The sequence below is a fragment of the Oncorhynchus mykiss genome, chromosome 15 (genome assembly GCF_057628025.1).
Source record: "Oncorhynchus mykiss isolate SJ-2025 chromosome 15, ASM5762802v1, whole genome shotgun sequence".
In the NCBI taxonomy this organism is placed as follows: domain Eukaryota; kingdom Metazoa; phylum Chordata; class Actinopteri; order Salmoniformes; family Salmonidae; genus Oncorhynchus; species Oncorhynchus mykiss.
In genome coordinates this window covers 32,375,353-32,444,611 of record NC_143036.1, presented here as the reverse complement: position 1 = coordinate 32,444,611, position 69,259 = coordinate 32,375,353, and the positions used below count along the sequence as shown (strand labels likewise).

Below are 69,259 nucleotides of genomic sequence, written 5' to 3'. Positions count from 1 at the left end.
CAGCAATGTGCTGTGTTTTCCTTTCTGTTTTCCCTGAAATAAAAGACCCCAGAAATTTTTCATAATCCTCAAAAAGCACATTTCTTTTTAAAAAAATGGCACAAATGTATTTACATCCCTGTTAGTGAGCATTTCTTCTTTGCCAAGGCAATCCATCCATCCACTTGACAGGTATGCCATATCAAGAAGCTGATTAAACAGCATGATCATTACAGAGGAGCCCTTTGTGCCGGTGACAATAAAAGGCCACTCTAAAATGTGCAGTTTTGTCACACAACACAATGCCAACGATGTCTCAAGTTTGAAGGGAGCTTGCAATTGGCATGCAGACTGCAGGAATGTTTACCACAGCTGTTGGCAGAGAAGGAATGTTAATTTCTCTACCATAAGCCGCCTCCAATATTGTTTTAAAGAATTTGGCAGTACTTCCAAACGGCCACACAACCACAGACCACGTGTAACCATGCCAGCCCCGACCTCCCCATCCGGCTTCTTCTCCTGCAGGATCGTCTGAGACCAGCCACCTGGAAAGCTGATGAAACTGAGGAGTATTTATGTCTGTAATAAAGCCCTTTTGCGGGGAAAAATTAATTGTGATTGGCTGCAATAATAAATGTAAAAAAATTAAATTGGCGCTAATCTTTGGATTTCAAATGACTGGGCAGGGGTGCAGTCATGGGTGGGCCTGGGAGGGCATAAGCCCACCCACTGGCTGCACCCCTGCCCGGTCATGTGAAATCCATAGATTAGCGCCTATTGAATTTATTTTAATTGACTGATTTTCTCATATGAACTGTAACTTGTTGAAATTGTTGCATGTTGAGTTTAAATATTTTTTCAGTATAAATATTTTGTCATTTGTATCAAACTGGGCTGAACTACACTCCAATGTTTTTTGTAACAAGATGCTTTCGAGAGCTGTAATTTTTTTTTTCTAAATACAAAATACTTTTCTATACCATTTATTATAGCGGTTCATAATTTTGTGCCCCCCTTTCACCCTGCATTGGTATCCGAAGTCTGATGACACTATGGTGTGATAAGAGTGTCTGCTAAATAACTAAATATCAATGTATATGTAAAAATTAACAATTGCAAAGCATGCTGAGTATTATGACTTACAGTCAGTGTGTTCAACTAAGGAAGATTAACAACAACATATCACAGTCATAGCAAATAAAACATTTCCAGAACTGTTACTGAGAATGTTGTTGCAGTTTGGGCCAGCTACTTTTAAAATACTAAATACTGTTGAAGTCGGAAGTTAGCCAAATACAATACATTAGCCAAATACATTTAAACTCAGTTTTTCACAATTCCTAACATTTAATCCTAGTAAAGATTCCCTGTCTTAGGTCAGTTAGGCTCACCACTTTATTTTAAGAATGTGAAATGTCAGAATAATAGTAGAGAGAATGATTTATTTCAGCTTTTATTTCTTTCATCACAATCCCAGTGGGTCAGAAGTTTACATCCACTCAATTAGTATTTGGTAGTATTGCCTATAAATAGTTTAACTTGGGTCAGACGTTTCGGGTGGCCTTCCACAAGCTTCCCACATTAATCACACAATAAATTGGGTGAATTTGGGCCCATTCCTCCTGACAGAGCTGGTGTAACTGAGTCAGGTGCCTTGCTCGGAGTGAGGCCTCCTTGCTCGCACACACTTTTTCAGTTCTGCCAACAAATTTTCTATAGGATTGAGGTCAGGGCTTTGTGATGGCCACTCCAATACATTGACTTTGTTGTCCTTATGTCATTTTGCCACAACTTTGAAAGCATGCTTGGGGTCATTGTCCATTTGGAAGACCCATTTGCGACCAAGCTTTAACTTCCTGACTGATGTCTTGAGATGTTACTTCAACATATCCACATAATTGTTCTCCTCATGATGCCATCTATTTTGTGAAGTGCACCAGTCCCTCCTGCAGCAAAGCACCCCCACAACATGATGCTGCCACCTCCATGCTTCCCTGTTGGGATGGTGTTCTTAGGCTTGCAAGCCTCTCCCTTTTTCCTCCAAACATAACGATGGTCTTTATCGCCTGTTCTATTTTTGTTTCATCAGACCAGAGGACATTTCTCCAAAAAGTACGCTCTTTGTCCCCATGTGCAGTTGCAAACCGTAGTCTGGCTTTTCTATGATGGTTTTGGAGCAGTGGCTTCTTCCTTGCTGAGCAACCTTTCAGGTTATGTCGATATAGGACTCATTTTACTGTGGATATAGATACTTTTATACCTGTTTCCTGCAGCATCTTCACAAGATCCTTTGCTGTTGTTTTGGGATTGATTTGCACTTTTCACACCAAAGTACGTTTATCTCTAGGAGACAGAACGTGTCTCCTTCCTGAGTGGTACTATTGTTTGTACAGATGAACGTGGTACCTTCAGGCGTTTGGAAATTGCGTTTGGAAAGGATGAATAAGACTCGTGGAGGTCTACAATTTTTTCTGAGGTATTAATACAAGTTTTAATGACTCCAACCTAACTGTATGTAAACTTCCGACTTCATCTGTACATTTATTTTAATTCAAGACATCTCAAAATACAAATATTTTGTAGTTTATTTTGATAAATTGATCTTTATGGTATTCTGTAATTGTATTTTGCAATTATTTTTTACATTTTTGCCCGTCCCTGCCTACAGTAATGTATCCCTTTCCTTGTGGTATATAGCTGAGAAACATTTGCTATGTCCAATCAACAAAATTCAGGAAAGGAAAAGGGTTCCTCATCAAGTAACCGAGACAAAATTCATCAAGAGGATGGGGAGAAGAAATCCTTTTGATGCACAAAACAAGCTGTTTGTTTGATCTTATTTATAATCTGGCCCTGCGAATGAAATGAAATGCTTAGTGAGATGAAGTCGCTTCATTAATCCTCATGGTTCTTAATACAGTTTCTGAGAGAGCAGCCGAGTTGAAGTAAACGTATTGACCATAAATCATATCGTCTCTTCGCAAATCCGTATGAACAACATAGCTGTACACTGTTAGACGTTTTTGTAATTTTATCAGTAAGTTACTGTACTAATCAACAGCATGATTCTGTATAAACTGAATACAATAGATTACTGTAGAATGCACAGTATAATACTGTATATTTGTACGACAGCACACTAACGCCTATCTGTCATTTCAACAGTAAAACACTGTAGAATGCATAGTAAAATACAGTAATTGTGTTTAACAGTGTTAGTTATGGCACATTGTGAGAAAGTGTTGTGGGTGGGGAAATAGTCCCTGGCTCATTAACGTATTTTAGATAAACAAATGAACAATAAACAAAATGAACAATTAATAAACAAATGAACAAAACAAGAAACAATAACGCCTGAGGAAAGAACCAAGGGGAGTGACAGATATAGGGAAGATAATCACGGAAGGGATAGAGTCCAGGTGAGTGTCATGAGGCACAGGTGCGTGAGACGATGGTGACAGGTGTGCTGGATAATCAGCAGCCTGATGACCTAGAGGCCGGAGATGGCGCATATGTGACAATTTTATGGATTCTCCAAACAAAACAGTAAATTACTGGCCAATTGCTGCCAGTAATGTACTGTAATTCAGAATACAGTACCATACTGCCTTATTGGAGCCACAAAAATCATTCTCACTCGTTAACATATTTTGAAGAGTCTTGTAAGAGGCTATATTTGTTGCACCCATTATGTGGTAGTGGTTCCCTAACAATTAAATATAGGGGACAGAGCCGAGTGACAGCAATTCTCAAACCTTTAGGGGTTCGCCATGTCCATTTGATCTGGTTTGCTATGTAGTCACTGTCAGTTTAGAGGACTTTGTTAAGGCCTGAAGTGCAAGTGATATTAAACACCAAATGTCAGCTGGTATGCTGTAATGTATAATACAATATTCACTATTAGCAATTGCTGATTTTATGTTCACTACAATTCAACTACAAAGTGCTGTTTTGCTATATTTTTTTTTACAGCATACTGTAAATTATGGTGCATTGTGGAGAATTATTGCGGAAGGAGAATCTCTGGCTCATTAACATATTTTAAGTCATGCCTTGTACAGTAAGTGGCTATATGTTTTGACCCGTTTGTGAGTCCTGTACCAATTTAAGTGATATGTGGTAGTAGTTCCCTAATAATTGAACAGATCAGAGTGGTAATGGGTATTAAACCTTTTCATAGTTGAATATTTACTCATATCCAATTAATCTGTTTTGCCCTGTAATCAATACCATTTTAGAAGCCTTTATTTATGAGGCTAGAAGTGCAAGACATATAAAACACCCAGTATTCATAATTATGCTTTAATATTTAAAGACAACCTGCTTGCGCTAATCCATTGTAATTACAGTAAAATACTGTAGAAATAATTTACAGTTAATGGTCACTTTTACTGTATTGTATTGTGATTCATTGCTCTGGCATCAAGTTACTGTGAATATCTCAGTATTGTATTGGGGCTCCCGAGTGGCGCAGCGGTCTAAGGCACTGCATCTCAGTGCTAGAGGCATCTCTACAGACCCTGGTTTTATTCCAGGCTGTATCACAACCTGCCATGATTGGGAGTCCCATAGGGCTGCGCACAATTGGCCCAGTGTCGTCTGGGTTAGGGTTTGGCCGGGGTAGGGTGTCATTGTAAAGAAGAATTTGTTCATAACTGACTTGCCTAGTTAAATGAAGTTTATAAAAATATATTTTTTTTTTAAACTATCCAACAAGATATCTTGTTGTAATTACAATCACAATGAAGACCAATGTATCCTTAACTACAACAATTTTCAGTAACGGTTATGGATACTTTTTACTTGCTATGACTGTGATATGTTTTTTTTATCATCCTGTAAATTACCAAGGACAAGAGTGCCCGCTAAAAAATCTAAATGTAAACTTGCAAAGAACACTGGGTAATATGTCGCAGCATGGGTAATTCCAATAATATACCGTAAATTAGATTTCAGTAACATTTCCGGTACTGTAAATGGATTACCGTAAAATGGATTACAGTAGCTGTGCTGTAACATAAATTACAGTAATTTACTGGACAATTGCTGCCAGTAAGTTCCTGTACATTTTACAGGAAATATTTTACAGTGTAGTCATGGAAGGATATGGAAAATGGTTGAAGTTAACTCATAGGCACAAAAGTATCAATAGCAATGATAATCAAATTGCATAAATACACTAAATATTTCATGCACGCAGTCTGTCATTTATTCAGGCCTAATACATATGAAGTTTTCAACAATGAAAGTGGAAAGTGCATAATAATACCCGATCGGAGGGATATCGGCAGTCACATAGTGCTCATGTATGGCATTCTCGGCCAAAAGCCTTGCATTCCTTAGTGAGATTAATTGGCTAAAGTAACTGCATCTAAAATTCGGAAAACTTCTCAGTCAAGACCGTGTCATTCACTACATGTAACCTTGCCAGAGTAAAATTATCGGTAGGAATGCATTCTTTGAGGGGAAATGCATATAATTTAAAGCACTTATGTTTTTTTTAAAAGGTGCTGAGTGAATGATGGTGACGAATCAGGGAAAGACTCTAGTCATGTTCCCAAGTAAGGCTATATATTTCCAATGTGATTGCACAACAGTGGTACAATTTAAACAAGTGTCCAGAGCTGAAATGTATTTACAGTTGAAGTCAGAAGTTTACATACACCTTAGCCAAATACATGTAAACTCAGTTTTTCACAATTCCTGACGTTTAATCCCAGTAAAAATTCCCTGTCATAGGTCAGTTAGGATCACCACTTTATTTTAATAAGAATGTGAAATGTCAGAATAATGGTAGAGAGAATGATTTATTTAAGCTTTTATTTCTTTCATCACAAACCCAGTGTGTCAGAAGTTTACATACACTCAATTAGTATTGGTAGAATTGCCTTTAAATTGTTTAACTTTGGTCAAAGTTTTGGGTAGCCTTCCACAAGTTTCCCACAATAAGTTGGGTGAATTTTGGCCCATTCCTCCTGACAGAGCTGGTGTAACAGTCAGATTTGTAGGCCTCCTTGCACGCATACGCTTTTTCAGTTCTGCCCACACATTTTCTGTAGGATTGAGGTTAGAGCTTTGTGATGGCCAATTTGCGACCAAGCTTTAACTTCCTGACTGATGTCTTGAGATGTTGCTTCAATTTATCCACATCATTTTCCTCCTCATGATGCCATCTACTTTGTGAAGTGCACCAGTCCCTCCTGCAGCAAAGCACCCCCACAACATGATGCTGCCACCCCGTGCTTCACGGTTGGGTTGGTGTTCTTCGGCTTGCAAGCCTCCCCCTTTTTCCTCCAAACATAACGATGGTCATTTTGGCCAAACGGTTATAATTTTGTTTCATCAGACCAGAGGACATTTCTCCAAAAAGTACGGTCTTTATCACCATGTGTAGTTGCAAACCGTAGTCAGACTTTTTTTTATGGCGGCTTTGGAGCAGTGGCTTCTTCCTTGCTGAGCGGACTTTCAGGTTATGTTAATATAGGAGTAATTTTTACTGTGGATATAGATACTTTTGTACCTGTTTCCCGCAGCATCTTCACAAGATCCTTTGCTGTTGTTCTGGGATTGATTTGCACTTTTTGCACCAAAGTATGTCCATCTCTAGGAGACAGAACGCATCTCCTTCCTGAGTGGTATGGCGGCTGCGTGGTCCCATGGTGTTTATACTTGCGTACTATTGTTTGTACAGATGAATGTGGTGCCTTCAGGTGTTTGGAAATTGCTCCCAAGGATGAACCAGACTTGTGGAGGTCTATTTTTTCTGAGGTCTTGGCTGATTTCTTTTGATTTTCCCATGATGTCAAGCAAAGAGGCACTGAGTTTGAAGGTAGGCCTTGAAATACATTCACAGATGCACCTCCAATTGACTCACATGATGTCATTTAGCCTATCAGAAGCCAGGTCGTAATTGTAAATGAGAACTTGTTCTTAACTTGCCTACCTGGCAAAATAAAGGTGGACAAAAAAATAAAAAATGACATCATTTTCTGGAATTTTCCAAGCTGTTTAAAGGCACAGTCAATTCAGTGTATGTAAACTTCTGACCCACTGGAACTGTGATACAGTGAATTATAAGTGAAATAATCTGTCTGTAAACAATTGTTGGAAAAATTACTTGTGTCATGCACAAAGTAGATGTCCTAACCAACTTGCCAAAACAATTGTTTGTTAACAAGAAATTTGTGGAGTGGTTGAAAAACGAGTTTTAATGACTCCAACCTAAGTGTATGTAAACTTCCGACTTCAACTGTATATGAAGTGTTCCTGGAAAGTGTTACAAATTCGAGGCTTTAAAAAACAAGGAATTGCAGTACAATAACTACAATAACCAATGACCTGCATCACTGACCACCAAACCCTTTCAATGGGGGAAATTGCCACCTGCATACTGGTAATGCAGGTAGCATGTTGCATACTGATAGCATGTTGCAATTTCAATGGAAAACAGGAGGAACCACTGAACTAATTACTTTCGTTGGAACTGTCAGTGTGTTGCCGCCGGCTTCCATTTATTTTCCCAGTGTGGTTAGGTTTGGAAACTTCACTGGCCTTCTGCCATGATGTGAATCACCTGGCCAACAGTGGAGAGTGTTGGCAATTGTGATGAGCATTTCATAAAGATTGAGGTTCCATGAATCTCCAGTTGACATCTGTGATATAGAAGTTTATCCAAGGATTCCAAACAGTGGCTGTTACAGTAGGTTTCCCAGATGCAATTGCAACTTCATAACATTCTCATAGAAAAATACCTTTCACTGTTGATACCTCTTATCAAGTGCATTATTCGTACTGTTATGTAGATGGTACGGTGAACCACACTAATGTAATGAGTAGACCTGAAGACGTATGTTACGTCCCCGAGCTAACGCCTAGGCAGGTCCTCGAGCGGATGCCTAGGCTTTAGCTCAGCGGGATAACACAGCCCTGTGGTGTGCTGCAGACCCAGCTTTGTACCCAGTCAATCACACTACTGTACATACCACAAGTAGAGTCTACACAGTATTGCCCTAAAATATTCAACCGTTTTTGTTTGTCTGTTTGTGATAAAGGAAACTTCTAAAACCTCCTGTGGTGCAGTGCAGAAGATGAGGAGTACACAAATTATACATCACCTCATTAAAGTAGTGTGGATGGGAAAAGCAGGGGAACATGAAACATTCACCCAATGAATGTCAAGTAATGGAATTTAATGATCAATCACTAGTATTTATAAAGCCCTTTTTTACATCAGCAGATGTCACAGTGCTATACAGAAACCCAGCCTAAAACCGCAAACAGTAAGCAATGCAGGTGTAGAAGCACGGTGGCTAGGAAAAACTCCCTAGAAAAGGAGGAACCTAGGATGAAACCTAGAGAGGAACCAGGCTCTAAGGGGTGGCCAGTCCTCTTCTGGCTGTACCGGGTGGAAATTATAAGAGTACATGGCCATTTAAGGCCAGATTGTTCTTCAAGATGTTTAAAAGTTAATATATGACCTGCAGGGTCAAATAATAATCACAGTGGTTGTAGAGGGTGCAACAGGTCAGTACCTAAGGAGTAAATATCAGTTTACTTTTCATAGCCGAGCATTCAGAGGTCAAGACATCAGGTTCGGTAGAGAGAGAGAGAAGGCCGAAAACAGCAGGCCCGGGACAAGGTAGCACATCCGGTGAACAGGTCAGGGTTCCCTAGACACAGGCAGAACAGTTGAAACTGGAGCAGCAGCACGACTGGGTGAACTGGGGACAGCCAGGAGTCATCAGGCCAGGTCGTCCTGAGGCATGATCCTAGGGCTCAGATCCTCCGGGAGGGGAGGGAGAATTAGAGGGAGCATATCTAAATTCACACAGGACACCAGATAAGACAGGAGAATTACACCAGATATAACAGACTAGCCCCCCGGCACAGACTATTGCAGCATAGATACTGGATACTGAGACTGGTGTGGGTCGGGAGACATTGTGGCCCCGTCAGACGATACCCCCGGACAGGACCAACCAGGCAGGATATAACCCCACCCACTTTGCCAAAGCACAGCCCCGACACCACTAGAGGGATATCAACAGACCGCCAACTTCCTACCCTGAGACAAGGCTGAGTATAGCCCACGAAGATCTCTCCCACCGCACGAGCCAGAGGGGACGCAAAACCGGTGTAGTCAAACACCATCAAATCATGGGGGTCTCGGCAAAGAACAAAAAAAAACAAAAAAACTTTGATGGCTATCCTGGCAATCTTGACAGACATTCCAATATAGATAGAGAAGATGACATTTTTTTAAATTTTATTTAAAAAAAATTTTTTTACCCCTTTTTCTCCCCAATTTCGTGGTATCCAATTGTTGTAGTAGCTACTATCTTGTCTCATCGCTACAACTCCCGTACGGGCTCGGGAGAGACGAAGGTTGAAAGTCATGCGTCCTCCGATACACAACCCAACCAAGCCGCACTGCTTCTTAACACAGCACGCATCCAACCCGGAAGCCAGCCGCACCAATGCGCCGGAGGAAACACCGTGCACCTGGCCACCTTGCCCAGCCCGCCACAGGAGTCGCTGGTGCGCGATGAGACAAGGACACCCCTACCGACCAAGCCCTCCCTAACCCGGGCGACAAGCCCTCCCTAACCCGGGCGACGCTAGGCCAATTGTGCGTCACCCCACGGACCTCCTGGTCGCGGCCGGTTACGACAGAGCCTGGGCGCGAACCCAGGAACTCTGATGGCCCTTAACCACTGCGCCACCCGGGAGGCCGAGAAGATGACATTTTAACTGCTCTAGTAATGCACACCTTTTCAACCGCCATACATTGTCAAAGATAAAGGGCATTGACTATCACTGCACAGAGAAAAGGATGGAGAATCAAAAAGGTGAACTGATTACTTAAAGGGACAGCTTGCGCTCCGAATTTCTTTGAAAACTGAAAGTTTTCAGGACAACCCATTAGAGTGAAAATTGAGAAATGTCACCCAACAAAGGCAGGAGTTTGGCTCAGTGAGTTCAGACAGTTGCCAGTACCTTTTTATGTTCCAGGTCAGCCACACACCAAATGAATAAGTCCTTTCTCTGTCCAACCTTTGTCAAGTCAAATAAAAGAAGAGGGAAAACTTGATAGATAATAGATTGATGACATAATTTACAATAATCCCCTGTGCTTATTTGATACATTTGTTAAATGTATTGTCCTCATTTATCCTAATTTATCTAAATTGAAGACAAAGATCAAAAGTAACACCTTTCTGTGCACTCACATGGGCAGTCCCTGAGTATTGTATGTTGAACGATAGTGAACTGGCAAAAAAGGAGGGAGGGACATTGTTTCCTCAGAGCTTGAAGGATGGCCAATGTGTTAAATGTGACTTGCTAAAGAAAGAGTGAGCTCAGTCATCTCCAACTGCACACTCTTGAAATAAACAATGTTGTAATTACCTTCAAAGTTGATTGCATTTAGTATAGCAGGGTGTAACATTTTTCAGTTCCCTAGGCATTTTGCACCTATGTTGAGGCAGGTCTCTCTCCACACTTGGCTAATCGCTCCCTAGGGGCTGGATTAAGTCTGCAGAAGCTCCATGCCGGTCTCCACCTGTCCTGCCATCTCCACAAGTCTGAAGTTCTACTCAATTAGAGGATTTCCGATAATCCTTCTGTTTACCAGCTTGTAGACAGCCTTTTCATTGTGGGGGCAATCAGGGTTTACAAGGATATTCCCATTAATATTGGCCTTGGCCTGCAACAATCTAGCTACCATCTCGCAAAAACAAAAGCAGCTTTGTGATGTCTGGCGCCTCTTTCCCATTGGCTGACGCCAGCTCCTTGGGAAATAAAAACAAGTAGCAGCCATTCAATATAATGCTTCTAAATTTAGGAGCAGGCTTTCAAACAGGAATCCATTAATTTTGGGATGACAAGTTTCCACTTGCTCTGAGGCCAGTGCTTAATTAAAGGGAGTCAGAGTTTCAGTGCAGCCAAGAGTCCTGGTTTTGTCTCTGAAGTCTTGAATTCCTGTAACGTGAAACCAAGTAGTAGTCTGCACAGTAAATAACAGACAATATTCAATGTTTCTGAAACATTTTCCTGAGGGCACAAACTCTGATGAAAAGGCCACATAAGTCACAACACGTATTCTGAATGGTACTGTGTCTGTCATCCTTATCATCGGAGTTTGAACCCTCAGGAAAATATAGACATGCTGAATATCAGGTTATGTCCAAGGCAGACTCAATGACCATACCTTCAGGTGACAAGTATGTCAGATTAGATAGAGGTGAAAAGTTTAGAGGTTGAGCTATCAGTATATTTTCTCTGCTATCTTTTCAGCTCTTAGTTTATTTGCCCAGAGGGGCCACCTAAACCCACCGGTCCTAAATCAGTCACATTTACTACAGAGCCTCATCGGCTGCGAGTAGAACAACTGGCCCATGAGGTTATACTGACAGGGAAAATGCAGCTAAATCTTTCAGCTACTTTCTCACCTGAAAATATGACCTGTGACATATTTGATCAAATGTGGAGAGACAGAATGGGTCTGCAAAGTCCATGGAGAACGATAGAGCTGCAACTCCTTTTCTTCAGGCATTTGAATTTCAGATGATCTATCCCAAGCCTCTATAAACTGTGAGCTGACATTGAGACAGTTCAGAGGGTGTAAGGTAGGGGGAGGGGTGTGAACTATCCTGTGATGCCTCACTTCCGAGATATGTTCCATATCTGGTTCTCTGAAAAACTTTGTCCCTCTACATTACAGATATATCCAAGTGAAGGTATGTGTCCATGCAAGAACAGATTCCCATCCCTGATGGCTAATATTTTATTTCGGGAGGCTGGACGGGAGGCTTCATCCCCGGTGAGGAAAGCCAGGTCAGGAAGCAAGGAATGTCACGCAGCGGATATGACAAGATTAGGGGAAAGTATCTCTTGGCTACTCCCCAAAATGTAGCTGAGCCATCACCATAAAAAGTACAGCGAGAATGGTTTAAGTGAGGGAGCGGTCTCCAAGAGACAAGTGGACCAGATGTAGTGAAATGTAAGCAGGGGTGGGGGAGCACTGATATGTTAATGCTGGGAGGGCACAGGAGTACAATGATTTCACCTGTATGGAATTTTACTATACTTTAAAGTTGAATTGGCACAGCCAACTCTTGAATGAACAATGCAAAAATATTCCCATAAGGTAAATAATGGAAATACATTCACCACATGAATCTGTTTGTGAGCTGCAGAGCAGGAACTATGTGATTTTGATTGAATCAATCCAAACCTTATCATAACATTAATTTGGACACATTACTTTGGAGGGGACATTATAATAATATTCTGGGATATTTCTAAAGGCCATAGATGACTCTTAGAAACTTAGGTAATGAAAACCTAATTTGCTAAAATCAGATTTTTTCTTTACTTTATTTGTTTGAGAAATTCAAACAACTGAACTCGGCATTACTGGATGTACAGTGCAGGAAAGTATTCAGACCACTTAACTTTTTTCACGTTGTTATGTTACAGCCTGATTCTAAAACTGATTAAATAAATGTTTTTCCTCATCAATCTACACACAATACCCCATAATCACAAAGCAAAAAAAGGGTTTTAGAAATTTTTGCAAACGAATAAAAACGAAATAACTGAAATACCCTATTTACATAACAATTCAGACTTTGCTATGAGACTCGAAATTGAGCTCAGGTGCATCCTGTTTATATTGATCATCCTTGAGATGTTTCTACAACTTGATTGGAGTCCACCTATGGTAAATTCAATTGATTGGACATGATTTGGAAAGGCACACACCTGTCTATATAAGGTTCCACAGTTGCCAGTGCATGTCAGCGCAAACACCAAGCTACGAGGTCGAATGAAGTGTCCGTAGAGCTCGAGACAGGATGGTGTTGAGGTCTGGAGAGACCTGAAAATAGCTGTGAAGTGATGCTCCCCATCCAACCTGGCAGAGCTTGAGAGGATCTGCAAAGAATGGGAGAAACTCCCCAAATACAGGGGTGCCAAGCTTGTAGAGTCATACCCAAGAAGACCCGAGTAAAGAGTCTGAACACTTATACAAATGTGATATTTCAGTTTTTTATTTTTAATGCATTTCTAAAATGTATAAAAAACGGTATTGTGTGTAGATTGATGTGAACAAATCTATTTAATAAATTTCAGAATAAGGCTGTAACATAACAAAATGTGGAAAAGGTCAAGGGGTCTGACTACTTTCCAAATGCAATTGTAAATGGAAACTAAAGGCTAGGATAGTGTATGTATGGACTTCCCAAGGGAAAAGCCAAGAACAGCAACATTAATCCATCAGGACTATAATTTTAGCACATTTGTCTATGAAAATTAGAATTTATGGGTCACAAAGTGATATCAATATTCTGTAACAAATCTTTACTCATTGATAATTTGAGGCCAAAGAAAACATAATTTGTGCCAATTTTGAGTTTTTTCATTTGAGGGATTTATTTTCCCACCAGATAAAAATGGTTCCACAGCCAATGCAGCTGGCCTCTCCCTATCAAAATCCAGCAACCCTCTTATGGCAGTGTGGAAATGGACTCTCCAGCTAACAAAACAATAACTAGTACATTACATGAACTGCTCTCTCAAAAATGAGAAAATAATAAGTCCCTGTGAATCTCTCATGTTCATTAACTATGGGAGTGCAATAGTCTGGGTCCCCAGCCCTTTAAATCGACAGAGGAACCAATACTTATTACACTCGAGTCCTTTATGTGAGGCTAGCCCTTCTCCACCTACTCTTTTCTCCTCTACCGCCCTTTGAGTACAACCTCGTGATTGTTTCAAATCCAACCCTTTCCAGCCATGATTCAAACCACCAAACAGTACAGTGTCTTTTGTTTAAGAGCCACAGAAACAGAAATACAGTGAGTGTTTGGTCAGTACTTAGTTGTCGTTTAACCTTTATTTATAAAGGTTATTCCCATTTAGATAAAATCTATTTTGCAAGCGAGACCTGTTCAAGTCTTCCAACGTTATTGATCAACCTATGTGGGGGGAGGGTGAATGTTTTGGGTGACACATTTTCAAGAACTGCCCTCAGGGGTGACTGGGTAACATCAAAGGTATCCCATAAGAGCACCTCGTTGTTACTAGCTTGCATCGAGAATCATGGGTCAGAGAAAGGGTTAAACAGATGTATTTGGATGGAGCGGAGTGGGTAAATGAAGCCAGCTGCCACCTGCTGCAGAGCTAACACAGCCCGACTAAAGCTGTGGTTGAAGATGGAAAAGGGATTCTAATAGCAACCAGCGTTGCTACTTGAACTATTATGTTGTCTTACACCTGTATATTTTCAACCTAGACTAAAGCGTGGTAATGGCGATGTCCCAGTGGTAGTGTTACCCATATTGCAGGAACATGAAGGAACCAAGAAGAGCGTATCCTGCTAAGTGTGTCAGCTTCGCAGAGAGCTGCTGGACTGCTTGTATGCTGATGAGCAACTCTCACCACAGGAAAAAAGCACCCATGAGAGAAAGTTCTTGATGCCCAAGTGGGTTATAATCAAATCAATAGCTGGATTGAAATGGCAGCATACAGCATACAGTATATGGGTAGAAGTAAGAAAGGTAAGTGCTACACAGTGGATGTGAATCCTCTGGGGCTGTAAAGAAAAACAACAAGGCCTTTCTCACTTCAGGGCCATACTTGCAAACATTAGAAAAAGTAAAAATGTTAGTTTAATCAGCAGCCAATTAAAATAGTCAAAGTAGTTGGACATGATCCGCTTGTTCATAAAAGCCTCTTTAACAGAATTACTACAATACACAAAATTACTACAACACACAAGAAATGTATACTGGATAATTAGCTCAAAGTGTAGCTAGACTAACTTCTAGTACTTTTCACCATACGCAGCAAGTCCAAATCCCAGGTGAGGTTTTGTTTTTTCCCCTTTGAAATGTAGAATTGCATTTGTTGTGATAGTGTGTTGTGAAGGGAAGTTCAGCCAAAACCTTGTAAATTAATATTACAAATATATTTAATGAGGAACTTCTTGGAATCCCTCTTGCAGACTGACACATAGGCTACCGCTACACAGGGGTGCAGTGCTGCCAGTGTCGCCACATCTCAGAATGGTGCTGGTTTAACGTGGACCTCAGGAAGAGTAGCTACTGCATGTGCAGTAGCTAAAGGGGATCCAAATAAACTAAACAAAACAAATAAAGTTGGCATCAAAGCTGAATCAATGCCTCGCAAGATCATTTAATAATGAATTAGTATTTTACATAGGTTCTAAAATAGTGAATACAACAGCATAGTAAAACGTACTGTTAGACCAAAAACATCCCTTAAATTGTGTAGGCTACACTTACATACACAATGTTTTATTTGCATTATTATAATCATCCACTTCGTCACATATGCGTTATTTGAATACAGCATCAAGGATCGGTAGTAGATGTTTTTTTCCTTAACAAAAAAGCAAGACAGGAGGGGGGCTCGTAAAAGCAAATGGATGTACAGTACCAGTCAAAAGTTTGGACACACCTACTCATTCAAGGGTTTTTCTTAATTTGACTATTTTCTCCATTGTAGAATAATAGTGAAGATATCAAAACTAAGAAATAACACATATGGAATCATGTGTTATTTATGGGCTCCTGAGTGGCGCAGCGGTCTAAGGCACTGCATCATAGTGCTAGAGGCTTCACTACAGACCCTGGTTTGATTGCAGGCTATATCACAAGTCCCATAAGCCAGTGCACAATTTTCCCAGCATTGTTAGGGTTAGGCCAGGGTTAGCTGACATTGTAAGTAAGAATTTGTTCTTAACTGACTTGCCTAGTTTAAAAAAATAGAAAAATGTTAAACAAATCCAAAATATATTTTAGATTCTTCAAAGTAGCCACCCTTTGCTGATGACAGCTTTGCACACTCTTGGCACTCTCAACCAACTCCACCTGGAATGTTTTTCCAACAGTCTTGAAGGAGTTCCCACATATGCTGAGCAATTGTTGGCTGCTTTTCCTTCACTCTGCAGTCCAACTCATCCCAAACCATCTCAATTGGGTGGAGGATTGTGGAGGTCAGTTCACCTGATGCAGCACTCCATCACTCTCCCTATTGGTCAAATAGCCCTTACACAGCCTGGAGGTGTGTTGGGTCATTGTCCTGTTGAAAAATAAAATAGTCCCACTAAGCGCAAACCAGATGGGATGGTGTATCGCTGCAGAATTCTGTGGTAGCCATGCTGGTTAAGTGTGCCTTAAATTCTAAATAAATCACCAACAAAGCACCCCCACACCACCTCCTCCATGCTTCATGGTGGGAACCACACATGCGGAGATCATCCGTTCACCTACTCTGCATGTTTTCTTTTGTTCTACTGTATTATTGACTGTATGTTTTGTTTATTCCATGTGTAACTCTGTGTTGTTGTATGTGACAAATTGCTACGCTTTATCTTGGCCAGGTCGCAGTTGCAAATGAGAACTTGTTCTCAACTAGTCTACCTGGTTAAATAAAGGTGAAATAAAAAAATAAGAATACATCTCACAAAGACACGGCGGTTGGAACCAAAAAGCTCACGTTTGGACTCATCAGGCCAAAGGACAGATTTCCACCGGTCTAATGTCCATTGCTCGTGTTTCTTGGCCCAAGCAAGTCTCTTATTAGTATTGGTGTCCTTTAGTAGTAGTTTCTTTGCAGAAATTCGACCACAAAGGCCTGATTCACGCAGTCTCCTCTGAACAGTTGATGTTGAGATGAGTCTGTTACTTGAACTCTGTTAAGTATTATTTAGGCTGTAATTTCTGAGGCTGGTAACTCGATTGAACTTATCCTCTGCAGCAGAGGTAACTCTGGGTCTTCCTTTCCTGTGGCAGTCCTTATGAGAGCTAGTTTCATCATGGGGTTTGATTGTTTTTGCAACTACACTTGAAGAAACTTTCAAAGTTCTTGACATTTTCTAGATTCTGACCTTCATGTCTCAAAGAATGAATTGTCATTTCTCTTTGCTTATTTGAGCTGTTCTTGCCATAATATGGACTTGATCTTTTACCAAATAGGGCTATCTTCTGTATACCCCCCTTGCTTGTCACAACACAACCGATTGGCTCAAATGCATTAAGAAGGAAAGAAATTCCACAAATGAACTTTTAACAAGGCACACCTGTTAATTGAAATGCATTCCAAGTGACTACCTCATGAAGCTGGTTGAGAGAGTGCAAAGCTGTCATCAAGGCAAAGGGTGGCTACTTTGAAGAATCTCAAATATAAAATATATTTTTATTTGTTTAACACTTTTTTGGTTACTATATGATTCCATGTGTTATTTCTTAGTTTTGATGTCTTCACTATTATTCTACAGTGTAGAAAATAGTAAAAAATAAAGAAAAACCCTGGAATGAGTAGATGTGTCCAAACTTTTGACTAGTACTATATGTGAAACAGCTAAGCAAGCACGTGTGATTTTGTCATATATGAAAAAACGGGCTTTGTCTAACATAAAATTAGTAAGTAACCTAGTCAAGGATGATCATGCAATACCTTGAATTTGGAGGTTTAAATATATCTTTGCTAGGCTGATGCAAATTTGTTACAGGAATCAATCATAGCCACCTAGTAAGGTTAGCATAAGGCTAAATGTGGCAGGTTATGTAATGGGAACAGCTAACGTGAAGCCTTTGATCAGGTGCAACTACGTCAACCATTTTAGTTGGCTAATGCATAAACTACACTTTTTCTCATGTTCACTAGTATGGCCCCAGTGCCTTTTTCATTGAGACAGACTTTGTTGCAAAAACATTGACGCCAACATTAAACAGTCCCCCTGAGTTCCCTTTATATCCCACTGTCCTTGTTTTTCTCTAAACATGTATGGGTAAACATTGCATATGCAGCAAAAAGGAACCCTGGGGACTATTTGCAGCCCACCGTCTGATTTAATGACACCCCCTAAAGTTTCCAAACTTTCCAACTCTTACATACCTCTGTTTCCAAGACTATTTGAAAGGAATACAAATATGTTTGAAGGAAAAAGTCTGTCAGTTAATGCTGTTTAGTCAATGAGTTAATGAGCAACTGCTGGAAGCATGCGACTACAGTACAGGCTAAACATGGGTGTAATATACATATATTTTAGGCCTCCTGACATTTGCCTTGAAAGGAAAACAAAATCACCATTAAGGAACACACGACAAGGCTGTAATAAGGGAGCAGAGACCTTAGTCTCATTAGTCTGTGGATGGTGATCATTAACAGTACAGTGCCTTGCGAAAGTATTCGGCCCCCTTGAACTTTGCGACCTTTTGCCACATTTCAGGCTTCAAACATAAAGATATAAAACTGTATTTTTTTGTGAAGAATCAACAACAAGTGGGACACAATCATGAAGTGGAACGACATTTATTGAATATTTCAAACTTTTTTAACAAATCAAAAACTGAAAAATTGGGCGTACAAAATTATTCAGCCCCCTTAAGTTAATACTTTGTAGCGCCACCTTTTGCTGCGATTACAGCTGTAAGTCGCTTGGGGTATGTCTCTATCAGTTTTGCACATCGAGAGACTGACATTTTTTCCCATTCCTCCTTGCAAAACAGCTCGAGCTCAGTGAGGTTGGATGGAGAGCATTTGTGAACAGCAGTTTTCAGTTCTTTCCACAGATTCTCGATTCGATTCAGGTCTGGACTTTGACTTGGCCATTCTAACACCTGGATACGTTTATTTTTGAACCATTCCATTGTAGATTTTGCTTTATGTTTTGGATCATTGTCTTGTTGGAAGACAAATCTCCGTCCCAGTCTCAGGTCTTTTGCAGACTCCATCAGGTTTTCTTCCAGAATGGTCCTGTATTTGGCTCCATCCATCTTCCCATCAATTGTAGCCATCTATACCTGTCCCTGCTGAAGAAAAGCAGGCCCAAACCATGATGCTGCCACCACCATGTTTGACAGTGGGGATGGTGTGTTCAGGGTGATGAGCTGTGTTGCTTTTACGCCAAACATAATGTTTTGCATTGTTGCCAATAAGTTCAATTTTGGTTTCATCTGACCAGAGCACCTTCTTCCACATGTTTGGTGTGTCTCCCAGGTGGCTTGTGGCAAACTTTAAACGACACTTTTTATGGATATCTTTAAGAAATGGCTTTCTTCTTGCCACTCTTCCATAAAGGCCAGATTTGTGCAATATATGACTGATTGTTGTCCTATGGACAGAGTCTCCCACCCCAGCTGTAGATCTCTGCAGTTCATCCAGATTGATCATGGGCCTCTTGGCTGCATCTCTGATCAGTCTTCTCCTTGTATGAGCTGAAAGTTTAGAGGGACGGCCAGGTCTTGGCAGATTTGCAGTGGTCTGATACTCCTTCCATTTCAATATTATCGCTTGCACAGTGCTCCTTGGAATGTTTAAAGCTTGGGAAATCTTTTTGTATCCAAATCCGGCTTTAAACTTCTTCACAACAGTATCTCGGACCTGCCTGGTGTGTTCCTTGTTCTTCATGATGCTCTCTGCGCTTTTAACGGACCTCTGAGACTATCACAGTGCAGGTGCATTTATACGGAGACTTGATTACACACAGGTGGATTGTATTTATCATCATTAGTCATTTAGGTCAACATTGGATCATTCAGAGATCCTCACTGAACTTCTGGAGAGAGTTTGCTGCACTGAAAGTAAAGGGGCTGAATAATTTTGCACGCCCAATTTTTCAGTTTTTGATTTGTTAAAAAAGTTTGAAATATCCAATAAATGTCGTTCCACTTCATGATTGTGTCCCACTTGTTGTTGATTCTTCACAAAAAAATACAGTTTTATATCTTTATGTTTGAAGCCTGAAATGTGGCAAAAGGTCGCAAAGTTCAAGGGGGCCGAATACTTTCGCAAGGCACTGTATGTAGGTTACGTAGATCAGGTAAACAGAGCATTGTCATGCAGCAGCCCGTGAATAAACTGCACACCGGTGCGAGACACGGCATGCCTCAGCCCGCGGAATGTGCACTCCAACCCTGGAGCGACAGCATATAAAAATAGGGTGTTTCTGAGGAACTCAACCTCCGTCTCCTCCAGCTACGCTGCACACCTGTCTGTACACCTCTCTTTTTGTCTAGTCTCTGTCTCTACACCTCTCTGTCTGTGTGTCTCTAACTCTTCAACTGTTTGTCTGTCTGCACCTGTCTGTCTCTACACCTCGCCGACTGACTGTCTGCACCTGTCTGTCTCTACACCTCTCTGACTGTTTGTCTGTCAGTCTGTCTCCACACTGACAAGAGATTAAGGCCAATAGCTTTGATGTGATTTTGGCCTCCATTTCTCTCCATAGCATGCCACACAAACACCTTATTGCCAAGCAATCGCACCCCATAGTAATTGATAGTACCCGTAGGTATTGTAAATGAAATATGAAGCCCATATTCGACAAAAGGTATGTTGGACTACGGCATAGATGATGTCTCTCTGTAAGATGAGTGAAACACAACTACTGTACTATGGGTAATGAATTGTTAAATTTTTGTCATTATCAGACGCTCTTATCCAGAGCGACCTACAGGTAGTGTAGTGCATTTATCTTAAGATAGCAAGGTGGGACAAACATACATTCGGAAAGTAATCAGAACTATTGACTTTTTCCACATTTTGTTACGTTACAGCCTAATTCTAAAATTGATAAAATAACCCCCCCCCCCCCCATAATAACCCTCTACACACAATACCCCATAATGACAAAGCAAAAACAGGTTTTTAGAAACTTTTTGTTGAAGCACCTTTGGCAGCGTTTACAGCCTCAAGTCTTCTTGGGTATGACGCTACAAGCTTGGCACACCTGTATTTTCTCCCATTCTTCTCTGCAGATCCTCTCAAGCTCTGTCAGGTTGGGTGGGGAGCGTCGCTGCACAGCTATTTTCAGGTCTCTCCATAGATTCAATTCCGGGTTCTGGCTGGGCCACTCAAGGACATTCACAGACTTGTCCCAAAGCCACTCCTGAGTTGTCTTGGCTGTGTGCTTAGAGTCGTTGTCCTGTTGGAAGGTGATCCTTTGCCCCCAGTCTGGAGCGTGCGGAGTGGAGTGTGCGGAGGAGCGGGGTGGCATGGGAGGATTTAGGATGTTTGCAGAGAACGACAGGGTGTTGTCCAGGGCCACGCCAAGGTTCTTTTGCACTCTGGGAGGGGGACACCGTGGAGTTGTCAACTGTGATGGAGAGGTCTTGGAATGGGCAGGCCTTCCCCGGGAGGAAGAGCAGCTCCGTCTTGTTGAGGTGGTGGGCCAACATCCAAGATGAGATACCTGCAAGGCACGCAGAGATGCATGTCGCCACCTGTGTGTCAGAAGGGGGAAGGGAAAAAAGTATTTGAGTGTCATCCGCATAGCAATAATTGGAGAGATCATGTGAGGATATGATGGAGCCGAGTGACTTGGTGTATAGAGAGAAGAGGAGAGGGCCTAGAACTTAGCCCTGGGGGCTAGACAGAGATCCTCTCCATGTCACATAGTAGGAACGGCCTGCCAGGTAGGATGCAAACCAAGAGTGTGCAGAGCCTAAGATGCCCAGCCCCGAGAGGAGGATCTGATGGTTCAAGATGTCAAAGGAAGTTGATAGATCTAGGAGAACGAGAACAGAGAAGAGTCTGTCAGTTTTGGCAGTACAGAGAGCCTCCGTGAGACAGAGAAGAGCAGTCTCGGTTGTGGCCTGACTGATTAGGGTCAAGAAGATCGTTCTGAGAGAGACAGCGAGAGGGTTAGTCAGAGACAGTACGCTCAAGTGTTTTTGAAAGAAAAGAAAGAAGGGATACCGGTCTGTAGTTTTTGATGTAGGAGGGTTCGAGAGTTGGTTTGTTGAGGAGGGGAGCAACTCTGTCCATTTTGAAGTCAGAGGAGACTCAGCTTGTGGTCAGGGATGAGTTGATGAGGGAAGTGAGGAAAGTGAGGGATGGGAGAAGGTCTCTATAGGTGGTCTGGAGAAGGGAGGAGGGGATGGGATTGAGCGTACTGGTTGTTGGACGGCCAGACCTCCTCACTGGTCGCAGGATTTCATCTAGAGAGAGAGGGGAGAAAGAGGTCAAGGCGTAGGGTAGTTCTGTGTGAGTAGGACCAGTGGACTCAATAGGCTGAGTGAATGAGGAGCAGATGTCGTCTACCTTATTTTCAAAGTGGTTTACAAAGTCGTCCTCAGATAGGGAGAAGGGAAGGGGGAGGAGGATTAAGGAGAAGGTGGAAAATAGTTTCCCAGGGTTAGAGGCAGAAGCTTGAAATGAAGAGTGATAGAAAGTGGCTATAGCAGTGGATACAGAGGAAGAGAAGGTAGAGTAGGGAGTGAAATTAGGTAATGACTAATTATCAAAGTAATATCACATTACTGTCACAAAGAGCACATGCATCCATTAAAGGACCATGATGCTTGGAGCCATTAAATCTAATGCCTAACAGTTGTCCTTAAAGCCAAGAAAGGGAAGAGAAAAAATTCACACGGTCTGTTTCACATTAAAAACTGTGATGTATGATATACCACCCCTCCAAAATAATGGCTTTAAAAAACCTTGAAAGAAAAGTTGAAACTCAATGCAAAGCTCTCGATGTCAGATTTGTACGGATCATTAAGCTTTTGCCTGAATAAACCATAAAGAAAGAGCTTTAAGTCTCCTCTTTGAAAGACACGCAGTTTGGCTTCTGATGCTTGCGATCAAATTTCACACAAATGCTTTTTACTCTTTTGCAGTTGATCCAGACTGAGGGTATCATTACAGATGTCTCCAACAACCATCGCAGCGCTTTCCATCATACTTAGTTATACAAAACTTTTGTGCTGTCGCAATAGCCATCACACTCTAGAATTCTGTCTCTAGCTAGGGTACCATCCAACTACGGACACATTTTCATGCGAATATTCTAAAATCTGCATGAAAACAAAATGCGTATTTTCCCACCAGAGATGTGTTTCCATCAAATTGACTTGTTATGGATAATAGGCGATGCGTGATGACATAGTTCACATGAAAATAACTTTTTGGATTAAATTCCCATGTGCCGAATAAAGTTAAATGGGTTTCCATCGCATTTTCAACTCTGCTGATGGTTAGGTCACAAGAAATTACATAGCTAATGTGCCCACTCTGGTCTTGGCAGGTGTGCTCTAGACAACAGCTCGCAGATACAGTGCAGGTATAGCCTACATGATGAAATGATTATGGACGAAAGAGCAAGATTATTTTTATTTGTCAAATGGCAGCCAAGCATCAGTCACCAGAATAAAACTCTCGATATTTATTGAAAAGGAGTATCAAGCTCAATACCTTGCACTTTCACCACCCTGTGAAGTTCATCATAACTTATTTCATCTGTAGCCTAATAAACTGCATGCTTCCCAGAGTCATGGTTGGAGGACCACACAACATATCATTGCGTGACTCCAAGATTACTTTGATATAATTATTATATCAATATTTGTGAATAAAGGCGCTTCCACCACCATTTCTCACATAATTTAAATATCCCACCTTGTCTAGCGTATTTTGGTTTGTCGACATTTGGAAAGTTTAGCGACAAATTAGCTGTTTTCATCAGGCTTGTCATTACATTTTTTATCCGACATGTACTTTACTTGCATATAAAGGTTGGATGGAAACCTAGCTAGTGAGAGAGGCATTGAAGAGAATTTGTGAGTTGACTGGCTAGCTCAGTAAACATAGCACACTTCAATCAATAAGGTCAGAGGTAGACCTGGGTTCAAATTCTATTTGAAATCATTTCAAATACTTTATCTGTTTGCCTTTTGCAGTGGAACTAATAGAAAAGTCCCCAAAGAGCAAACGCCGGCCACCTGGCACTCCTGTAGGTTAAAGAAAACGCTCCCACAAAAAAAAAAAAAAAAAAAGATTTGAAGATTTTCAAATAGTATTGGAATCCAGGTCTGGTCACAGAACATTCACTCTGCTGAGAGCAAAAAGTGTAAGGGGGCCATATACATTTTACATGGGGAATCTTTTCTATTTAATATTAAAAACATCTTTCTTTTATTATGGCAATCAATGTGTATGCACAATTTCAAAGGATCTGAATATTGAATAAGTACTAACAGACATTTGCTTTGATCTTTTCTGAAATAAAGCTCATACATACTACAGAAAATTACATCTTGAACAAGAAAAGCAAGAAATGGGGATTAATAAAAATTACTAATATATACAACAAAACTATATAAATAGGAGATATATTACTCTTTTTATGTTAAACAAATAAATAAAATAAATATATTACATAAAATTATCTGTTCTTACCTCAAACTCAAGGCCAGAAACATCTTACTACCTCAGTTGAATTGACTTCTGTGCCCAGTGGGTATTAACTTCATAACAAGAACCCCATACAGGTACAGTACATATCATTCAAGAATGATAACACAGAGACCTGATAGCAATACAAAGCTCACTATCAATGACCCTTAAAACCAGCTCGTTCTCTGTGATGTTGAATAGTGTAAAATGACCCTCTCTGTGTCTGTCTGGAAAGCGACCCTCACTACTCAAGATTCACTCAGGCAACGCATGACCTTTGACACCAGCTCCTCTTTCCTTTCCTTGGACCGTACCACCACTCCACGGCTCTTCAGCCAGGCCTGCAGGGTCGTCACATTGATCTTCGACAGCTGAATAAATAGCAAACAAGACATGTTCAATCATAAAGCCAATCAATCAATAAAATGTATTTCATAAAACCCTTCTTACACTTTTTATCCTACTGTAGGTCAAGAAAAAAATCTGAGGTGGTAGAGAATTTCCTCACAGGTATACTGTAATCTTTGTATAATGTCATCTTTCGGACGCTTACTTTAGTTTCTGAATTATAGCTCTCAAATTGGACCGATAAGGATATATATATATATATTTTTTAAATCCTTCATCTTAGTTTACAATTAGCGGTTTGAGAGTGATGTCATCAGACACAGTGGAGACACCTTCACCTTCTGAGGGGGGAGCACATCAAACATCAAGACATTTTTTATGTGAATCCTCCATACATTATGTGTTGAGATCCTTAGTTTTGTTCAATCTTCATTGTACAGGGAAATGTACTTTCTGTTGATTGGGTGTAGATGTTGGCAAATTTCCTGGTTCCATTGGGTGTTTGCTTACAGAGAAAAGTATAAATGACCTAAAAGCTCAAATCTACTCGGACTTCCATAGTTTACCTTACCTGTGTTTATTCAAATAAAACCAAAAACAATGCAGCTACAAAAGATAAATGACTGCAGTTGTAATAATGAACTATGCAGACGCTGTAAAGTCATTTTGAAGAGTAACATCCCTATAGATTACATCTGGCCCTCCCTGAAGTATATTAGGTAAGGTCTCTATGTCCATTCAGTGCCCATGTGTGTCCCAGTCCGAAAACGAATCCCTCAAAATGACAGCAATCATTCTAATAAACTTTCCCCCGGCTCCCTCGTAAAAATGATCAACCGAGTCGTAACTTCTGTGAAATAGTATCTGTAAAAAATGGTATCTAGCTCGAGAACAAGACACAAGACGGATCTCATTTAGTAAAAGCTTGTAATGGAATTCAATCAGGGGTGTAGTGGGAAAATCTATTCGGTTTATGGATCTTGCTAAACATTTACTCTGATGTATCGTCCCCTAATCAACCTGCTTTGGTGGGATGTTTTGCCTCCCTCAAACCATTTGTCGAATTTATCACCTCTCTCAACACGCAGAACATTTGCAAAATACATACTTTTCACTGTAAATCAAAGCTATTGTAAAGATCAAGGTAAAAGTATAGTAAAGGACATACCTGGTTACTTCTCGCGTGCTTCTCCACGTCCACATCCTGCACTGCAGACTTTGGCTTCTTTGGTTTTGACTCAAACCAGTCCCCCTGAGAGGTGAGAACCCATTACTTTAATTACAATACAATATATCTTTATATTTAAAAAAAATAATTAAAAAAACTATTCAAATCCTCAGCAAATACACACACAAAACATATTTGACTACTGCACAGTCTCAAACATACAGTACAGGGACAAATCCTCACCTGGGAAAAGCATTGACTTCACGCAAACAATCAAGCACTGAATGCAATGGGAGATATGCCCTTATATTTAAATTAGGCGAGCTAATCTTAATTCCTAAGATTGAAATCCCATCGTAGCCCTTTCCTGCAGTAAAATGACCTAGTGGCCTCATGGGTGGAATGTTATTCCTATTTTTCATAATTTCAACATGAATAAACATTATTTATTTTTTAACGCTTCAAATACAGTGTTTCTGTGTCAAATAGTTTTGTTTTCAGTTTTCTGTGATGTATAGTATATATAGTGTAACGTTGGGATGCAAACAAAAAACTCTATATCTGATATGGTCTTCTTTTTTAAAGCTCATAACCATGTGTGTGAGGTGTATACTTTTGTTTCAAAGGAGATTTGTTTAAGACTACCAAGAAACACTCGGTGTGACCCTGATTTAGCCCACTGCAGTAAAAAGTTCAACTGAAATGTGATTGGACTAAATCTCAAATTACAATTACATCTAGAGTGTGTTTGGTGGTGACTCACCCCTCTGTTGCCTAGCAGACCAGATGGAAGAAGATTAGGGGGACCTGAGGCGATCTCGTCCCTCACTCTGAAAGCTCTCTCACTGGCGTGCACCTGGGAGGAATGTGGGGAAACCCCTTCAGGCTGCGGAAAGGGGGTCAAGTGAGGCATGGACGCTGGAGTGGGCCGGCGGGCTTCCTCTGTCCACTTGGAAGAGGTAGACGAGGAATGCAAAGAGAGGGGAACAGACGAGGAGGAAAAGGAAGAGGAGGAGAAGGCTGGGCAGGCCCTCTTCTGTCCCGACACAGGTGTCTGCCGTTGCTCCTCGGCTCTCTTCTGCTGCTTCTCAGCCAGAAGCTGGGTGACATTGACATAGCGCGGGAGGGCCTTGTTCTTGAAGATGGGTACCATCTTGGTTCCAGTCAGTGGGGCCTGGCTGTGTTGGGGGTGTGTGGTGGGTTGGGGAGGGGCAGCACTGGGATAGAGAGAGGAGGAGGGCAAGCCTCTCCCTGGGGTATAACTCTGAGTGGGAGTGGGATGGACCCCCTGGGTTCTTCCAGTGCTGAGATAGCTGCTGCTGCCACTCTGTCCCACTGGCTGGCTGAAAGTCTGGGCGCCTGGTGCCCCCCCAAATGAGGGCTTGAGGGGGCAGGAGGCATGGAGTTGACTCAGCACGGGCCTGCTAGCTGACTTGGTCGTCAAGTTCACCGGTTTGCCACTAGCCACCTGCGACCACAAAGGAATGCACAGTGCAGTGATGTTGGAACATGGGAACATACAGTTCTGGGAATTAAAAAAGTGAAACTGTACTGCAGTTCAATAAAAAACATTTGCTTCAAAGTGGATGTACTGTACCTGCACCGTCATTACATGTTGTATTGCAAATGAACTAGCATTTGGCAGCATGTTTGTCACATTAACAATGTACCTTCATGCTGCAGTAGGGCATTTTGAAAAAATATGATATAATGGGCAGAGTTGCACCAGCTTTGTATATTATAAATGTATGAAATGAATCTATAATGACTCAATAATACCTATGAACCATATATTACTGTTACCCCAAATCTAGGTTCATATACAGTTATTACTCCTGTAAAACGGATGATTACTGTGAGTTCAAGTTCTACTTCATTAACTTCTTAATTAAACACTGTAAATACCCACTTGGCACACACTGGTTGAATCAACATTGTTTCCACGTTATTTCAATGAAATCACATTGAACCAACATGTAAAAAACATTGAATTGACGTCTGTGGCCAATGGGTAGGGTGTTTCAACAAGCTCCCACATAATTTGTCAAACTTTAATAACAGCGTCCCGTTCCAGGTCCAGCACAAATAAACCTCTATTCACTTTGACAGCGAGAGCTTCCAGCACCATCATCTGTGGGCAATAACAAACCAGGATCGTATTCACTAGGCACCAAACTGACGCAAAACAGACTGAAACAGGGAGGGACTAACCTGAAGTTATCCAATATGAATCGTTTGTTTTCATTGCAAAACCTTTTGCTACGGTGAATACTAATGAATATGACCCAGGGAAGAGGATATGACCTAGCTGCTAGCAGAACGCTTTGCCATTGTTTCAACTTGAAAATTCAAGGATTTTCTCTGCCTTGTACTATTCACCCAGATTGTACTAATCAATCACCAGAAAGGGTGAGTGGATGGAGGAGGGAACCTGAGCCTTCTCTCTCTCTTTCTGCTCGTTTCTCACATCCTATCGGGAGGACCCAGACATTTATCATCACACCTCCTTTCTGACAGTTTGGAATAACAAAAAACTGTCAAACATAAATTTGGATCTCGAGAAATGTAAGGCGTAAATCTTATTTTGTGAAGATAAATTGTACAGATAAAACTAATGTAAAACAAATAAAATCTTTATCATGAATAGTGTCTCTTTTGTAAAACTTCTAAAACGTAGAAATCTTGCATGTGTAATTTGAAATACCTGAGAAATATGAGCAGCACCAAGGCACAATATAGTACCAGTATGTGCGTCTATGTGTGCAAAATGACATACGTTGTATCAACGATAGTCTGTAGTCCTGTACCTGTGAGTGTGTCTGTGTGCACGAGTGTGTGTGCAGTGTGCAATAGTGATGCGCGGGTTGACTCATAACCTACAGTCCAAGTGGAAACCGCGGGCTGGATGGGTTTAGGGTAATTCAATATAGTGTAGATGTTTTTATTTTACCTTTATTTAACCAGGTAGGCAAGTTGAGAACAAGCTCTCATTTACTATTGCGACCTGGCCAAGATAAAGCAAAATAAATAAATACAATAGGGGAAGAGGTAGCTGTTTGGGGTAAATTGTAGATGGGCTATGTACAGGTACAGTAATCTGTGAGCTGCTCTGACAGCTGGTGCTTAAAGCTAGTGAGGGAGATAAGTGTTTCCAGTTTCAGAGATTTTTGTAGTTCGTTCCAGTCATTGGCAGCAGAGAACTGGAAGGAGAGGCGGCCAAAGGAGGAATTGGTTTTGGGGGTGACCAGAGAGCTATACCTGCTGGAGCGCCTGCTACAGGTGGGTGCTGCTACGGTGACCAGCGAGCTGAGATAAGGGGGGACTTTACCTAGCAGGGTCTTGTAGATGACCTGGAGCCAGTGGGTTTGGCGACGAGTATGAAGCGAGGGCCAGCCAACGAGAGCGTACAGGTCACAGTGGTCGGTATTATATGGGGCTTTGGTGACAAAACGGATGGCACTGTGATAGACTGCATCCAATTTATTGAGTAGGGTATTGGGAGGCTATTTTGTAAATTACATCGCCAAAGTCGAGGATCGGTAGGATGGTCAGTTTTACAAGGGTATGTTTGGCAGCATGAGTGAAGGATGCTTTGTTGCGAAATAGGAAGCCAATTCTAGATTTAACTTTGGATTGGAAATGTTGGATGTGAGTCTGGAAGGAGAGTTTACAGTCTAACCAGACACCTAGGTATTTGTAGTTGTCCACATATTCCAAGTCAGAAACGTCCAGAGTAGTGATGTTGGACGGGCACGCAGGTGCAGGCAGCGATCGGTTGAAGAGCATGCATTTAGTTTTACTTGTATTTAAGAGCAATTGGAGGCCACGGAAGGAGAGTTGTATGGCATTGAAGCTCGTCTGGAGGGTTGTTAACACAGTGTCCAAAGGGCCAGAAGTATACAGAATGGTGTCGTCTGCATAGAGGTGGATCAGAGACTCACCAGCAGCAAGAGCGACATAATTGATGTATACAGAGAAGAGAGTCGGTCCAAGAACTGAACCCTGTGGCACCCCCATAGAGACTGCCAGAGGCCCGGACAACAGGCCCTCCAATTTGACACACTGAACTCTATCAGAGAAGTAGTTGGTGAACCAGGCGAGGCAATCATTTGAGAAACCAATGCTATCGAGTCTGCCGATGAGGATGTGGTGATTGACAGAGTCAAAAGCCTTGGCCAGGTCAATGAATATGGCTGCACAATATTGTTCCTTATCGATGGCGGTTAAGATATCGTTTAGGACCTTGAGCGTGGCTGAGGTACATTCATGACCAGCTCTGAAACAAGATTGCATAGCGGAGAAGGTGCGGTGGGATTCGAAATGGTCGGTAATCTGTTGGTTGACTTGGCTTTCGAAGACCTTAGAAAGGCAGGGTAGGATAGATATAGGTCTGTAGCAGTATGGGTCAAGAGTGTCCACCCCTTTGAAGAGGGGGATGATCGCAGCTGCTTTCCAATCTCTGGGAATCTCAGACGACACGAAAGAGAGGTTGAACAGGCTAGTAATAGGGGTCGCAAAAAAATTTGGCAGATAACTTTAGAAAGAAAGGGTCCAGATTGTCTAGCCCGGATGATTTGTAGGGGTCCAGATTTTGCAGCTCTTTCAGAACATCAGCGGACTGGATTTGGGAGAAGGAGAAATGGGGAAGGCTTGGGCAAGTTGCTGTGGGGGGGTGCAGTGCTGTTGACCGGGGTAGGGGTAGCCAGGTGGAAAGCATGGCTAGCCGTAGAAAAATGCTTATTGAAATTCTCAATTATAGTGGATTTATCGGTGGTGACAGTGTTTTCTATCCTCAGAGCAGTGGGCAGCTGGAAGGAGGTGTTCTTATTCTCCATGGACTTTACAGTGTCCCAGAACTTTTTTGAGTTTGTGTTGCAGGAAACACATTTCTGCTTGACAAAGCTTGCCTTGGCTTTTCTAACTGCCTGTGTATATTGGTTTCTATCTTCCTGGAAAGGTTGCATATCACGGCGGGCTGTTCGATGCTAATGCAGAATGCCATAGGATGTTTTTATGTTGATTAAGGGCAGTGAGGTCTGGAGAGAACCAAGGGCTATATCTGTTCCTGGTTCTAAATTTCTTGAATGGGGCATGCTTATTTAAGATGGTGAGGAAGGCATTTAAAAAAAATAACCAGGCATCCTCTACTGACAGGATGAAGTCAATATCCTTCCAGGATACCCCGGCCAGGTCGATTAGAAAGGGCTGCTTGCTGAAGTGTTTCAGGGAGCGTTTGACAGTGATGAGTGGAGGTCGTTTGACCGCTGACCCATTACGGATGCAGGCAATGAGGCAGTGATCGCTGAGATCTTGGTTGAAAAGAGCAGAGGTGTATTTAGAGGGCAAGTTGGTTAGGATGATATCTATGAGGGTGTCCGTGTTTACGGCTTTGGGGTGGTACCTGGAAGGTTCATTGATAATTTGTGTGAGATTGAGGGCATCAAGCTTAGATTGTAGGATGGCTGGGGTGTTAAGCATGTTCCAGTTTAGGTCGCCTAGCAGCACGAGCTCTGAAGATAGATGGGGGGCAATCAGTTCACATATGGTGTCCAGAGCACAGCTGGGGGCAGAGGGTGGTCTATAGGAGGCGGCAACAGATAAACAGATAAAGGGCGGGTGGGTTGAATAGAGAGAAAACAATACCTTACAAAATCCATAAATGTATCACTCTTGTGCAATTTATATTTGCAGACCCATGAGCCACTGTTCTCATGAGACCCATGAGCCACTGTTACCCATCCCTGATCTATAGGCTAATATAGTTTTTTCTCTCTCATTGTTTTAGGCTATCTGGCATTAGTGCACAAGCTTAAGCTGTGCCAAATAGCCTATACACCAATCGCCAAATGCTTTTGGGAACGGGCAGAAAAATTTCAGGTCAAACCACGAAGGCAAAAAGGGCAATGTCGGAGTTTAATTGAATAAGAGAAAAGCTGTGAAAGGGGAGTGAAAGTGAAGGGAAGGCCAGAAAAGTAATGTTTGGGAAAGATTGGTTGAAGTGCTAAAAGAGGATGATAGCAATGCACTATGTTATGTGCATACACAGTCACAAGACAGTAGACTTCAAATAGGCCTATGGCACGTCAAGGGAATTGTAGCCTGCTGTTCAAATGGGTTAAATGGAAAGTGAAATCTGGACCTCTCACATAGCCTTAATATTAACTCCTGCAAAATTAACCACTTCTTGCAATAAAATAATAACCTACACCAAATGTAGGGAACATTTTGACTCGGGAACAGGAGTGGAGAAATATGATTTTTGTCTTTCAGCATCTTGAGAGAATGCTAATGCTCAGTTAGATACCATCTGTAGAGGTACTATATTTATCAGCATCATAAAAGCTGCTAGTATTTCAACCACATAAAATATGCATCCAAGCCAACCTGAAATCTTATCAGAAACATGTTGGATTGTTTTCACAGCTTTCTATTTCCTTACAACAGATCAAACTGATGTCATTTTTTGGGAGTTACTGCATTTTCTCCTGGTCCCTAAAGGTCTTTGCTCCATGAAAGAATTTGACAGAGAAAACTTTGTCAACTAGATTTAAGCATTCATTCTATCGATTCAAGACATTATTCTGGTGAGCAACGGTTTATTTAGTCTTCTAGGGCAACATATAATGACAGAAGAGAAGCTGCATGGATCTAGTTGACGAACAAATAGCCTACCAAAATGTCCTGCACCCTGTCCAAAAATCTTTCCGCAGTCTTTGACTGTAGCCTATAGAGCATTTTCTATATCAGCGGGTTAGGGTCGGGTGCGGGCCTCAGATTTTCACTTCATCACATATAGTCGGGCGGTTGTGGATTATTAGCAATTATGGGCATGTGCGGGTGAACAAACAGCTGACCCGCGCACCACTTGTGTGCACCCTGTACCTGTGCTGAGGCAATGCTGAGCAGGCTGGTGGTGTGGTAGCAGGGCTTGCTGGTCATGCGGGCTGGGAAGCCACAGACAGTCTGCAGGCTCTCCCTCAGGTGGGATAGGAAGGAGCTGAGCGCCCCCTGGAGGTCCACCCTGGGACAGCGCTGCACCGGATCAGTCCGGATACAGCTCAGAGGGTATCTTAGCAGACTAGTTAAAGGTCCAATGCATCTGTTTTTTATCTCAGTATCAAATCATTTCTGGATAACAATTAAGTACCCTACTGTGAATGTTTTCAATTAAAATGGTCAAAAATTAAGCAAAAACAGCTTCTTAGAAAATAGCAATTTCTCAAGCAAGATTTTTGCTAGGACTGCCTGGGAGTAGTCTGAGTAGGGAGGGTAAAACATCAAATGAGCTGTTACTGGTTTGGAACTCTCTTTCTATTGGTCTATTAACTGTTGACTGGTGATGTCACCAGGCAGGCCTAAACTTCATCCCACCTAAACAGGCTGAAACGTCATGCAGTCTTTTCAAACAGCTCTTCCACTAAAAGGGCATTATCAACATTTTCACAATTTCACAGTATTATTCAACCTCATAGTGTGGAAGTATATAAACTCAGCATAAAAATAAACGTCCTCTCACTGTCAACTCCGCTTATTTTCAGCAAACTCAACATGTGTAAATACTTGTATGAATATAACAAGATTCAACAACTGAGACATAAACTGAACAAGTTCCACAGACATGTGACTAACAGGGTCAAAATCAAAAGTAAAAGTCAGTATCTGGTATAGCCACCAGCTGCATTAAGTACTGAAGTGCATCTCCTCCTCGTGGACTGCACCAGACTTGGCCGTTCTTGCTGTGAGATGTTACCCCACTCTTCCACCAAGGCACCTGCAAGTTCCCGGACATTTCTGGGGGGAATGGCCCTAGCCCTCACCCTCCGATCCAACAGGTCCTAGACATGCTCAATGGGTTTGAGATCCGGGCTCTTCGCTGGCCATGGCAGAACACTTACATTCCTGTCTTGCAGGAAATCACGGACAGAAAGAGCCGTATGGCTGGTGGCATTGCCATGCTGGAGGGTCATGTAAGAATGAGTCTGCAAAAAGTGTACCACATGAGGGAGGTGGAGGTCTTCTCTATAACGCTTTGAGATTGTTGAGATTGAGATTTCCTGCAATGACAACAAGCTCAGTCCGATGATGCTGTGACACCCCGCCCCAGACCATGACGGACCCTCCACCTCCAAATTGATCCCGCTCCAGAGTACAGGCCTCGGTGTAATGCTAATTCCTTCGACGATAAACGCGAATCCGACCATCACCCCTGGTGAGACAAAACCGCGACTCGTCAGTGAAGAGCACTTTTTGACAGTCCTGTCTGGTCCAGCGACGGTGGGTTTGTGCCCATGAGTGCCGTTGTCGCTGGTGAAGTCGAATGAGGACCTGCCTTACAACAGGAAGTTGCGGACAGTTTGAGCACCGAAGGAGGGTAGGTGTGTTCCTGGGGAACTCGGGCAGTGGTTGTTGCCATCCTGTACCTGTCCCGCAGGTGTGTTGTTCAGATGTACCGATCCTGTGCAGGTGTTGTTACACGTGGTCTGCCACTGCAAGGACGATCAGCTGTCCGTCCTATCTCCTGTAGCTCTGTCTTAGGTGTCTCACAGTACTGACATTGCAATTTATTTCCCTGGCCACATCTGCAGTCCTCATGCCTCCTTGCAGCATGCCTAAAGCACATTCACACAGATGAGCAGGGAACCTGGGCATCTTTCTTTTGGTGTTTTTCAGAGTCAGTAGAAAGACCTCTTTAGTGTCCTAAGTTTTCATAACTATGACCTTAATTGCCTACCGTCTGTAAGCTGTTAGTGTCTAAAAGACCGTTCCACTTGGGCATGTTCATTAATTGTTTATAGTTCATTGAACAAGCATGGGAAACAGTGTTTAAACCCTTTACAATGAAGATCTGTGAAGTTATTTGGATTTTTACAAATTATCTTTGAAAAACAGGGTTCTGAAAAAGGGATGTTTCTTTTTTTGCTGAGTTTCTAAAACACAGAAAAATCTAGTTTGCCTGAACAGGGCCTTTAAAGAAACGTAATATGTTCACTGTCTGGATGGAACTCACTTTAAAGGACCCATCTGGGATTGGTACATCCATTTTTTGATTTTTAAATTAATGATGTATAGCCATTGATGTTTGAAAAATATAACTTAGAAATTCCTCAAGAGTTTAGTTCAACTGTTGTACCCCATCAGAAGCCAAAATATAAGCTTGTTTACTTGTAAACAATGTAATTGCCCCTTTAAGATGAATTGAAATGTCTGCCAAATTTGAATGAACTTAAAGAGTGAACACTGGCTTGAAGAACACCATATGTGAACCATTTTACACTGTTTGTTTTGTTATTTTCCCTCTCCAGAGTTCGATTAATGTTTAATTTTACAACCTATCAAGGGACAAATGCTGGTAACAAGCAGTTACAAGTTACAAGAAAACACTAACTGTGCCTTATCACAATAACAGTTGCATGAGTAGACATAAACGTGACAGTTTTGAATCAGTGTAACAACATAACAGTCAACAGGTGGGCCAAAGGCAGATGCCTCAGATGGTCCCCAATCCATACCACAGGCTTAAAAGGATACGTGAACAGCCTTTCTCCAACCAGTTTGAAGTATACATTGCAATAAATCACTTCTTCCTCATCAATTTGGGGGAGTTGGTAGCCATACTGAAAAATAAAAAATAAACAAGGAAGAAGTAGTAAGGACAAATACATTAACTGTGTGTGAGTGTGCATTGTGTGTGTGTGTGTATAAGCTAGCAGTGTCAAACAGAGGGGGTGAGTAGACGACACAGCAAGGAAGATTATTTGTTTGTGACCCGTCTCTGAATGTCAAGCACTCACCCAGATGTGACGACAGACCAACATCAACACTAACGTGTCGAGCATTACTATCAGCCAGCTGTCCCGTCCATTTGTTCTATCCACTGGCCCAACCACACAGGCCAGTGAGAGCTCTTGTTCAAGGCTGAGATACAATAGTCATACAGCACTATAATATACTTAATTAACAACACATGTTGGAGAGAGGGCTTTGGCAATGCATGTTTATCATTGGGAATTTTATAAGCAAAAGGACCTTAATTAACAACATGATGGTAGAGTAAACTGTTAGGTAGCGTGGGTGTGAAATCTGATGGCTTGTTTCCAGCCAACGTTAGTGAGTCATACTGAAGGGCCAAGTCCACACAAACACGCACACACATTGTCACACACACTCACACGCATACAGGCACACACAAGCACACACACTGCGCCGGGCCAAGTCCATGTTTAGTTGCTGAGAGATGTTGACAGACAGGATGTGAGCAATGGGATGTCATTCACCACCATCAAGTTTGGTCCTGTGGTTGTAGTTAGAACAACAGTTCCCTGGAGTAGTCCACGTGTGTGTGTGTGTGTGTTGTGTGATGCCAATGTGAGTTTGCATTATTGTTGACATAACAGAAATCAGTTGATGCCAAATAACTTGACATGGTTGTGACACTACATATCATTTAGGTAATCTAGCAAGCAGGCGTTATGCCTAGCCAATTACAGTAGGTAACCTATTAGTGAATAAGTCTGAATTGACAGTGACACATGGTTCACTAAAGTGAGCTTGACCCAACCTGGAATCATAACCTTTAACTAGGGCCCAGAGCTTTTCCTAGTTTTTCCTAATCTCGTAGTTATGACATATGAGATGTCTCTTTCATGGCAGCTTTATGCAGCCCTTATGAATAGTAGTTAATGTGAAGTGTAACTTACCTAGCCTGGTCTCAGATCGGTTTGTGCTGTCTTGCCAATTCCTATGGCCATTGTCATGACAGTGATTAAAGGAGTTGGCAAGACAGCACAAACAGATGTGGGACCAGGCTGTGACCTACCAAACTGCTCCAGTGATTCTGGATGTCAGCGTAGCACTGGAAGGGGCTCTCGGTGGGCATCCGGTGACTGATGCTGACGATCTGACCCCTTTTCATGCTACACACAACACAGACGGAAGCTATATATCAAGTGTACCTATAACATATCAGTAAAGACATACAAGATTGACAGGTTGTACAGATGTCGGACCTTAATTTGGATCTTAATTTGTCAAATCTGAGAAAGTTTTGAGAAAGGAAAATAATCCCGGAGCAACAGGAAACATGAATTATTATTTGATTATAATTAAATGGACATGTTTGTAGGGTTTGATATACTTATCGTAAGGGGAAATCAAGTCTGAAATTTCAAAGTGAAAATTACAAACTTTTAAACCTCAAATGAAGATTCAGCAAATTCAGGAGGTAAATTGAAATTGCAAAATGTATGTTCACTTCCTGAATTGAAACGGAATTGAGATGTTTCTACAACTTGATTGTAGTCCACCTGTGGTAAACTCAATTGATTGATCTAGAAGAAAAAGAAACGCACGCCTATTTAGCCGAGGTGCTGGCTAGCGGAGTGGAAAACTTGAAAATAAAGGAGAGCCACATACTCCTGTCTATATACGGTCCCAACAGCTGCAGGGATGCAAACTGGTAAAGGCCCAAAAAGGTGACACCTTTTTTTGTTGGGCTGAAACATGCACAAAATCTCTGCTAGTGGGAAATGCAGGTTTTAACTAATTAAATAGCAAAGAATATATGAGCTACATGATCAGTCTCTATGTGTAAAATAAAACATTTAAGGAAAGTAATCCAATCTTATTTGTTGCCTAGACTTTACTGCAAATGACACTCATGTCTTGAGAAAAGCAATACACTAATATTGCAGTTAGCCATGACGGCCTTTATAATAGAACGCTTGTGACCACACACGTCTAAATATTGTACTTGGGAAAAAAACATCTTAAAGTAGAAATAGAATGAAACAAATAGGCATTCTATTTTTGCTCTATTATAGTGGTCACTATGGTAGACATTGATCAGGTGCACAAGGCTACGTGTGCAAAAGTAAAAAATGTAATAGTCCCCTCTCACTCACACACAAGTGTTACTGTAAATTTCAACACAATAAAAGCAATATCTTTGGACTACATTGCACATTATTACATTGTACACTTTCTGCCTGTGGACATCTGTTCTACAATGTGCCAGATACCCTTTGTTGACATAACTGATATTTTTCAGACAGAGAGTACACCAGGCATAATACCCCTTTTAATCCCCTGTTTTGAAAAAGTGAGAAAGAGGGAAAGTGTGTGGTGTTCCTTTCACCTCTGTAATAATGTGGCCCTTTCAGGGTATAGATCGCGGCATCCCCCTCCTTCTCTCTCTCTCTCTCTCTCCCCTACACCCATGTTCTGTTACCTCAGGTCATAAATTCCTTGAGGAGACTCTCTCCCCCTGGCCATGCAGAAAGAGAGACATATAGAGAGAACAAAGGATTTCACATGGCGAACTCCTAAATAACCCAAAATGGGAATTTGATACTGCCTTTCCAATCTCTGCTGTCTTTCCAGAGCGAGCACTGATGCTGCAAATTGGTTGTCTCTTCAGTAGCATGCTGCATTCTGTTGTTATGTGAACGATTGGCTGAGCCTTGGATACAGTCAGTATTGCTCCAAATGCGCATCACTCGTTCGCTTACAGCCCGTAGTGATCCAAAGCCCCCATTTGATCTACACAAATCACATAGGTCACCTATTTTGGATTCAAAACAGCGAATTTCACTGAAAGGTGACTAGTTTGCAACCCTGCACAGTTGACAGTGCATGTCAGAGCAAGAACCAAGCCATGAGGTCAAAATAATTGTCCGTAGAGCTCCGAGACAGGATTGTGTCAAGGCACAGATTTTGGGAAGGGTACCAAAACATTTCTGCAGCATTGAAGGTCTCCAAGAACACAATGGTTGAAGGTCCCCAAGAACACAGTGGCCTTCACCATTTTTAAATGGAAGAAGTCTGGAACCACCCAGACTCTTCCTAGAGTTGCCGCCCGGCCAAACTGAGCAATAGGGGGAGAAGGGCCTTGGTCAGGGAGGTGACCAAGAACCTGATGGTCACTGACTGAGCTCTGGAGTTCCTCTGTGGAGATGGGAGAACATTCCAGAAAGACAATAATCTCTGCAGCACTCCACCAATCAAGCCTTTATAGTAGAGTGGCCAGACGGAAGCCACTCCTCAGTAAAAGGCACAAAACAGCCCGCTTGGACTTTGCCAAGAGGCATCTAAAGACTCTCAGACCATGAGAAACAAGATTCGCTAATCTGATGAAACCAAGATTGAACTCTTTGGACTGAAGGCCAAGCGTCACATGTGGAGGAAACCTGGCACCATCCCTACGGTGAAGCATGGTGGTGGCAGCATCATGCTGTGGGGATGTTTTTCAACGGCAGGGCCTGGGAGACTAGTCAGGATTATGCACTGTCTAGCTACAGCATATTTTCAGATATTATAAGATTCTCTCTATAAGCACTCTCTACTGTAAATCGCTGTGTATAAAAATGTCTACCAAAACGTGATCACGTGACCGCTGTGAAATTGCTGAGTCTACCTTTAAAAGGAAAATAAAACGTGTCAAAGTGCTGACCTTGGCAGAATGTAACACCAGTTGCTGGACATGGAGGTCTGGATAACAGCATCTGGCTGGCTATGGAAGTTCCTCAGGACCATGGGAGGGATGTCAAAATCTGCCAACTAAAAGTCAACCATACAATCCTTAAAAAGTAAATGTTACGGAGTACAACTAGAGATAACTAATGAGAACAAATTATTATAATGACAACCTGATGAATGGTTAAGGTAGAAATACTTGATGAAGGTGTGTAGTTTGTTAATGTCTGTCTGGCAGTGTGATGCATGGTACAAGATATTGTGTTGGAGGGAAACAATTGCCAGTGAACCTTCTTCTGTTTTAGCAGTATTCTATGGAATATCAGGCAGTGAGACAATTGCTTTTTTTTACTGCAATATTTAACAGATGGCTGTGTGTGTGTGTGTGTGTGTGTGTTTGTGTGAGTATGTAGGGTTGTTTTGACTGGCTGCTGGGCTCACCCTGATTGGAGGGAGTCGGACAGTGTTGGCCTCCACACTGACACACAGCTGGCTTTCATTGGCACTCAGCTCGATCACTGGCAAAGGAAACATAGAACCTTGTCATTCTGCTGGATTAGAGGCCAGTAACACTTCATTTTAAAGTGGCCTAAATAACCCAAAATATAATTCAGTATAATTCCATCAAATACATATGATGAGGACTGTACAGTACAGGGGCGAATCCTAACATCTTTCTACTCAAGTAGATTTTTCCCTTAGTCATGCCATATCAATGTCAGGTGGAAGTTTATATGTACAGTACAGTCCTGTAGAGTCATCACCATATGTATTTCGACAGTAAAGCTATACTCCAGCAATTTGAATTGGATATCAAATCAAATTCAATATTTCACATGCGCCGAATAAAACAGGTGTAGCCCTTACTGTAAAATGCTTACCTTCAAGCCCTTAACCAACAATGCAGTTCAAGAAATAGAGTTATGAAAATATTTACTAAATAAACGAAAGTAAAAAAATGTAATAAAAAGTAACACAATAAAATAACAATAACAAGGCTATATATAGGGGGAACCGGTACCGAGTCAATGTGCGGGGGTACAGGTTAGTCAAGGTAATTAGTACATGTAGGTAGCAGTAAAGTGAATATGCATAGATAATAAACAGCGAGCAGCAGCGTGTAAAAACAAAGGGGGGCGGGGTGTCAATGTAAATAGTCCGGGTGGCTAGTTAATTGATTGTTCAGCAGTCTTATGGCTTGGGGGTAGAAGCTGTCAGTATCTGGTGTGCCCACCATTTGCCTCATGCAGCGCGACACGTTGTCCCACTCATCTTCAATGGCTCTGCAAAGTTGCTGGATATTGCCGGTAACTGGATCAAGCTGTCGTACACGTCAATCCAGAGCATCCCAAACATGCTCAATGGGTGACATGTCTGGTGAGTATGCAGGCCATGGAAGAACTTTGTTTCAGAACATTCTCTAGCAATAGCTCTGGTTGACATTCCTGCAGTCAGCATGCTAATTACACGCACCCTCAAAACTTGAGACATCTGTGGCATTGTGTTGTGTGACTAAACTACACATTTTAGAGTGTGCTTTTATTGTCCCCAGCACAAGGTGCACCTGTGTAATGATAATGCTTTAATCAGCTTCTTGATATGCTATACCTGTCAGGTCGATGGATTATCTTGGCAAAGGAGGAATGCTCACTAACAGGGATGTAAACAAATCTGTGCACAGAATTTGAGAGAAATACGCTTTTTATGCGAATGGAAAATGTCTGGGATCTTTTATTTCAGCTCATGAAACTTGGGATCAACACTTAACATGTTGTGTTCATATTTTTGTTCAGTGTAATAAGTAGTCTAGTAGTATTTGGTCCCATATCGCGTGAACCCAATGACATCAAGATTGTGACTACAAACTTGTTGGGTGCATTTGCAGTTTGTTTTGGGTGTATTCTTTCCAATAGCAACTGAATGGGGAATGGTATCTGGAGTAATTTTCTTTGTAAATGAGCAGAGATGTTTCTGAACACTTCTAAATTCATCCTGATGTTGCCATAATTCAGATAATCCATGAATGGATCATGAATAATGATGAATATAAAAGTTACAGAGGCTACAACAACAGATGCTAACCACTCACCATGACGAAAAACTGAAAAGTTAGCATTTTTTCAGGGGTATCATCTTTGTGCCTCTGTAACTTTCTCACTCATCATCATTATCTCACTCATGATTTTTTTATTAACATGGCAGTATCCAATGAATATAAGAGCGTTTATAGCCATCTTTTCACAACTCTCAATTAAAAGGTGACATTCAGTGCTGTCGCCTCATATGAACTAATTTAATCTCAAATATAAAATGCTGGAGTACAGAGACACTTTTTTTTATATTTAGCTTCGCTGTCCAAATACATCGTGAGAACTATTTGAATTTACTTTTTGAAATGACTAAGATTTGTAATTTACTGAGCAATTAATAATAACTCAGAGTTAAGCCTAATGCACTTGGCTAGAGCAACTAGAATTGTCATTATAGCCTTTCCACTATAGGAAACCTTCAACCCAGAGCCATATACAGTGCCTTGCGAAAGTATTCGGCCCCCTTGAACTTTGCGACCTTTTGCCACATTTCAGGCTTCAAACATAAAGATATAAAACTGTATTTTTTTGTGAAGAATCAACAACAAGTGGGACACAATCATGAAGTGGAACGACATTTATTGGATATTTCAATCTTTTTTAACAAATCAAAAACTGAAAAATTGGGCGTGCAAAATTATTCAGCCCCCTTAAGTTAATACTTTGTAGCGCCACCTTTTGCTGCGATTACAGCTGTAAGTCGCTTGGGGTATGTCTCTATCAGTTTTGCACATCGAGAGACTGACATTTTTTCCCATTCCTCCTTGCAAAACAGCTCGAGCTCAGTGAGGTTGGATGGAGAGCATTTGTGAACAGCAGTTTTCAGTTCTTTCCACAGATTCTCGATTGGATTCAGGTCTGGACTTTGACTTGGCCATTCTAACACCTGGATATGTTTATTTTTGAACCATTCCATTGTAGATTTTGCTTTATGTTTTGGATCATTGTCTTGTTGGAAGACAAATCTCCGTCCCAGTCTCAGGTCTTTTGCAGACTCCATCAGGTTTTCTTCCAGAATGGTCCTGTATTTGGCTCCATCCATCTTCCCATCAATTTTAACCATCTTCCCTGTCCCTGCTGAAGAAAAGCAGGCCCAAACCATGATGCTGCCACCACCATGTTTGACAGTGGGGATGGTGTGATGAGCTGTGTTGCTTTTACGCCAAACATAACGTTCGGCATTGTTGCCAAAAAGTTCAATTTTGGTTTCATCTGACCAGAGCACCTTCTTCCACATGTTTGGTGTGTCTCCCAGGTGGCTTGTGGCAAACTTTAAACAACACTTTTTATGGATATCGTTAAGAAATGGCTTTCTTCTTGCCACTCTTCCATAAAGGCCAGATTTGTGCAATATACGACTGATTGTTGTCCTATGGACAGAGTCTCCCACCTCAGCTGTAGATCTCTGCAGTTCATCCAGAGTGATCATGGGCCTCTTGGCTCTATCTCTGATCAGTCTTCTCCTTGTATGAGCTGAAAGTTTAGAGGGACGGCCAGGTCTTGGTAGATTTGCAGTGGTCTGATACTCCTTCCATTTCAATATTATCGCTTGCACAGTGCTTCTTGGGATGTTTAAAGCTTAGGAAATCTTTTTGTATCCAAATCCGGCTTTAAACTTCTTCACAACAGTATCTCGGACCTGCCTGGTGTGTTCCTTGTTCTTCATGATGCTCTCTGCGCTTTTAACGGACCTCTGAGACTATCACAGTGCAGGTGCATTTATACGGAGACTTGATTACACACAGGTGGATTGTATTTATCATCATTAGTTATTTAGGTCAACATTGGATCATTCAGAGATCCTCACTGAACTTCTGGAGAGAGTTTGCTGCACTGAAAGTAAAGGGGCTGAATAATTTTGCACGCCCAATTTTTCAGTTTTTGATTTGTTAAAAAAGTTTGAAATATCCAATAAATGTTGTTCCACTTCATGATTGTGTCCCACTTGTTGTTGATTCTTAACAAAAAAAATACAGTTTTATATCTTTATGTTTGAAGCCTGAAATGTGGCAAAAGGTCGCAAAGTTCAAGGGGGCCGAATACTTTCGCAAGGCACTGTATAGTATGGTGACCTCTATATCTCTATTTATGGCTCTGCGTATACCACTGTGGTTCGAGAGCTAAAGGTTAAAGGCTTTGAGAAATAGCTTAAACAGCTCAAATAACTTCTAAACCAATGTTGTAAAGGATAACATTCACACTCAAACACCTACCAATGGCGTTGAGCTTCCCCGAATCAGCCAAAAAATCCCTCCCTAGAAAGTGAACAAGATCAATAGACATGGTTAAGTAATCAAACCTAGAGTACTACATTGTTGCAGTACAATGTAGTTGGATTAGTACTAGTCATCTATTGATGAGTGTGTGCGTTTCTCTCTATGTGTGTGTATACGCGTGTGTGAGACTTGTGAGTGTGTGTGTCTCTCTGTCTGTGTGTGTGCGCGCCCATGCATATGTGGGTGTCTACGTGTGTGTCATTCTGGCAGCCATGAAAGACTAGATATAAAATAATAAAGTTGGCAAGGAAGGTCGCGTTTAGCACGGAACAAACTCCCAAGTCGAAGGACAGTCTGGCCTTCCCCTGGTCTGTTATCATAAGACATGGACACGCTTTATGTAAAACATTAAGGTTTTGGAGGACCTCAGATACATTTTCTCTCTTCTTGGCCAGGCTCTTGAGATGGGAGTCATAAAATAATCATCTTCATTTATTTATAGATTATGGGGGCTGGAGGGTCTGCAAGAGAGGAAATGGCAGTAACGATGCAGCATTAATGATAACATTACTGTAGTTGTCTAAGCAGCGCTGTTCTCATAGTCGTAATCTAAATAAGTGCCAGACAGGCTGTTCATGGATCCCATCCATTCAAATAGCGGAATATTTTGGAAGGCAACAAAAGGCAATCCAGGTTAAGTGCAAGTACATTTTCACTTTTTTCTCGTTTCAGTCAAGGGCAAGAAAACAGCGGCCTGTATGTAGGCCTTCATTGTAAATAAGCATTTGTTCTTAACTGACTTGCCTAGTTAAATAAAAGGTTAAATAAAAAAATGAAAATTGTACTAGTCATCTATTGATGAGTGAGAGTGTCTCTCTCTGTGTGTGTGTGTGTATATGTGTGTGTGTGTAGCGCCATTTGTGAACTCAGAATCAAATACACACTATCATATCAAATAGGCCCAAGGTGAAGGTAATGGAGGGTGGTGTAACATATTTGCAGAGTCACTGCGATTATAGACATGCCTTCTCAACAGGTCTGCGATTAAACAGTGACCTTTGCAACCGCCTGGCGAAATCACTTCCAACTAGAAGCAACATTTCACAAAAGAGGGAAACAATTCAATGTTATCAGGCCCAGCTTATTAACTATCCCCTTTTCTTACTTTGTAAATGACAAACGCTTTAATTGGATGATGAGCCATAAAAAAGAGCAAGGGAAAATACCAGGGATTAGGGAGGGGCTTTCAAAAGGGGCTGCAGTTAGGGCCTACGCTATGGTAAGGGTTAATGTTTTTAAAAAGTGAGACTAGGGTTATGGTTGTGAAAAAGGCTGGAGATATGGGAAGGACTGTGTTTGCACCACTGTCAGATTACTAGTCATCTATTGATACCACTGTCAAATTTCTACAGCATGGCCGTTTCTGGGGTTTGTTACTGTGTAAATGTGAAATTCTGTCACCCATGAGCTGTTTAAGCTCTCCTCTCCTAGATAAAACAGACTGGTGATAGGCTAACTACTGCATATCATAATAACTAGCCCATAACAATATTACTAAGTTAAAACCATTATATTAATTCCATATTCCTTTATACAGTACTAGTACAAACCAGCAATAAGGAACTGTCCGACTTTGTTCCAGTTTGGAGCCAGCCTGCTGGTCAAGGAGTAGGACAGACAGGTCTGCAGAATACCAGGGAGAACCCTCTGAGGAGAGCCCATCTGCCCAAACACAACACAGAGAGACTACATGTAACTTAACTGACTAGACGGGACAGCATCCACCCGTCTATGATACAGCATTCTATATCAGTGATTCTCAACCAGGAGACCTAGTACTGAGCCCTGTGGGGCCTCTGTGAGTTTTCAAGGGGTCACAAGATAAGCAGGGAAAGACCTCTCAAGTAGTAAATAACAGAAGTAAGAACATAATATCTCACATTTATCTCACATTTATTTAAAATGTGGATGTGGATCATGAATGTAAAACTAGCATACATGTAAAAATGTATCTGAATTGGTTTCTAAACTTGGTTAAAATTGCAGAAGTAATGAGTGAAAGTGAATGACAAGTAGGCGAGCCCAAGCTTACCTGCAGACTGTGTCGTTGTACATAAGCTTGTACTATTCCTCTTTTAAAAAAGGGAATCTGTTGGGGGAAAAGTTTGAATTCAACAATATGAAACAAACAATTATTTGGTCAAATAAGGGATCATTGACTCTTCTGATAACACACTTGGTTAAAGGGATAGTTAAACAACTATATACAGTCAATGATTCACCAGAACTGTGTTTATTTATTTATTTTAATTTTACTAGGCAAGTCAGTTAAGAACAAATTTTCAATGACCGCCTAGGGGCTGTTCAGGGGTAGAGCAACAGATTTGTCAGCTCAGGGATTTGAACTTGCAACCTTCCGGTTACTAGTCCAACGCTCTAACCACCAGGCTACCCTGCCACCCCAGGCAGGGTAGCCTGAAGTAGCACTAGTGAAAGCAAATGGAGTGCTGGAGCAGATGCACAATGTCGATTACATGTTTACATGCAGTTAATTAATAATGTGGATTTTCCAGTTAGGATTAGGGAGGGGCTTTCAAAACCATTGATTGTTTTTGTTTGAAATTAAGATTCAAATATGGAGAACCTGTTGTTTTTGTAAAGCAGCTCAAACCGTTATACGCAGCTTAAAATGATATTACATTTGGACAAATCTAATATTGTTTTTGTTTTTCTATTATTTTGGCTACAATCCAGAAGGGGTGAAAAAAATGACAGTGTTTGGAATGCAGACCAACTATTTTGGGTTGCATGCAACATGCCTCTGCACGATATGTTTAGGCACGCACACACATACGTTACACTCACTCACACATTTCTAATTTTCTCACACACTATTAACCTGTTTACATCATCCATTTAAACCAGAGAACATATTTCAGCGGATGAATGAATGAATGAATGAAAGAGTACCCTTTTATGTTGCATTATGCTACCCATTCCATGTAAGATTAGTAAACACTACTATTTAATTAGTTACAATGATAAATTAGAGAGAGAAGCCAATTCTGTAATCGTGCAATGTGAAACAGGGTAAATCCCTCCTCAAAATCCCAAGAAAATCCAGGGTCGTGTTCATTAGGGCATACAAAGGAAACTGCTTTCAAACTTTTTGCAACTGAAATCGACAATGAGCGTTTGTTATAAATCCACAAAGTCCTTTCCCATTTCAGTCCATTGTCTTCCATTTGGTGCCTAAACCATATATCTCCCTCTAAGGAAAACAAACAATTTCCTATGACTGGAGAGTCGTGACAAAGCCTCCCTTGCGTGCACACCTGGTTGGTGTCATGTTACATGGCATGTGAAGGTGGTGTTTTACTCACTGTGCACTTACATAACCTCCAACAATTGGTAAACAAGCCAGATCAAAGGCTCCAATGACCTGCTTTAGTGCAGTCATTGGTAACCATACTAATGAAAGTGTATGAGACAAAGTATACAGGGGAACTACTGACAATACTGAGTAAAATACATTTCACAGAATTCATAAATGCATGATTTTCAACTGATTGGTTCAAAAAGTGTATCATCATCTTCATCATATATGCAGGAGAAAATGTATTGTGTTGGCTGGTTGCCACAAGTACATTTAGCCAAACATGAACCAGAAGTAAATTCTTGTGTAACTTGGTCAGCTGCCTGAATCATTTATGTGTTCAAATGTGTTAGAAATTGAGTGTTCCGGCAAAAATGAAGTCTTCACCCTCACAAATGCAAACTCACAGCCAAATCACCCTTTCCGATCGGTGTGGGCACACGAACAAAGCACTCGTGGGCAAGCGGTTTAAGCACCGCCTTCGCCCAATCCTGATATGTCCACATTTTTGTCTGTTTCGTGGACTATTAAATACAGACTTGAGTGCACACTTACCGCCATCACCATTGTGATCTCCGAGAAGCACCCCAAAACCGGAGAGGCAATGATGTCTGCATACAATAACAACAGCTCCCTGAAAGTGAATATAGGAAAGTTAATTAAAATGGTCCGCTTATTAACCTGAGAACAGCAACAATGCACTTTAATACAATATAAAAAGTAGATTTTAAACTAGAGAATAACTGTGCAATCTTTCTGTGCATCCTTTCTGCATCTCAAAAGTTATTATATTTAATTCAAAAAACAACCTGAGTTTCTTACAGAAAGATAAATACATTACCATTGGGTTAAGAAGAGATTGGGCATTTTGAGGTTTGCATTCCTTTAATTCATTCATCAAAAAATAAGAACCTGTATATATTCAAGCAACCTCCAAGCAAACTCTGAGCAGCTGTCTCACCTGCATGTTTTCACCTGCTTGTTTCTCACTTCTCCATCATCAGACTGCAAGGACAGGGTGACACAGCACAGCTTCCTCAGGTCAGGGAGAATTAGAAAGAACAGGGACTGCTCTCCACCTTCAGTTCCACTCATCCTGCTGAAAGACAGAAATCTAATTGAAAGGGTCTTAGCCTGTGTCAAGCAATGAACAATTGCTCTGTTGGCACAGTGTCATACAGTGCCTTGTGAAAGTATTCACCCCCTTGACATTTTTCTTATTTTGTTGCCTTACAACCTGGAATTAAAATAGATTTTTGGGGGTTTGTATCTTTTGATTTACACAACATGCCTACCACTTTGAAGATGCAAAACATTTTTTATTGTGAAACAAACAAGAAATAAGACAAAAAAACTGAAGACATGCGTTCTTCTACATTGGAATGGACAAGGTGCCACCTTTGGAACAGTAGGTAGGCTGCTGGTAGGCTTTGGGTGTGGTACAGCAAAACCAAATCTTCCCCTGCTCATGGTTCTCACAAGGGATGTGAAATGATAGGTTACAATGACTTTGCTCATGATGCACTTCACAAATGACACCCAACAACACCCTGAGCGAATCGGACTCGAAGCACTAATACAAATGTAACAACAGCACACCAAAATAAGTAAAGAGGTTCCTTGAATTTTCTTTTGCAGGGCCTTTTCATTATAGGACAGACACTTGTGGTTTCTAGATGCACCAACCAAAACAGTGGAGCATGTAGTGAAGCAAAACTTTAGTGGTCAAAATCATTCATCTTGGGGTGACGGGGGAGAGAGAACTCAATCATATCACACAATTATACAAAAACAAATTTAAAATTAAATACAGACTATCTCAAAAATAAGTGAAAATTTACAGATTATCCAATGGATTTGAATCATTTCTGGTAAAAAAAAAAAAGTGGAGCTGCAAAAACAAGTTTGCTCCCCCTATTTTAATTTGCTCCATGGCTCAGGCGGCCAAGTGGACGAAAGGCTGTTTGGCTCAGCTCAGTAGCGAAGATGAAGAACTTTGCAGCTGTTTCTGATTAATAAACAATACCACGCTTGTGGGTGGTAACGAAACGTTGTCTGAAAAGTATTTGAAAGTCATCTAATAAGGAAACACAGCATTGCGCGAAGTATTTCCACAAATCTCCCACTTCGGATTTCCCACTTCAAGCCAAATATATCATACTTTGACTAAAACAATGACTTGTTTACTTAAATCGGTGTGCAACATCATGAGTAAGCTCTGGGCATCGTCTTTCAGTTGAAAAAAGGTCAATTTTCCGCTGGTACTTTCAAGCTAATATCCTGCAATTCTACAAATTTGCCATGAGGCAGAGAGAAAACTTTGCCGTTTTAAATCTTAAATTGCAGCGCATTTATGTTAATAAAGAAAAACACAATTTTGGGGGAATACAAGTATTGAGTTGAAAAATAGATAACTGGTCAAGTACTGTTGATACCAATATCCCTGTGAGCCTCGAACATAAATTGTAGATTAATAATATTACATTATATTGTATTGAATTTCACCCTCTAAACTTATTTTGCTGATCCCTTGGCCAAAATGTGTTTAATCTGTCCTTAGTAACATTGATTCAAAAGACGACGCTGACAGAGAAGAGCGACATCTTACGAGTTCCAACCCAACTTTTCTATTTAGTGTTTACCTTAACTTTTTGTATAGAAAGCACTTCTGGACATGAGATTGTCAGTTACTAACCTCGATTTTGACATCAACTCTGACTGAGCTGTTTCCCTGTTCATACCGGACCCTATCTATTCCTTTGTTCCATGGGCTACCAAAGCGCCGCAAGCATAGACGCAGTAGAAGAGCTGGAGTCCTGGTGAAAATCTAACGGCGCTCTCCTCCGTTCTATTGGAAAATGTCCAGTCACTCGAGAATAAGCTGGATGAACTTCGTTCGAATCTCCTATCAGAGAGACTTGAAAAGCTGCAATATTATATCAGCTCTCACAGTCTCACGTCAGAATTAGACATTCATCCATGCTTCTCAAACATAAAATGTTGAAGTTCTTCCAAACGTCAAATCTCAAAGTGTTTGAGGTTAAGTTTAGCGTTAAGTTCAGGCATTAACTCTAAATTCTTAAGGCTAGGCATGAACTCTGAATGGTTAAGGTAAGGGTTATAAGGTTTGGGATTGGGTTAAAACACAAAAAAACTTTCCCCAACACCATAAACCTACTTGAAGGTAACTAGTGACCGGTTTACACGTCATCTCCTGACGTCCTCAGACATGGATGGACATCGAATACTGACTTGTATCACGATTGACCTGGCTGGCAATATTATGTCTTACAGGGACGTGGCAGGATGATGACACGTAGTATTTAGTGGATTCTTCATGCAGCAGCATGATCGGACTGTGGCTTCAGGCAACTCTAAATGCATAGACGATGTCGTCCCCACGGTGACTATATGAACATATAAGAAACGAGGCACAGACATGGACGCATACAAGAAAGCATGCTACAACCTCCGACGAGACATCAAACACGCAAAAGGACAATATAGGAGGAAGGTGTAATCTAATTACACCGGCTCCGACCCTCATCATATGTGGCAGGGCTTGCAGACGATAACAGATTACAAAGGGAAACCCAGATGTGAGTTGCCCAGTGATGCAGAACTCCCATACAAACTAAAAGCCTTTTATGCTCGCTTCGAGGAATACAACACTGTGTCTTGCATGAAAGCCCCTGTTTTTCTGGATTATCTCGAGCACCGTGGCTGATACGAGCAACATTTTTAAACAGGTTAACAATCACAAGAAATAACAGGGCGCGTTCTCAAAGCATGCAGACTAGCTGGCAAGTGTCTTCACTGATCTCTCATTGCCCCAGTCTGTAATCCCAACATGTTTCAAGCTGACCACCATTGTCCCTGTTCCCAAGAACTCCCAATTTAACCTGCCTAAATGACTATCACCCTGTGGCACTCACATCTGTAATTATGAAATGCTTTGAAAGGCTGCACATGACACACATCAACACCATCATCCCAGACACCCTAGACCCACTCCAATTCGCAATACCGCCCCAACAGATCCACAATCTCAATTGCACTTCACACTGCCCTGTCTCACCTGGACAAGAGGGGAAATAACTATGTGAGAACGGTGTTGATAGACTACAGCACAATGTTCAACACCATAGTCCCTACCAAGATCACCACCAAGCTAGGGACCCTGGGACTGAACTAGAGGTTGACCGATTAATCGGAATGGCCGATTAATTAGGGCCGATTTCAAGTTCTCATAACAATCAGAAATCTGTATTTTTGGGGCGCCGATTTTGTCGTTTTTTTCTCTCCATTTTTTATATACCTTCATTTAACTAGGCTAGTCAGTTAAGAACACATTCTTATTTTCAATGACGGCCTAGGAACGGTGGGTTAACTGCCTTGTTCAGGGGCAGAACGACAGATTTTCACCTTGTCAGCTCGGGGGATCCAATCTTGCAACACTAACAGTTAACCAATCCAACGCTATAACCACCTGCCTCTCGATGCACTCCACGAGGAGACTGCCTATTACGCGAATGCAGTAAGCCAAGTTAAGTTGCTAGCTAGCATTAAATTGATCTTATAAAAAACAACCAATCAATCATAATCACTAGTTATAACTACACATGGTTGATGATATTACTAGTTTATCTAGCATGTCCTGTGTTGCATATAATCGATGGGGGATGATTTAACAAAAGCGCATTTGCGAAGAAAGCACAATCGTTGGACGACTGTACCTAACCATAAACACCAATGCCTTTCTTAAAATCAATACACAGAAGTATATATGTTTTAACCTGCATATTTAGCTAAAAGAAATCCAGGTTAGCAGGCAATATTAACCAGGTGAAATTGTGTCACTTCTCTTGCACGCAGAGTCAGGGTATATGCAACAGTTTGGGCAGCCTGGCTCATTGCGAACTAATTTGTCAGAATTGTACATAATTATGACATAACATTGAAGGTTGTGCAATGTAACAATAATATTTAGACTTAGGGATGCCACCCGTTAGATAAAATACTGAACGGTTCCGTATTTCACTGAAATAATAAAAGTTTTGTTTTCGAAATGATAGTTTCCGTATTCAACCATATTAATGACCAAAGGCTCATAGTTCTGTGTGTTATTATGTTATAATTAAGTCTATGATTTGATAGAGCAGTCTGACTGAGCGATGGTAGGCAGCAGCAGGCTCGTAAGCATTCATTCAAACAGCAGCTCATTTTGCCAGCAGCTCTTTGCAAGCACATCGCTGTTTATGACTTCAAGCCTATCAGCCTAATGGCTGGTGTAACCGATGTGAAATGGCTAGCTAGTTAGCGGGGTGCGCACTAATAGCGTTTCAAACGTCCCTCGCTCTGAGACTTGGAGTGGTTGTTCCCCTTGCGCTGCTTCGAGTGTGGCTGTTGTCGATGTGTTCCTGGTTCGAGCCCAGGTAGGGGCGAGGAGAGGGACGGAAGCTATACTGTTACACTGGGGCGGCAGGGTAGCCTAGTGGTTAGAGCGTTGGACTAGTAACCGGAAGGTTGTGAGTTCAAACCCCCGAGCTGACAAGGTACAAATCTGTCGTTCTGCCCCTGAACAGGCAGTTAACCCACTGTTCCCAGGCCGTCATTGAAAATAAGAATTTGTTCTTAACTGACTTGCCTGGTTAAATAAAGGTAAAATAAAATAAAATAAAAACACTGGCAATACTATAGTGCCTATAAGAACAGCCAATAGTCAAAGGTATATGAAATACAAATGGTATAGAGAGAAATAGTCCTATAAATACTATATTAACTAAAACCTCTTACCTTGGAATATTGAAGTCTCATGTTAAAAGGAACCACCAACTTTCATATGTTCTCATGTTCTGAGCAAGGAACTCAAACTTTAGCTTTTTTACATGGCACATATTGCACTATTACTTCTCCAACACTTTGTTTTTGCATTATTTAAACCAAATTGAACATGTTTCATTATTTATTTGAGGCTAAATTGATTTTTATAGATGTATTATATTATGTTAAAATAAGTGTTCATTCAGTATTGTTCTAATTGTCATTATTACAAATAAATAAATAAAAATCGGCCAATTAATCTGTATCGGCATTTTTTGGTCCTCCAATAATCGGTATCGGCGTTGAAAAATCATAATCGGTCGACCTCTAGACTGACCACCTCTCTCTGCAACTGGATCTGAGACAGCTTCTACCCCCATGCCATAAGACCACTAAATAGCTGTAAGACTGCTAAATGGTCAATGAATGGTTATCAGAACTATCTCTACTGACCCTATCTTGCACTGACCTGACGAACACTCACTAGACAATGTATAAACACTATATACACACTCACACACACTATACATTGACACTGCCACACAAAACCCGACACAACAAAAACACACATACATACACACACTTTTGTACTAATCATTTGCGGCTGCTACTCTGTTCTTTATTTTACACTTATTATTATATATCCTGATGACTATTCACTTTACCCTGCCTTAATGTACAGTGCATTCGGTAAGTATTCAGACACATTGACCTTTTCCACATTTTGTTACGTTACAGCCTTATTCTAAAATGGATTAAATAAAAATTATCATCATCAATCTACACACAATACCCCATAATGACTAAGCGAAAACAGGTTTTTAAAATTATATATATTTTTTTATAGTGCCTTCATAAAGTTTTCACACCCCTTGATTTTTTTCTACATTTTGGATTTAATTGTCCATTTTTTGTGAACGATCTACACAAAATAATCTGTAATGCAAAGTGGAACAAAAATTATAAGATTTGTCAAAACAATTATGAAAAATAAAACACTAATATATCTTGATTAGATATGTATTCAACCCTGAGTTAATACATTTTAGAATCACCTTTGCCAGCAATTACAACTGTGACTATTCTGGGTAAGTCTCTAAGAGTTTTCCATACCTGGATTGTGCAACATTTGCCCATTATGCTTTTCAAAATTCGTCAAGCTCTGTCAAATTGGTTGTTGATCATTGATAGACAACCATTTTCAGGTCTTGCCATTGATTTTCAAGTAGATTTAAGTCATAACTGTAACTCGGACACTCAAGAACATTCACTGTTTTCTTGGTAAGAAACTCCAGTGTAAATTTGGCCTTGTGTTTTAGGTTATTGTCCTGCTAAAGGGTGAATTAATCTCCCAGGGTCTGGTGGAAAGCAGTCCGAACCAGGTTTTCCTCTAGGATTTTGATTGTGCTGAGCTCTATTGCATTTATTTTTTATCCTGAAAAACTCCCCAGTCCTAAACGATTAAAAGCATACCCATGAAAAGCATACCCATAACATGATGCAGCCACCACCATGCTTGAAAATATGAAGAGTGGTACTGTCCTCAGTGTTGTATTGTATTTGCCCCAAACATAACACTTTGTATTCAAGACAAAAAGTTAATTGCTTTGACACATTTTTTACAGTATTACTTTAGTGTCTTATTCCAAACAGGATGCATGTTTTGGAATATTTGTATTTTGTACAGGTTTCTTTCTTTTCACTCTGTCAATTAGGTTAGTATTGTGGAGTAACTACAATGTTGTTGATCCATCCTCATTTTTATCCTATCACACCATTGAACTCTCTAGCTGTTTTAAAGTCACCATTGGCCTCATTGTGAAATCCCTTAGTGGCTTCCGTCCTCTCTGGCAACTGAGTTAGGAAGGACACCTGTATTTTTGTAGTGACTGGGTGTATTAATACACCATCCAAAGTGTAATTAATAACTTAACCATGCTCAAATGGATAAGCTTTTTTTGACTGAGGGACATTACAGATATTGTACAGTTGGGGGTACCGAAAATGAGGTTAAACACTATTATTCCATACAGTGAGTCCATGCAACTTATTATGTAACTCATTAAGCAGATTTTTATTTAGGCTTGACATAACAAATACTTATTGACTCAAGACATTTAACATTTTCATTTTGAATTAATTTGTTTTAAAAAATAATGAAAAACTGTATTCCACTTTGACATTATGAGGTATTGTGTGTAGCCCAGCGCCAAAACCAATCGTATGGTGAAAAGAAGTAAAGGTGTGTAAATAACTTACTTTCTGAAGGCACAGTATTTACCTAAACTACCTCGTACCTCTGCACATTGATCTGGTACTGGTACTCCCTGTATAATATATAGCTCCATTATTGTGTAATTAATTCCATTCCTGTTGTGTTACTATTTTCTTTTACTCTGCATCCTTGGGAAAGGTTCAAAGCAAGGATTTCACAGTAAAGTCTACACCAGTTGTATTCGGTCCACGTGACAAAAAAAAGTATTTTCATTTCATTAAAAGAATTCCATGTAAATATAGCTAGCTATATTATTACGTTATACTTTGAGATCTGGGCATGGACTAACTGCACTGCTGTACCTCCACAGACCACTTTGAGAAGTCTTGTTGTGGAGAACACAATCATGAGCTTTGGAAACCTTTCACCATCATTGTAGAGTTGAACAATGCAACTTAGCTAGGTATCTCCCAACAATGATAACTCACCTGCAGAACAGTTGTGTCACAGATACGTAATTGGGTGGAACTGGATTCTGTACCTAGCTAGCTACCGTTAGCTAGCCACCTTTATTTAGTAACCTTGTCCTCTTCTTTGACTAGCTAGCTAAATAACTGACCTGGGTAGGCTACACAAGTCTATGTGTCAAAGAACACTATCTGGCTTGACTGGCTAACAATATTTTACAATTGTATGACCGCTAACTAGCTAAGCTACCAACGAAAATATCAGAAAGCATCAGAAATTCGAAATAGCCAACTCTTCGTGGCACAGTCATGTTGCTCATTCTGGCGGGAAAACCATCGCGTGCAACCCGGTTCATGCTCTGTCTGCATCATGTTATCATCAGTCATCACAAAAGAGTACTCTGCTGCACAATGTTTCATCAAGTGTGTGGTTGCAATGTTTAAAGTCAAAATTGTTATCAGTGCATAGTTCCCTAGGTTATCTAGCCGATGTATAATCAATAGCATTCACTGTAGCCCATACATAACGCATATACGTTTTTATTTTAGTTGTTTCTGTATTTATTGATTTATTAGACTAAGCGAAAGAGTCGCCTAAACAGCATTTCGTTTAACAGGCTTGCACACAGTAGGAAAGGACAATGCCCTTTTGCACTTCACATTGTTATTTTGTTGCATTTTTTTTGTTGCAACATTCCTGTTTTGAAGCAATTTACATACACAACGCACAGGTAGAAATGCATGACCATGTTATTGCGTGAGAGATCGGTTTATCCGGATGAACTTTTGTCAACCTTAGCCGAGTCACCCTGCGTGCTATTTTATCAGGGACAGACTGACATGGAGTACACCAATAAGAGCGCCTCAGAATTAAAAGGAAATATTAAAATAACCAATCACCGCATTCGTGGGCAAGTCTGGGGGAGTTTCCTGGTGCGTGCCAGGAATTACATAGAAATCTCTGAACTCACTTTGTCATCTAGGCTAAATGTCGTTATCTGTGTACTTGTGCATAGTCACTGCATCGAATTATTTGTAAGATTGGAACATAATTATTTCCTGGATTCACATTAGGTGTATTTATTGAAAATATAAATGGAGGATAAAGGGGAGAACGGACAAGCTGTAAAATACTACCGACTGTCAGAAATCGAGGAACAGAATACGTTCAAGAGTACATGGATTATAATCAACTTTAACGTCTACGATGTCACCAAATTTCTGGAAGAGGTGAGAAAGTTAGGCTACACGAATGGTTCATATTATAGCCCATCAAATGTTACTTGATTTAGGCTTATGTCCATATGGCAACAGTCAACTAAACCAGTGTTTCTCAAGCCTAGGACCAGGATTGAGAAACACTGGCCAGTTTTTCTCAGCAATCATCCAAGGCTTAATTTCATATAGGCCTACGATTGTGTGAACATCACATAAATATATATTTTTTTAATGTGAGGATAGTAACGTCACATTGTAGCATGAATAACTATCGGACCATTCTTTAGCAATTAAACTTGCTGAGGGTTTGTAGCATTTTGGTTCCCGGTAGCCAGCAGATTGAGACCCTACCATTACGCTTGTTTACACTGAGCTGCACTGGGGTCGGAACGCAATCACGGTTACTTTAAGAGCTGTGGAGCCAGCGCTGAATGTGGGTCGTAAAACGTACCTCAATGCAGGGATGGGATGTGCCACTGTACTCCAAATTGTACCGTTATCCACACTGATACATTGAGAAGATTTAAATACTGCTAGTTGTCCCAGAAAACTGCCCTTTTTGTCCTCATGCTAACTAGCAGTAGCCACATGGAATGGCACTTGCGTTGAACAGCAAAGGAGCTGATTAGCTGACACTGCCATTCCTAAATGGCTACTTCTAGCTAGCATGAGGACGAAAAGGTGTTTCCAGGAAAACTAACAGTATTTCAATCTTCTCTGTGTATAACATTTTAAGTTTTTTACAGATTAAATGTCTAGGATTATAGGGTTTCCAAATGGACTGTTATAAATTGGTTCATAGCACAAAGCCATAATTAACTAAATTTACACAAATATGATTGGTCTAAGTCAGCTGTAGGGTTTTAAGAAGGTATCTTAAAAACAGTTTATAGTGGAATGTGGGGAATCCTTATTTAGCCCAATAGCACGCAGTCAATAGGTCAAGCATGACACATCTTACTGTTCTATTATTAAATATTTGAACCTGTTATACAGTCTCCAAATGTAGGTGAGTGTTCTAGACTTTTTATGTTTCTGTATTATGCAAAAAATACTATGTTTACATTATTGCTTCCGGTCCTCTCCTTTCCCAATTGTCCATTTAGCTACAGTTTAACATTAGCATGGTTGAGAATTAAACAGTGATATGCCCTCAATAAGCCTAAATTGCTTGAAAAGATCTACTCTGACATGTACAGTATATTACAGCACCCAGGTGGAGAGGAGGTCTTGAGGGAACAGGCGGGTGGCGATGCCACGGAGAGCTTTGAAGACGTCGGGCACTCATCGGATGCCAAGGAGATGGCTGCCAACATGGTCATTGGAGAACTGCATCCAGTAAGCACTCTTCATGTTTCAAATATGCCTTTTAAAAGCATTACCTAACTTTAGTCTCTGGCAATCAGAAACGGGGGTTCTACCGAGTGTTATTGTAGTATCCCAAAACCCCATAATATGGTGTTATTTGGTCATGGGGAAGAGAGGTATGTTTAGGGTACTACAGTGTAAATGCTCTAATTTGACATTACTACAGTATACTAACAACCTGTATACAAAACTATTTTTAGCACTTGCGGTACTGGTTGCACTATTATTCAACTGGTAGTGTTTGTCTTAATGAATTCCAAAAGTAATTCATAGGTTGTTGTTGTTTCTAAGTAAGTACCCGTCATCTTCTTTACCGTAAAATTAAGTTGTATAGGTTTCAGAGTTAGCAGGCAAATTCTTCTCTCTTTTGAGGCATGAGACTGGATTGTTAGAGTACAATATGGTATTGTGGTTGTGTTGTCCACCCTGTTGTGTTCATTGAATATAAGCATACTGACATTGGCTATCCTTCCATGTTCTATTTGTCATCTTGATTGAAGGCATATGACCAAGATGTTGTGTAGGACGTTTCAGTGGTCCCATTGTCCTGCTATGGCAATGATATGGAAGAGACCTCTTAATTTTCATTTGGTATATTTGTTGAATAATGAATAGCTCTACATTTTGTCTGTTTTTGTGAACTGCTTTGCTGCAGTATATAGAAATAATTTAGTTCTCAACCTTCATCAGGGTTGCAAAGGGTCTTAACTTTTCTGTACATTTCCTGAATTTCTCCGGAAATTTTCCTTGGTAAGTTAAGACCCGGGAATTTTGCATAAATTCATCAAAAAACTTAGCTTATAACCGTGAACCTTTTTTATGGGATTTACATAAGGCAATTCTATGTCTTGTGGCATATTTTGGTTAAACAATCCCCAATTCAATGGAATTGCAAACCTCTGCATGCACAGTGCATTCTTCCATCACATGTACAGCTGATTCTCAAGATCTTGCACACTAATGAGATGCTATTGAGCCCACACTACACACTGTGTGAGCCAAAGACTACATGTTTTCTGGTAAGTTTTGATTACAATACTAGGTGGGGTGGAAATATTTTATATGACATACATGATTTTTTGTTAACTAGTAAATAGTGGCCTACAGTAAAGTGTGTTTAAATAATTTCTAACTTGTTAACAATTTCTGCTAGTTAGTTTTCTCTACCATGTGGGTTTTAGCTTGCTTGAGCCTGCTAACTGATGAGTGTTAATTCACATACATTTCCATACATGTTTCATTTTAAAACATTTATCTTACGAAGGAGTTGTTTAATCTAACTGCTTAATTATCTGTACATGGAATTCTCTATATTTTTTTTTGACTTCTTCTTCTAATCTTTACAGGAAAATGCCACAAGCACTATCTGATGTGTGGAGACATTTCACTGCAGCTAATGTAGAAGGAAAAGCTGTGTACATTTGCAAATACTTTGCCAAATCATACGTGAAGAATTCAACAAAGATGCAGAATCATCTGGCCAAGTGCATAAAGTTCCCTCAGCGCTCACAACAAGCAACCTAAACTTCTATTCGAGGTGAAAATGATGAATCAGACACCTTATCGATAGCAACAGCTCATGGTCCTCCTGGAATCAGAGGAAGGAACGTAGTCAGAGAAATACTGATTAATGTCTGGTTCACCTCTGATGCTCATAGTCAATGTGCATTAGAAGAGATTTCTGAATGTTCTTCGCCCAGCGTACACCCCTCCAACCAGACATGCTTTATCTACTAATTTGCTGGATGCATAGTTCAACAGAGTTCAAGTGAAGGTTAAGCAAATCATAGAGAAAGCAGAATGTATTGCAATAATCTCTGATGGGTGGTTGAAGGTTTGTGGGTAAGGAATAATTAACTACATCATCTCCACCTATCAACCAGTATTCTACAATAGCACAAACACAAGGGACAACAGACACACCAGTCTCTACTTTGCAGATGAGCTGAAGGCAGTCAATGACCTTGGAACACAGAAGGATTTGCACTGGTGACAGACTGCTACGAACATGAAGGCTACTTGGTCTAAAGTGGAGGAGTCCTACCCTCACATCACACCCATTGGCTGTGCTGCTTATGCATTGAATCTGCTCCTCAAAGGCATCATGGCACTGAAAACAATGGATACACTCTACAAGAGAGCCAAGGAAATGGTTAGGTATGTGAAGAGTCATCAAGTTATAGCAGCAATCTATCTCACCAAGCAAAGTGAAAATAATAAGAGCACCACATTGAAGCTGCCCAACAACACCCGTTGGGGTGGTGTTGTCATCATGTTTGACAGTCTCCTGGAGGGGAAGGAGTCTCTCCAAGAAATGGTCATATCACAGTCTGCCGATATGGACAGCCCCATCAAGAGGATCCTCCTGGATGATGTATTTTGGGAGAGAGTGGTAAGCAGCTTGAAACCTATAGCAGTAGCCATTGCACAGATTGAGGGAGCCAATGCCATCCTGTCTGATGTTCAGACTCTGCTTGCAGATGTAAGAGAATAAATCCATACTGCCCTACCCACTTCACTGTTTCTCCAAGCAGAGGAAACTGCATTTCTGAAATACATCAAAAAGCATGAAGACCTCTGCCTGAAGCTCATACACACCGCAGCGTACATGTTTGGACCACAAGTATGCTGGCAAGAGCATCCTGTCTGGTGCGGAGATCATCACTACCGTGTCTGGCCACCTTGGCCTGAATGAGGGCAAGGTTCTTGGCAGTCTTTGGGATGGAGATGCAATATGGCAGTCGTGCCAACATATCTCATCAGCCACCTGGTGGAAGGGACTTTGTGGATCTGAGATTCTTTCCCCTGTTGCCTCCATCATCCTCCAAATCCCACCAACATCAGCCGCCTCAGAACGCAACTGGTCCTTGTTTTGGAACACACACACACCAAAGCACACAACAGGCTGACCAATACAAGGGTGGCCATCTGGGCAAACTTGAGGCTTTTTGAGCCTGACAACGAGCCATCCTCAACAAGGTTGGAAAGTGACAGTGAAGATGAGGCCTCAGAGTCTGATGTTCAAGATGTGGACATTGAGGAGGTCCAGGGAGAAGACATGGAAACCTGAGAGGAAGACAACCAAAGCTTTAGTTTCTAGACTATCATTTTATGTTGAATGTTGAAAATGTTTTTGGGAGATGCGATGGATGATTGGGGATCATTCAATATTTCCTTCATTTTGTTGTTCTGTGAAGTCATTCCATGTGAAGAGTCAACTCATTTAATTAAAGTTAAATTCCTAACTAATTTTTTTATTTATTTCTATTGGAAGGATTTAATTATTTGCAATTATGTCTACTTATGATAAGGTAAAAGGTTTATGTTTCTGTCTCCATATGATTTGGTAAATATATCCCATGCAAAACAATCTACATTTAAATGGTATTAATATTAATTTGCATATATTCCCATTAATTCCCACAGAAAATCTCCACCTCCGAATATTCCCCAAAATGTGCAACCCTAGCCTTCATCCACATCTAGTGTAATCTAAAGGGGAAGGATGGCCTGGTCTTATTTTTTTTTATGCCTGCCAACTCATAGCATAATAAACAACCTCTCCCTCTCTTCCTTCCTCTCTCTTGTGTAGGATGATCGGCCAAAGATGGCCAAACCTTCAGTAAGTTAAACAACTATCTTAAATGTGAAAAGTTACACTACTCAAATTTAAGCACACGTAGGAAGGCGTGACCATATGTTTTTGATCCGATGATAATAAGTCACTGACATTTCGATGGCAAGCTGCCTTCATCCAGGTTTATTTTGAAAACTGTAGTTCACATGTACAGTACATATAAAACAATAAAATGAATCATAAAGATAGGTTTACTTAAAGATAGAGATATCCATGTAAAGATTTGTGAGGTCTTACAGACTTTCCTTTTCTAACAGGTGTCACTTGCCACCACAATCGAGGAAACCTCAAGGTATGTAGGCACCCCTGATGCCATTTTCATATTTGTGGTTTTGAATCAGGTTGAAACAAAACTGATTAAAATCAGAATTTATTTTAGCAAGTTTGCATCTGCATGAGCTATGGATATTTTCTACATTGTAGAATTATAGTGAAGACATCAAAACTATAAAATAACACATGGAATCATGTAGTAACCAAAAACATGTTAAACAAGATTTTAGATTTTTCAGAGTAGCCACCCTTTGCCTTGACGACTGCTTTGCACACTCTTGGCATTCTCTCAACCAGCTTCATGAGGTAGTCACTTGGAATGCATTTCAATTAACAGGTGTGCCTTGTTAATTTGTGGTTTTGATGCGTTTGAGCCAATCAGTTGTGTTGTGACAAGGTAGGAGGGGTATACAAAAGATAACCTAATTTGGTAAAATACCAAGTCCATATTATGGCAAGAACAGCTCAAATAAGCAAAGAGAAACAACAGTCCATCAATACTTTAAGACATGAAGGTCAGTCAATCCGGGAAAATTAAAAGAACTTTGAAAGTTTTTTCAAGTGCAGTCGTAAAAACCATCAAGCCCTATGATGAAACTGGCTCTCATGAGCACCGCCACAGGATAGGAAGACCCATAGTTACCTTTGCTGCAGAGGATAAGTTCATTAGAGTTCATTATTACCAGCCTCAGAAATTGCAGCCCAAATAAATGCTTCACAGATTTCAAGTAACAGGCACATGTCAACATCAACTGTTCAGAGTAGACTGCGTGAATCAGGCCTTCATGGTCAAATTTCTGCAAAGAAACCACTACAAAAGGGCACCAATAATAAGAAGAGACTTGCTTAGGTCAAGAAACATGAGCAATGGACATTAGACCGGTGGAAATTTATCCTCTGGTCTGATGAGTCCAAATGTGAGAACTTCAAGACTGTTGGAAAAGCATTTCTTATGAAGCTGGTTGAGAGAATGCTACTTTGAAGTATCTAAAATTCAAAACATACTTTTTTTTGGTCCCTACATGATTCCATATGTGTAATTTCATAGTTTTGATGTCTTCACTTCACTTATTCTACAATGTAGAATACATTGAGTGTGGCCAAACTTTTTACTGATTCAGATTTTTCAAGTGCAGGTTGGCAGAACTATTGTTTGCTATTCTATGACATTGATGTTCATCATTTTTGTACCGTTTCAGCTGTCCGTTTTACTGATGTACTATATCTGAGTTCTTGTTCTTCCTCTACCCTTAACAGTTGGTGGACAACCTGGTTGATCCCCTGTTTGGCCGCGGCAGTTATCACAGTTATGTACCGCATGTACACGGCCGTGGAGCAGTGACCGTGCCATCGGTCCATCACCTTTGCCAATCAAATGTAAATCACAATCACTGGCTACAAAATTACCGCTACAGAGTCTGCATTTGACCCCTGAGAAACCACTGCTAGTTTTGGGGGGATTTGCACAGCTCATATGCAGCATTGCAATATCCATGATTAATTTAATGTTTTTCATCCAATCACTCGGCATCATGATAATGAAGGCATATACTTTTGTTATTGTGTTAATCTTACCTTTCCTCTCCTGATTTACATAATGATATTTTATACAGATTAACATGAATGTATTCAGAATATAAAATTGTTATGTTATTGTAATATCTTACTATTCACTATTACTCGAATGTACGGTAACCCTGCGATTGAATCTGAAAATTGCAGTTTAGCTTAAAAGAGCAGGCTACATCTTACCTGTGCATAGCTAGACTGAATTTACCTTCATTTTGGAATGGAACTAATGAGTCTGCAGCTCAACCCACTGCCATTTAAATTCAAAGGTCAGGTTACATAATGTTTTGCATTAGCTGTCTTGTTTTAATCAATATGCATATAGCAAGATACATGCTTTAAATTGCACAATGTATGTCAGTAGAGTACTGTGTGCATAATATATGCTATAAAGAGTGAATGAGTTCAATATGCAAAACTGTAGACCCAATGGTCCCACATTTCTGGTGCCATTGGTATCAACATTCCATAGACCAAGTAGGCCAAAAGCTTGCATTGTGCAACAACTAAGTGGGGATTAAGTTGACCCCATGTGACTTCCCTTGAACCATACAATGTGTTTTTTGAAATGGAAAATATCCTGGTTGTCCCTACTTGCTGCTAATGTGTGTAAGAAGCTCACCACTGAATTCTCTAATCGACAGTCCAATCAAATGTAATTGTACAGCAGCCATTTTTTTTTCAATAAAATGATTAATAAAAGTGTTACAGTTGTCTAATTTTACCATAAACAATTGTGCAGTGGTACACAGTGGGTATTAAACCATCAACGTATGCTAATTTGTCACATGCCTAACTTTATCACACTGATTAAATATTCTTTTTGCAAAACCAACCTCTGTGCAGGCTCATTATACTGTTAAGTTTGTACTTGTAGATTGTGATAGAGCACCATCTACTGGATAAAAAGTTGCTGTGATGAGAAAAGTTTTATTATAGAGCCTAGGATTTTGCTTGTCATCAGGAAATCTTTGGTTGTTCACGCAATCTCACTTGTGTCAGTAGTTGTAAAAGCGAATACAGCTTTTTTTAATGTGTTTTATATATATTTTTTCTTTATGGAGATAGTGATAGGCCTAGATTTGAATAAGGGGGAGACCGAGAGAGGTACAACTTTTCACTTTCATAGTCTGGATGAAACATTAACCTAAGAAGTACTGACAAACATTGAGGCACTTGATATAATCTACACAGAGACACAAAATAGGCCATTTGATGACATGCGAGTCAGCAGATATGAAAATAACAGTACGTACTAGATGTCGTTGATGTTAACAGATATCCCCACTTGCTTGAACAAATATGGTGAGAAATCTAACAAAAAGTTAACCAAATGTCGTAGGTATGATGTGCGTGCAGCTGACCTCTATTGATTTTGTTAGCGGTTTTGTCTACTGTGACGCAACTGGAACTAAATCACTTATACAATCACTATCACTTATGCAATTGTGTTGTTTTGTTGGCTTAAATAACAGCCATGATCTTTTATCAGAGTAAAAACAATTGGTAACACTTCATTTTAAGGGGTACTTATTACAGTGTAATTACATATGTAATTACACTAACAAGTATTGTAGTTAACTGTAATAACTCATATTCACACTGTAATAACAGGTAACTGGTTGTAATTGCAGTCTGTAATTACAGAGGTGTTCTTGTTACAAATGGGCACATTTCCACTAAATTCACCAATTTTAGTTTATTCTAAGCTGCATCTGATTCACTCTTGTGGACAGATGGGCTGGGTATCCGAGATTGCAAAGATTGGAGGCTCAATAGGCTCTAATTGGATCCCCAGACAGATTCATGTAAGATTATCACTGTTTCGTTCCGTTTGCTTCTGTTTAAGAAACATTTTTCAACAGAATTGGTGGAATTAATACACCCCTGATCACAAGCAAACAGGTCACTTTCATAGCAGCCACATAAAAACAGTGTGATCACTTTGCTCGTTGTATATATTACAGTGGGGCAAAAAGGTATTTAGTCAGCCACCAATTGTGCACGTTCTCCCACTTAAAAAGATGAGAGAGGCCTGTAATTTTCATCATAGGTACACTTCAACTATGACAGACAAAATTAGAAAACAAATCCAGAAAATCACATTGTAGGATTTTTAATGAATTTATTTGCAAATTATGGTGGAAAATAAGTATTTGGTCAATAACAAAAGTTTATCTCAATACTTTGTCATTGCCAACAAAGGGTATAAAACAGAGGTCAAACGTTTTCTGTAAGTCTTCACAAGGTTTTCACACACTGTTGCTGGTTGCTGGTTGCTCCCTCCAAAGATTTTCTATGGGGTTGAGATCTGGAGACTGGCTAGGCCACTCCAGGACCTTGAAATGCCCGGGCGGTGTGTTTGGGATCATTGTCATGCTGAAAGACCCAGCCACGTTTCATCTTCAATGCCCTTGCTGATGGAAGGCGTTTTTCACTCAAAATCTCACGATACATGGCCCTATTCATTCATTCCTTTACACGGATCAGTCGTCCTGGTCCCTTTGCAGAAAAACAGCCCCAAAGCATGATGTTTCCACCCCCATGCTTCACAGTAGGTATGGTGTTCTTTGGATGCAACTCAGCATTCTTTGTCCTCCAAACACGACAAGTTGAGTTTTTACCAAAAAGTTATATTTTGGTTTCATCTGACCATATGACATTCTCCCAATCTTCTTCTGGATCATCCAAATGCTCTCTAGCAAACTTCAGATGGGCCTGGACATGTACTGGCTTAAGCAGGGGGACACGTCTGGCACTGCAGGATTTGAGTCCCTGGCGGCGTAGTGTGTTAGTGATGGTAGGCGTTGTTACTTTGGTCCCAGCTCTCTGCAGGTCATTCAATATGTCCCCCCGTGTGGTTCTGGGATTTTTGCTCATCGTTCTTGTGATCATTTTGATCCCACGGGGTGAGATCTTGCGTGGAGCCCCAGATCAAGGGAGATTATCAGTGGTCTTGTATGTCTTCCATTTCCTAATAATTGGTCCCACAGTTGATTTCTTCAAACCAAGCTGCTTACCTATTGCAGATTCAGTCTTCCCAGCCTGGTGCAGGTCTACAATTTTGTTTCTGGTGTTCTTTGACAGCTCTTTGGTCTTGGCCATAGTGGAGTTTGGAGTGTGACTGTTTGAGGTTGTGGACAGGTGTCTTTTATACTGATAACATGTTCAAACAGGTGCCATTAGTACAGGTAACGAGTGGAGGACAGAGGAGCCTCTTAATTTTTTTTACTCATTTTGTCTGTCATAGTTGAAGTGTACCTATGATGAAAATTACAGGCCTCTCTCATCTTTTTTAAGTAGGAGAACTTGCACAATTGGTGGCTGACTAAATACTTTTTTGCCCCACTGTAATTCCTTCTCGCAACTATATGTACCTTTTCCCTTCGCTTGTGGACCTCAGTGCACAACACATCACCTGTCACATCAGCGGTTTAGGTTAAACTAGCTAACTATAGCTGCATTCAATAGCTAAGTGAAAGTATATTAAAAAAATACAAACAAATATAGCTAACTCTCTCTCTTTTGCTACTCCTTAATTTTGGAAGAAATTAATTGTTTCAAAACTGTTCAACTATTGTCTTTCTCTTAGACAACTACTCACCACATTTTATGCACTGCAGTGCTAGCTAGCTGTAGCTTTATTCTCTGATCTTTTGATTGGTTGGACAACATGTCAGTTCATGCTGCAAAAACTCTGATATGTTGGAGGACATCCTCCGGAAGTTGTATTAATTACTGTGTAAGTCTATGGACCGGGGTGAGAACCATGAGCCTCCTAGGTTTGTATTGAAGTCAATGTACCCAGAGGAGGACAGAAAGAAGCTTTGCTTCGGCTACACCATGGTGCTATCCTACAGAGTGCTGCTGAGGCTACTGTAGACCTTCATTGCAAAAAAAAATATGTTTTAATAAATTATTTGGTGACATGAGTGTTCTGAAATGGGTTAAATAATTGTGTTTCCTCATCAATCTGCGCACAATACCCCATAATGACGAAGGTTTTTAGACATTTTTGCTAATTTATTAAAAATAAAAACATAAATATCTTATTCAAATAAATATTCAGACTTTTTGCCATGAGACTCGAAATTGAGCTCAGGTGCATCATGTTTGCATTGATCATCCTTGAGATGTTTCTACAACTTGATTGGAGTCCACCTGTGGTAAATTCAATTGATTGGACATGATTTGGAAAGGCACACACCCGTCTGTATAAAGTCCCACATTTGACAGTACATGTCAGAGCAAAAACCAAGTCATGAGGTGAAGGGAATTGTCCATAGATCTCCGAGACAGGATTGTGTCGAGGCACAGATCTGGGGAAGGGTAGAAAAACATTTCTGCAGTATTGAAGGTCCCCAAGAACACAGTGGTTTCCATTATTCTTAAATGGGAGAAGTTTGGAACCACCCTTCCTAGAGTTGGCTGAGCAATTGGGGGAGAAGGGCCTTGGTCAGGGAGGTGACCAAGAACCCAATGGTCACTCTGACATGGCTCCAGAGTTCCTCTGTGGAGATGGGAGAATCTTCCAGAAGGACAACCATCTCTGCAGCACTCCACCAATCAGGCCTTTACAGTAGAGTGGCCAGACGGAAGCCACTATTTAGTAAAAAGTAATTTGCAAAAATGTATAAAAAACAGTTTTTTCTTTGTCATTATGGGATATTGTGTGTAGATTGATGTGTCGAAAAGTGGAAAAAGTCAAGGGGTCTGAATACTTGTTTTATTTTTTTTATTTCACCTTTATTTAACCAGGTAGGCCAGTTGAGAACAAGTTCTCATTTACAACTGTGACCTGGCTAAGATAAAGCAAAGCAGCGTGACAAAAACAACAACACAGAGTTACACATGGGATAAACAAACATACAGTCAATAACACAATAGAAAATCTGTATACAGTGTGTGCAAATTAAGTACGGAGGTAAGGCAATAAATAGGCCATAGTGGCGAAGTAATTACAATTTAGCAATTAACACTGGAGTGATAGATGTGCAGATGTGTAAGTATAAATACGGGTATAAATACTGGTGTGCAAAAGAGCAGAAAAAAATTACCACAACAAAAATATATATGGGGATGAGGTAGGTAGTTGGTTGGATGGGCTATTTACAGATGGGCTGTGTACAGCTGCAGCGATCGGTAAGCTGCTCTGACAGCTGATGCTAGAAGTTAGTGAGGGAGATAAAAGTCTCCAACTTCAGTGATTTTTGCAATTTGTTCCAGTCATTGGCAGCAGAGAACTGTAAGGAAAGGCCAAAGGAGGTGTTGGCTTTTGGGATGACCAGTGAAATATACCTGCTGGAGCGCGTGCTATGGGTGGGTGTTGCTATGGTGACCAGTGAGCTGAGATAAGGTGGAGCTTTACCTAGCAAAGACTTATAGATTACCTGGAGCCAGTGGGTTTGGCGATGAATATATAGCGAGGACCAGCCAACGAGCATACACGTCGCAATCTTGGGTAGTATATGGGGCTTTGGTGCCAAAACGAATGGCACTGTGATAGACTTCATCCAATTTCCTGAGTAGAGTGTTGGGGGCAATTTTGTAAATGACATCGCCGAAGTCAAGGATCGGCAGGATAGTCAGTTTTACAAGGGTATGTTTGGCAGCATGAGTGTAGCCTATAGCATGGTGAGTAGCCTAGATAGCTGGCTAAATGGGATTGTATTTTTCTTCCCTTTTTAACAATACAAGTAACAATGGAAATCGACAACTGTGTCTCTGTCTTCAAATGTTTCTTGTAAGCATTTCCCTTCCTGGACTCTGAGAACTTGTGGGAATCTGTGGTAGAGAAGAAGAATGTATGTTATCGTCATTGTGATTTCTATAGTT

At 40.7% G+C, this 69,259-nt stretch overlaps 2 protein-coding genes across 2 annotated transcripts; one reads left to right on the top strand and one right to left on the bottom strand.

The window, feature by feature from the left end:
- Positions 1-23,894: 23,894 nt before the first annotated feature.
- c15h18orf63 (chromosome 15 C18orf63 homolog) lies at positions 23,895-47,962 on the bottom strand. The gene is made up of 13 exons (XM_090199927.1): positions 47,816-47,962; positions 47,410-47,488; positions 45,571-45,627; positions 45,089-45,200; positions 43,476-43,517; positions 39,614-39,690; positions 39,150-39,256; positions 36,519-36,615; positions 35,231-35,316; positions 32,585-32,771; positions 26,466-27,170; positions 25,703-25,786; positions 23,895-24,557 (listed from the first exon to the last, which is right to left on the bottom strand). Exons 1-13 carry the CDS (start codon positions 47,947-47,949, stop codon positions 24,435-24,437), a joined length of 1,890 nt encoding a protein of 629 aa, XP_090056053.1. The 5' UTR covers positions 47,950-47,962; the 3' UTR covers positions 23,895-24,434.
- Positions 47,963-56,262: 8,300 nt separating this feature from the next.
- On the top strand, positions 56,263-64,129 carry cyb5a (cytochrome b5 type A (microsomal)). Its single transcript, XM_021563077.3, has 5 exons — positions 56,263-56,589; positions 57,787-57,915; positions 61,538-61,567; positions 61,840-61,874; positions 63,113-64,129. The coding sequence occupies exons 1-5, from the start codon at positions 56,455-56,457 to the stop codon at positions 63,195-63,197; spliced, it is 414 nt and encodes a 137-aa protein (XP_021418752.1). The 5' UTR covers positions 56,263-56,454; the 3' UTR covers positions 63,198-64,129.
- The last annotated feature ends 5,130 nt before the right edge of the window (positions 64,130-69,259 follow it).

Bases quoted from the DNA above. Each gene is read 5' to 3' on its own strand.
- cyb5a (XM_021563077.3), top strand. From the start codon at position 56,455: ATGGAGGATAAAGGGGAGAACGGACAAGCTGTAAAATACTACCGACTG. The intron at 57,916-61,537 runs GTAAGCACTCTT...TCTCTTGTGTAG, and splicing joins TCATTGGAGAACTGCATCCA to GATGATCGGCCAAAGATGGC. The intron at 61,875-63,112 runs GTATGTAGGCAC...TACCCTTAACAG, and splicing joins ACAATCGAGGAAACCTCAAG to TTGGTGGACAACCTGGTTGA.
- c15h18orf63 (XM_090199927.1), bottom strand. From the start codon at position 47,949: ATGAGTGGAACTGAAGGTGGAGAGCAGTCCCTGTTCTTTCTAATTCTC. The intron at 47,489-47,815 runs GTGAGACAGCTG...ATTCACTTTCAG, and splicing joins AAGCAGGTGAAAACATGCAG to GGAGCTGTTGTTATTGTATG. The intron at 39,257-39,613 runs GTGAGCCCAGCA...GTTGACTTTTAG, and splicing joins TCCGACTCCCTCCAATCAGG to TTGGCAGATTTTGACATCCC.